Source organism: Strix aluco, chromosome 3 (genome assembly GCF_031877795.1).
Source record: "Strix aluco isolate bStrAlu1 chromosome 3, bStrAlu1.hap1, whole genome shotgun sequence".
Lineage (NCBI taxonomy): Eukaryota > Metazoa > Chordata > Aves > Strigiformes > Strigidae > Strix > Strix aluco.
The window spans coordinates 5,624,815-5,696,903 of record NC_133933.1 but is presented as its reverse complement, the minus strand read 5'-3'; the positions used below and the strand labels follow the sequence as shown (position 1 = coordinate 5,696,903).

Below are 72,089 nucleotides of genomic sequence, written 5' to 3'. Positions count from 1 at the left end.
GCATGGGGCAGGTCGCACCAGGAAGCCTCAGTGCCAGCCCCAGTAAGGGATGGGTGTTGGAGTCGTGGTGCCAGCGTAGCCTGATGGTGGGGGCTATCTCCAGGAGGATTTTCCTTAAGCTTTACAGGACAGCTGAGGACTCTCAAAGGAAGACTACGTGCAAACAAAGGAAAAATTACTTTCAGTAGCATGGCTGATGACTGTCCAGAACAGCCCCCAAAAGGCCTAGCCAGAAACCCTGTATCTCACTAGAATAATTATAGCCTAATGAATCGGTGCAATTACCAGGCATATACTATTAAAAACATTTCTGAATCTGTCCAAAAATATGCACATTTTCTCAGTATGTGTCTACGGAAAGCAGAGTTGTGAGAGGACAAATGCATTGGTGTTATCAGCCTTCTCTATAGCAGTGAACAGTACTGGGCTTGGAACAAATGCGTTTTCTTTTTATGCTTCGATAATCTCCAGCACCTGTGTGAATAACATAGCCCTCAGCTATAATGTCACCACAACCATTCCTTGCTGCAGCCATTTCTGCAAAAGCTGGAAGAGTCCCTCCTCAAAAAAAAAGTCCAGCATGTGGGCAGTAGGGTTTTATTGCCAAGCACCACAAATATATTCTATTCGGATAGTGACAAAATAACGTCTACCCAGAGAGCTCTGTTACCACTTAGAGAGAACTTGTACATAACTGTTCACATGGGGGACACTTTGCTTGTAAGGAAACCTCTTGGTCAATCTCTCTTTCTCCTTGTAAGAGATGCCCCACCAACCCCATGCAGACAGGTAAGAAGGTTAACCTACCCGCTAAAAGCATTTGCTCATCCGTCATGAGAGACCCGCTCCAGAAATTTCTATACCCAGTCACGGTCCCTGACAAGCTGTGTCCCCTCATACCCCTCCTGAGGAAGGCACCTTCTCAATGACGAGGAAACAGTTAATAACATACTGCTGCGTTGTGGAACATGACTGATACTGAATAAGCCCAGGTGTAGGACTTCTGGTCTATAGCAGATTGATGTCATGATATCATTTTTTAATTTTATCTATCTAGAGAAATAAACATGTGCACAGGCCATGTTTATTTCACTCTATCAAATATAATTTTAACAAACATGACAATTTTTACTGTGTAACAGAATGTCTCTGTTAAATATTATAAGTTTCAGTGCTTTGTAATTGTATTTCAATAGGCACAAGAAGTATTTCACTGCACAGTGAATGCATTTCATTAAATAGTATAAATTTACACTCTGTTGTAAATGAATGTTCATTTTACATTGTAATTTTTTTTACTGCAGAATGTTGCCATTTTAGTATTCACTGTAATCACTCCACTGTGTTGCAAGCAAATGTCATTTATATGATATGTAAAAATTCAGAGAATTCAATTTAAGGGATCTCAGTCTGAAGTATAAATACATGCAAGCCACGTAACACAAATAAACTTACTCCAGATGGTTGCTTATAGCAGATAAAAATCAAATCTCACCATCCTAAGAAATTAAATTCCCAGTACAAATATAGGCAATTCAGTACGGTTTCTGCTGACCAAAATGGCCAGAAAATTAGCACCAGTCCAAACATAATAAATGTAATGAAGTTTTTGCCACTAATAAGAGACCGAACGTTATGTTTTCTAGATGGTTTAACAGCTTTTCTGTCTGAATGTTTTTGAGAATCCACAGATTCCCCTAGCTATCTGCCCCAGAAAATACTTTACGTGTAAATATCTAGAAACAGAAAACTATTGATACGATAAAACAAACGATTCTAAAAGCAACAATGCTTTATTTGCTCCTCTACCATTACAGCTGCCTGGAGTACTTACAGTACAGCCCAAGAGCATTAACAAACAGCCAAGCTATTTCTTCTCTGTTGATAGCCACCTTATTGCTTTCAGCAGCTAGCAAATTAAACCTTCAAAATAATTCTCATGTGCACTGACTGTAAAGTGAATTTAAATTAAAGTAATACATTACAAGAAAAGTGAGTACCTAGCCAGAGTTCTCAGCAGCCTCTTTCTTCTTCCAAAACTATCCTCAATGCACACAAATATAGTTACACAGTTCACACCTGCCAACATACATCTGCACATACCATATGGTGCAGGACACACCTTATCCCAGCACTCACACACATATGTATTTGCAAACACCTCCTGCCACTGGGAGACAGATGAGTCCAGCCAAGTGCTACTAAAACCAAACAAGAAATGCCTTGCTGCTCATTTCTCCGTCGGCCACCCAGACATCCGCTCGCAGGGCAGGTCAGAGCACAGAGCAAGCTTTAAAATGGCAATTTTTACCCCAACCACGTTAAGGACATGAAGACCCGTGACTGTGATTGATATGAAGCCAAAGAAATGACAGTACTCACTCAACGTCACAGAACAAACCTACACCGGGACAGAGACCTGAAGAGAAATCTTGCACAGGCCTGCTGGTATCCTCCTCCTTGTATTTACCTATAGATTATTCCCAAGCTTAAAGTTTGGACCTGGGAGCAGTCTGTGAGGCTGTCTCATGCCTTTCACTTGCTGGCTGCAGCACAGAGCTAAAAATTACACTAAGATTTTAATTGCTGTGTTTTCCTGAGGTGGTACAAAAAGGATGGAGGTGAACTGGTAGATCTGAAATGCTCTAAAACAGGCTATGGCCTCAAAACCAGCTTTTTCGCTCTCAGGCTGCTGGAGGGATCCAAGCCTCAGAGTGTCTGAACATCCCAATGTGAATAGCTGAATTACATTTCTGAGAGGTAGTTACTCTTGCTAGTTATTCTGATGAAAGTCAGCTTAGATGAGAATTAGGGAACCCACTTATTACCAACTTATTAAATAATAATTAAATAACAAACTATTTAAAATCCTGTTCCTTTTGTTTCTGTGCACGTATAGCTGAGTTCTGGCTTCTTCTGCACCTCTTGCTTGAAGATTTTAGGTTACACTCAAGAACAATCCTAAAAATCTCTGCTGGTATTCTAGATCAAACTCGAGTTAAAGTTAGCCACCTGCAAGTAATCCCCTGAAAGCATCTCAGCAAGATCATCACAGCAGAAATGGCTCTGTAAGTCAGGCACTAGGCACAGTCAGGTTCGGAAATGGACATAAGTAGGTTTAAATAGTCAGAAAACCTGACTGCATAAACGCTGTGAAACCCAACAGGCATTCAGTACAAACATACAGCATGGAACAGGAGAGAAAAATCAGCAGCAAAATCAGAGCAGCCCTTCTCATGGTAGGGATTGTTCTTCCACAGGACCACAGAAATACCCCAAGAGACATTTTTCTTGTGTGGCTGCCAAGCCCCGAGCAGAGCAAACACAGAATCACAGAATCATTCAGGTTGGAAAAGACCCTTGGGATCATCGAGTCCAACCATCAGCCCTACTCTACAAAGTTCTCCCCTACACCATATCCCCCAACATCTCAACCAAACGACCCTTAAACACATCCAGGGATGGTGACTCCACCCCCTCCCTGGGCAGCCTATTCCACTGCCTGACCACTCCTTCTGTGAAAAATTTTTTCTTAATGTCCAGTCTAAACCTCCCCTGTTGCAGGCTTGCTTGATAGTGGAGATGCCACAAGGCTCTCCAAAGCAGCCCCAGAGCCACTCAGCAATTCACTGGGAATAGATACTCAACCTGCCATGTCCTGAGACCCTACCTGTTAGCAGACAGCTGCCTGGTCTGTGTCTCCAGATGTATTGAATGAAGTTTGTGCTGGCTGGGGACACTTGGCTGGGAAAAGCTCAGGGCTCTTCCACCTCAGCTAGGTCAGGATGTTATGCTTAATGCACTGGCACCAGCTCTGCGTCTGCAGTACAGGTCAGCTACTATAACACTTCATTACTGATGCTCACAGTTTTCCCACCCTGCAAAAGCACATGTCACCTCCTCCTCATTTACATCCCAGGTGAGCATGGCTTCAATTATCAGCTCTTTTGGTCTGAGAGGTGCACAGTAACTAAGAAGCTTGCTTCTGTATTCTCAGACACTTCAGAGGATTGGAATTTAACACTGAAAACCTTAACAAAACCAGGTCTGGCTTAATTTATTTTTATTACCTTCTCAACGTCAAATAAGGAATTCCTTTATCACAGCCAACACAAGTCCTCAAGACTCCCTTTCGTACAAAGTTGCACATCAAGACTCTCCTTACCCTTATGCACCAACACATACAAAGCATCAGCTCATTTTATTACTCTGTGTAGTGCAACTTTGATTACCAAAGTCTGTTCTATACATTCTTGAGAAATGTCTGGTAACTGCTGTCATTAGCAAGTAGTTCCTCCTGGATTATTCCTCAGCATTTTAAAGCTGCCCATGGTGTTGCTTGGTACAAGATTGGATTTACCAGCATTACATTTTCCAATTCAGCCTTCCAGGTTGAAAGTTTCCAACTCCAGTCCCTTGGAAGCCTGTCAGTTATCCAGGGGTCCAGCATCAGAGAGGTTTAGGTGCCCTTTTATAGAAAGAGACCGATATTGCCGGACAGGAACCGTGTTATCTGCACTGCAGGTCACCGAGTACTCTGTGTTTTCTGCTAATTAAATTCACTGTTGGAAGCTTCTTCCATCTCCATGTGATACGTAACTGCAGAGCTGGATGTTGCCCCTAATTGCTTTTTGTAACAAGGTTATAAAAGTCATACTGTTATGTCCAGATATGTCAGGGCCCTGACAAGAGTACATGATCGTAAATTACATTAATATCCAATTTTGGTACAATACAGTGTGGCATTAACGAGGAAGATCCAGTCCTCTTTCTGTATGTTCTTATTGTGATCATTTAAGAGCTGTATACACACAGGAGGGTTAAGGAGAATTAGAATAAAACTCAAAGTAAAGTTTGGGGCTATCTATATAATCTAAATCACGTGTTAAGTTTAAGACATGAGATAATAATATCGCTGATACAGACTAATTGCCAGGTTATGAGATTTCTCTAATAGCATATTACCCTTTGTTTTCTTCAACCAAACACTGAAGTAAACTGAAGGAATGAGTACCCACCAATGCAGCTTTGCTTGTGATGACTGATTACATTACTTGGCAAGGAGCTAAGTGTCAAGAGATCACTATATACAACACGACCAGTTGCCTTTCCCCCACTAAGAACGAACTGCTGCACAGTTTGACATTTGAGCAAAATGGATAAGAGGGACAGAGCTGAAACTACACAAACCCGTCCCAGATATCACCAGTTTCAGTCTCAACCATGAATGAGCTAGGGCAAAAAAGCAAGTTAACCCAGCCTGAAACAAGCCTCTTGGCACCAGCATTGTTGCTATTTCCATCCCAAACCCTTAGGAACTTGACTCCTGCAGAAGCCTTCCCTGGGCTCAACCTCCTCCACTACTGGGCAAAAGGTTAAAATTAAGTCTCAGGTGATTCACCCAGGCCAAGCAGGAGAAGAGTGTTCCTAATGTTCGGATTACCAGTGGGTACATTCTGCCACTACTTGTACTTTTTCAGTCTTACCAGATGTCAGAGGAAGAATTCATCCATGTAGGTTTTGAAGTGTGAACTAGAAGTCCAGGCTTGCTTTATTAGGGATAGGTGCTACTAGGTCATGGAGTATTTTTTTACGGTAATTGCTTAAAATCAGTCAGGGAAATTGTTCCTTAGAAGTACTTATTGCCCACTTCTGAAAACAGAGCACCAGCTACAAATTCAGATGGAGATAACTCTGCCAAAGAGAGTAGAAGTGCTGCGCTAAATGACCCCTGCAAACCAAACCCACAGGGCACAGGCTTCCCTAAGATCAACAACAATTGATTATTAGCTAATTAATCAGTTTATCGCATTCTGATATGCATTTGGCCTAAAAGAATGCTCGCTAGTCCTACATATGTAACATGCTTATATCAATATTTTGGAAAGCTTAGCAGCTTCCAAGTTCTTTTATGTTTGCATACAGCAGAGAGCTCTAGGAAAAATCTGATCAGGAAGCACAGCATAGCTAAATTATTATAACAGACGTCTGTATGAAAACAGTCTTAAAGGTAGGCAACTACAATCTCTTTACACACAACTTGCTTGCTGCTATCTCATTATGTTCTTTATCTATTAATGAGTCGAGAACAAAATCCAATTTTGCCAAACTTTTTAAGCAAAACATAAAGGACATGGATCAGCCTTTTCCCAAATGGCTTTCTATTTAGACATGCCCTTATCCAAGATCAGGGTAATAAAACATGTTAGCCCTTTCCAACAACCAGATCTCAACAGAATCAAAACCATCAGCAGCACATCTCTAACTAAAAAGCGCCACTGAACAAAGCTTGTCTTGCTCAGGAGCAGTAGCTCGCACATTACATCAAGTTTTTCAGCTTACAGACAGAAGAAAAGATTAGGTCATCCTGTCTCTTTGCATCTCTCCTAGTCCTTTACATTTCCACCAGGAATCCAGGTAGGACTTCAATGGCTTTGGTTTCTCTGAAGCATATTTCCAAAGGCAGCATTCAGTCTCAATCCGATCATGAGAGTGAGGCAAAGGGGGCAACATTCACACAATTCACTGAATGCTTCTGTTTCAAATGCATGGCAGAAACTTGTTAAACGATTTCTCAGACAGCAAAAAGAAAACCCGGGGGATCAAGGCACTATTTGTTGTTCTGTGCCTGGAACATCTGAGAATTCCCTGTAATGGAAGAGGAGACCATGGGGAGCTGCAGATGCTCCCAGCAGCATCTCTCTGCAGCAGCAAAGGCAGTCCCTTCCGGCAGCTCCTGACATGACAGCTGTGTCACAGAGGCCTCGGTGATACTAAAGCATTAAGATCCCAGTTGAACTGCACTGGTGTTCACCAGTAGATGAGGGGAGATAATACCCAGCTGCATAGTCACATTCTTACAAGACAGTGGTAAAAACACTAGGCACTTCACTACACCAGCAGCTTAGCACCATTTCTTAGACCACTACTGATTTCTTATCATAATATAAAAGATAATAACTGTTTGTACTCAGGTGCAATAGAGACTTTACGTTACGGCTTCTGTCAGTGATGTGTCACCCTGGCTCTGACATGATGGGCATTGTGCTGACAGGAAGGTAGAGCATCTCTGTTTCAAGAGCCTCAACAAATCAAAAAGCACCATTTTGCTGGGGACAAATTACATACAACTTCACACATTCTTACCGTTGCTTACTGGCAATATAAAAAAAAAACCCCAAAACTGAAAACAGTGAGAAAGATTTCATTACGTACATTATGTGAAGAATCATATGAGAATGATATTAGAGGGCTGCAGAAAGCTCAACAGACCAGCATTAGAGGTTGGTGGGAGGTGTTTACTGAGCTGGTAGCTGATTCTTATTTGCAATTCAAGAAGTCTGTGATTGATCAGACCATTGTTTCTTCTCCTCTGGCTAAAGTCCTTTCCACCCTCAGGGAAATACCAAAGAACAATTAGTGAACAATGCACTCGAGGTATAAACCTGGGGCATTCGGTGGATATTTTAACTAATGCTGGCATTTCATTTAATGATATCAAATAAAGCATTATACAGCCTGATTTCCCTCACACTATTCCAATCAGCAGCAATTGCAGTCTGAGTCTCAGGTTGAAGATTATATTTTCAAATTAGATTTTGGGGGGTGGAGGAAATAAATCTGTTAGTCCATGGTTTGATCAAAAGTTTGAAAGCTAGTCTTAGTAATGAAAGGATGAAATCTTGGCTGCAAAGTCAACACGAACCTCATCCAAAATTTCTCACAGCTCTTTTAATAGCATAAACATTTCAAGCTAGTACATCTGGGTCTCTGAAACAGTGGCAGCAGTATTTCAAATATTCTCAAAGCCAGCTACTTGGATGGGCTTGAATTGGTGACAATAATTGTGAAGATTAGTTTCTCAGGCCAAATAGAAACAAGCCAGGGCCACGCAGGCAGGCTTAGTTTTCTCACAGGAAACACGTGAGCGAAGCAGGATGCCAGGGCTCCAAAGAGGAAAAGCTGGAGGACATACCAGCACACGTGCTCTGTGGCAGAAAGTTAACAATTTTGATACTGCAGCTACTCCAAAACACATATCACTGAATACATAAAGGCAAAAAATAGAATAGTAGAAATCAGTGCAAAAATAAAATAAAAAAAAATATCTGGCATGTTTTGGGCACTAAATAATCAATATTTGTTCCCCAAATTGTAACTGCTGAGCCAAAACTTCATTTAGGTCTCAGGAGGCACCACAAGGGATGCATCAAGGAGCATTCAGCAAAGCAGCACATACCAGACCTTTCCCATCAACAGGATTCTCCAAACAGACCATTTAAGGCAGGTCACAAAACAACAAGATACCAGCTGTTTCAATTCACTTTTTTCTTGTTACATTTCTAAACCAAACTTTTTCTTAAGACAAATCTGACCAAATTTAGATACAATGCTGCCTCTTGCTCCAACAATTTTAATCAATTTGATAAGCAAGCCAGATTGTATGCCAATGCTTCCAACAATCAACTTGCAAGAAATCCTGTGATGAACCTTAGTCTCTTTTCACACTGATTTTATTATGCTCAGAAATCTTTACACTTGTTCATATACAATTTGAGAATAAAACACTGCCAGGCTATCAGACAAATCAGTGACCTGAATGTTCCAGAAAATGAAATGATATATGCCTTAGCTGTCCTGCAAGGCTTGCAGAAGCAGGGAGAAGTATCACCAAATAACTTGAATTCAATAATTCCCCAGAAGCACCAGTTTCCCTAACCTTAGGAAATTCTGATGCAGCTAGTAAGGGAAAATACATTTCTCTGGCAGCTAACTACAAAAGGAGAAAGTGGGATGCTCAGGAAAAAGAAAACAGTGAAAAAAAAGATTAATACACTGGAAGATATATATGAAGAGAAGGGGCAGAAGATTTCTTCTCTGCCAAGCAGTACCCCAGGCCAGAGGGTTGCAGATCCATCCTGTGCTAACACTTCCTTTCCACTTTGATCACAACCACCTTTTTTTTTTTTTATTTTAAATACTGGCTTTGGAGTTGTTGGTTATGGGAATCAAATAAAAGGATGCGTTACAGAACATCTCTTGATTAGCCATTTGGTCTGACCAGCTGAGCTTCTTTTAAAGTTACACAACAGAAGCTGAGCAGGCCCTCAAGCACAGGATGCTCCTGGCCTTGACTGGAACCTGATCAAATCATTGTCTTCCTATTGAAGGATGCAGTCTTGCAAACCTGCTGCTGAAATGGTGCTTTGATAATACCTTGTGGAAAATTGGCAAGAGCAACCATTTAATGTCACATTTCTGCTTTCACTGTACAGCTCTTATTACTTTATATGCATTAAAAATGCATAGCTACTTATAAATCTTTCATTACACTACGGGCTAGACCTCTTACATTTTTCACTTTACTTCCAGGATAAAATCTACAGAATGCATATATGCCATAGAGGACATGGGATATTTTGCAAATCTGAACACAGGCATTCATTCAATGGAGAGCAGCAGCTGTTCCCAGGAACGGTACCAAAAACAAGAAGGCAGAATTTGTCCTTTTTAGTAAATAATTCTGTTGGAATTCTGTGGTGTGTTTGGAGGCTGAGGTGCCCTCTTTCTTTTTGCATTGCCCCTCCTCTTGAGTTCCTTCTGTGAGACAGAGCATGACCAGAGACTCTTACAAGATGAGCTGGTATGATTATTTTTTTTTACAGCTCAGTCAAGAAAAATACCCAATGAAAGGGACATACCTGACAGGATAGCCAAGTTTCCTAAAAAAGTGAAACAGTAGCCTACAAACCTACCTAGTAGTTGGAAGGAGTTGCTCATAAAAGATGCATAGCGGTTGTTGAGTACATTCATTGATCCAGCTTCTTACCAAGAGCTACTCTTGACAAAGCCACCAATGTATTGCCCTCTTCGCAAGCATTCTCCACCTTTCTTACCCTTCAGCCCTACACTTCATACCTTCTGTTGCTGCAATCCCACTTCCACATAGCCATCACAGTCCTGTGCTGTTTCTCTTACCAGCCAGTCCTCAGCAATCAAGCACTACCATCACAACAAGGCCAGTCAACCCACATTAAACTTGCTGCAGAGTCAAGAGAACGCCTGGGGAACCTCCTTACTCCCTGGGAAAATGAGCCCAAGGGCTGTGGAGCTACAGAGACATCTTAAAAAACACAATTTGATAAGCCAAGGGAACAACGCACTTAGCAAGGAAAATGCTAAGAGGAGGAAAATAAATATCAACATGCAAAGCAAAGATTTTTTTAGGTATATATCACACTGCCTGACAGAGATACCCCTGTAACTCTTGTCAGGGCACCCATTGCCTTAAGACTTACCACAATATAAAGTAGTTGTGCTGTATTCCCATTTAAAGCTGATTTTGGAAGGAGAGTTTCTCTACCCATGCTTATTTTAACTGGATCTAGGAGCCTGAAATCACAAAAAAAACTCCACCATGACTTAAAGGAAGGGGTGGGGAAGATTTCTTCAACCACTCAGGTGGTGGTGAAGTGAGATTTGCACCTGGGCTGATTACCAATTAGGCTGCAGGAGGTCCTGGTAGAAATGCCCCACTCTGCTCTTAACCCTTGCAGTACCAGCACTCTCCCAGGTCTGCTTGGTGCCACCAACAGTCTCCTTGCTGACTGCTTCACCACCCTAACACACACACGCTGCTTCATTTCATGCTTTGAAATAGTCTCCTAGTGCTTAGGTACTGTGCAGATCAGAGCTAGCAGGCTCCACTGTTTTTCAGCCTCCTTTCATTTTCAAGCCAGTATCAGGACAGCTGCTCTTTGGAATTGCCTATCAGGAGATTATGAAGAAAATGTGTTATTTCCATGAGGGCTGACACAGCCATTTTCTCCATTTATACTGATTCTTTTTTACCCTGATGTAGTGTATTATATGAGCTCCTCTTTCAGTTTCATTTTTTTTTACAGCCATGTTTTAATATCCTTTAGAAAATGCATGCATTATTTAGCATACTGCAGAGTGAGGATAGGCCAGGTGTGAATCATTTTACATTGCAGGAAAACAAGTTCTTTTTTCTGTATAATTATCAAATCTCTTCTACAGAGAGCATTTCTCTACAGGTAGGCTACAACACTCAGTTACCTTATACCACTTGATAAATATTGAAAGGTCACTACGCTAGGATTTCCTCTGAACGGCAGAGTACTTAGAAATAGGGGACTAGTCAAAGTTAGGGGAAACAGTCCCCCATGAAGCTTGTCTTCTTCATCAACAGATCAGAATTTCTCAATAGTTAGAGCTGAATATTGAGAAAAGGAAAAGCTTTGCTTCCAGTTTCAACATTATCTGAGGAATATCAGTTATCAAAGAGGGAGAAATAATTTAACCAGGGGTGATAATGTGTTTTAAAGTGACAAATACTTCTTCTTTTGGACTTGGTGAAACATAGCAGATACAGAAACCATTTGAATGGTACGTGACACTATGCAATGTTACCATGGAGGCACAGTATCACCCCACCTGTGGCAAATTCACCTTAGGTGACATTTCTTTTTCACCAGCACATTGAAACTTTTCCCTTAAAAATCCACTTTGTCATGTTTTCCTTTCATTTTCTCCCCAATCAGCTTTTTCAATAGAGTTAAACTGGAGGCTAATCCCTTTGATTTGAGGGGGTCTATGTGAGGGTACTTGAGAGAAATTAATTCAAACAAATTAAGGGCTTAAATTTAAGGCAGAAGAGTCAACTTACATGAGTCTACCTTATGGATACCTGTTCACAGCAGCCTGACACAATTAGGCAGAGTGTGTTTCCACAGTGGACAATGTAGACTATGTGTGTAGGAAGCATCCAATTTGTCCGGGTGCTTTAGCTGTCAAACTTTCACGAAACCTGCAATAGCACATTTGTTCAGGATGACCTCCCCAGATAGCACAAAAACCCCCCAAGCACTGGTTTATGCACTCAACGAAGGCCACAACAACCCCCAGCAGTGCTACAGGCTTGGGGAGGAGTGGCTGGAGAGCTGCCAGTCAGAGAGGGACCTGGGGGGGTTGATTGACAGCCGGCTGAACAGGAGCCAGCAGTGTGCCCAGGTGGCCAAGAAGGCCAATGGCATCCTGGCTTGTATCAGCAATAGCGTGGCCAGCAGGGACAGGGAAGGGATCTTACCCCTGTACTCAGCACTGGTGAGGCTGCACCTCGATGACTGTGTTCAGTTTTGGGCCCCTCACTACAAAAAGGCCATTGAATGACTCGAGCGTGTCCAGAGAAGGGCAACGAAGCTGGTGCAGGGTCTGGAGCACAGGTCTGATGGGGAGCGGCTGAGGGAACTGGGGGGGTTTAGTCTGGAGAAGAGGAGGCTGAGGGGAGACCTCATCGCCCTCTACAACTACCTGAAAGGAGGGTGCAGAGAGGGGGCTCATGATGAGTCTCTTGAACCAAGTAACAAGCGATAGGACAAGAGGGAATGGCCTCAAGCTGTGCCAGGGCAGGGTTAGACTGGCTCTTAGGAAGTATTTCTTTCCAGAAGGGGTTGTTGGGCATTGGAATGGGCTGCCCAGGGAGGTGGTGGAGTCCCCATCCCTGGAGGGGTTGAAGAGTCGGGTTGACCCAGCGCTGAGGGATCTGGTGGAGTTGGGAACAGTCAGTGTGAGGTTAATGGTTGGACTGGAGGATCTTCAAGGTCTTTTCCAACCGAGGTGAGTCTGTGATTCTGTGAAATACTTCTATACCTAAATCAAACTGCAATGTCTTTAGTTCCCAGTGAACATCTACATGGAGCATTAACATGGCTTACGGCAGCATAAGACAGTTCAGACAAAGCATCCCTGAGCAGCCAGGATATGCTCTCAGGTGTCACTATTTAACCTCATCAGGAACAGCCGGCTTGCAAACTGCTGCTTTTCATTCTACTGAGCAGGAGAGGCTGTGAGTGCAAACTGATCTGAAAGTCCACTGTCCTCTCTCAGACTGATAGGGCCAACAAGGGAAACGTGTGTGCGTGTGTGTGTTTTAAAGGACAGATTTAAGCTACTGGCCTGTTTTTCTTGTCCACAAAAATCTTCAACGTCATGTCCAGACTGTTTCAAAATGCCACTCCATTATTTGCATCTAGGAACCTAAATGACATGGACTATCTAAAGCTTTTCTGCACACTTCTGCTTCTTAGACATTCCAGCACCAGAGATGACCGTATAAAGTGTTCTCCAACCATCTCCCCTTTTTCCCGTTTCTGGGGAGGCCTCATCCCTGCCCACTGGAGCTGCTCTTTGCAGACCACCCTGTTACAAACAACTGTGTCTACAAACAACCTGGGGAATCTGGCTTTCAACCTCTGCTCACAGCACTGTTTCGCTGCTAGTACTGAGTAATGCAGACAAAATGAGCAGACTCCTTATGGATCATGTCCTTCCCAAGGGAGTGTCTTCACTGCCAGGTTACAAAATCTCGCACCAGCTTGTGCCCTATTTTTGTCCTGGTGTATCTGGCTTTTCTGTACAGTAGTTGGGCTTGCACAAGAGGACAGAGCCAGGGCTTGCACACAGCCTGGGCACCTGAAGCAAGAGAGTGAATCTCCTCTAGACAGGAGGGGAGATGAACCCAAGTCTTCTACCTCCTTGGAAAGAACACCGACCACTAGGATATTTTCAATTGGAATGTACTACCTCCTCCATCTCCTTCAGCAAACAGTAATACAGTTGCATGCAATAATTTAGTGTTGTAATAGGAAATATTAAAAATGCCAACAACCGTTCATGCAAGACCTCCTAAAAAGAACTTCCGTGCTTTTAAAAATCAGCAATCCAAAAATGAAATGGGATGTTAATGTGATCGCCTTTGTTCAGTTGAGTCTGCTAGATATGCAAGCACTTTCTGTCAGTTTTTTGTATCAGCATAAGCATATGGGATCAGACACAGATGAGGAGTTCCGAACTTTTCTGCAGACAGATGAATGAATTTGAGCTGAAGCAGCAGCGGAGATCTTGCACTAGCCAGTACAAAAATAGTAAAGAAATCCCTTTTCTACATTTAGCACTGTGTGGAAGGGTTTATGTGTTCATTGATGAGTTCCTAGGCTAGCTAAAGTTTTAGAAGAACCCTATCTCTTTATTTCTACAGTCAAAAGGGTGTAGGAGTTTTGAATATTAGCATGATATTATCTCCCTTTTTGCTGTCATTGCATTCAGGAAGGCTGGCTCCACTAAATAGCACATAAATCTTAACTGTAATATATAATAGATGTTTTTGAAAAAGGGTTTCTTGGCAGACTATTATCCATTTTGTATCACTTTTTCTTGCGTTGTTCTGTCTCTTTTTTCTTCTATGAGAAGGAAACAGAGATTTTTCCTCTCTCTTTTCTTTCTTTTTTTTTTTTTTTTTTTTTATTCCTGGTCTTGTTCTTGTAGTTGATATATAAGAGCACTGATACAATGTATTTTTTCATTTTGGCAGCTTTTTTAAAATGGATTCCATAGCATGATCTGACCAGTGACAAATGACCCAGCACTTCCACTTGGAATACTAACGCCGAATTATCTGGCTTCCTGGGGTCTGATGGAGATGCAGTGAGAATTGAAAAAAATTACTGCACAGGAGCAGTGGTGACTGATGTAGGGTCTGCATGCTGAGCTTTTGACCTCAACCGTTTCTACAGTAACTGTGCAATGTATTGTGCTTTCTATTCTCAGACTCACATTGGAAGCCAATTAAATTAAAAGGCTATTCATTTCATTATATTTGTCTCCAGGATGCTCAAATAGAAATGCAAACGATTCCTGTTCAGAGTTCCCTGCATCAGAGAAACTGATATTGTACTTCTAATTTGTGATAACAATATAAACCAATATGCAGTCTGCACTGATTTAAAAGATGTGCATAAGATGTACACTGAACTTACAAAACACTGATTAGGGAGATCATGAAATTAAATCTTCCGAAGGGCACTTGTTTCAAACCCTCAAGGCAGCTCTTTTTCTTGGTTTAATCAGATAGCTAATCATTGTAACTCACACTTTCCAAGAGCCAGATTCATCAATACTGGGAAACATGGATTTGCAATATTGAACAGTTAGAATCTCAGGAAAGCTTGGCGAAAATAAAAGCTGTAAAAAGGTGGCCAGTAAGCACTTCGCTGCTTTAAAAAAGGCAATGGAAGAGAGAATATTTCCTACTAAAATAAAACAGGAATCATTTGTGGACTGATCTACCAATTTGAACAATAAAGTAACATATTCCTAAATATGCTGTTCTCTTAAGAACTGGTCCTATCTCCAGCTCAGTGAGAAATTAATATTTTTGTCAAATCACAGAAGAGAATTTGACATGAAACATTATTCTACTGCCTGTATTTTTATTCTAAATTAAGCTTCTGGTATAGTTCGCCGTGTCACTTGGAGCGATAGTAATTTCTGATCTGGAGGAATGACCTTCACATTGAAGGGAAGAGAGAGGACTTGAACACCATCCTGCAGGATACAAAATAACAGCCTGCAACATGCCATTTGTAGATCATTTTTGCAGGCTAGCAACCACAAATTGAAACTTGCCTTTCATCAACGGCGGATCAAATTTTCGGGCTTTTATAATGGTCATGGTACTGAAGGCTTGTTGATAGAGTAGATGTGGGCTTATAATGGAGGCAGCAGCCTTCATTGCAGTTTATCTAGACATGGCTGGCAGGATATAATAAGCTAAACGAGGTTGAAATGACAAAAATGTCTCCAGGCTTATGAAAACCTGGAACACTATTTCTAGGGCAACGTGGCAGTTTAGACAAAATTGACAAACACTTAACTCCCTTTTCAGATAGATGAAATCATTCTGGGCCAGCATCATTCACCTGCAGTGCTGGAACTCATGGACCTTCCACCAGGGGTGAGCTTGAAGACAGTTCTCTGGGCTGAGAAAATGAACTTGCTTCCCTCAGAGACGATTAAATTACTTTTGTTTTCATCCCTGTCTGCCTCTCAATAAAATTTCAATTGGTTGTTGAAGTACTCAAGATGGAAAATTTTGAAGTGAAAAGTTAAAGTAAAAAAAGATTTCTTAAAATGACTTGGAAATAGAAGCAAATATGAAAATTTCATGAAGGTCACACAAGCTCGTCTAGTCATCCTCTGTTACAATAACTAGAAGGCACTCAATAAAGTGAAAGACAACTGATTTAGAAGTGACTGAAGGAGCGGCTCTTTTCATCAGTGTGTTATTAGCACAAGGATTTTATGCCACAAAGTAGCAAACAGGTCAGCATTCTGTCCTGAAAACCCCGTGGTGTATTGCCAACCGAAACACCTGGAAGGGGTTTATGTGTGCACACATGCGTATGTATTCAATATAACAGGTGGAACAGCAGAAAGAGAGCTCTACGCAGCAAGGGCCAGAAACCGTGCAGGCACTTTTTTGTATAAATTGCCCTGCTGTAAAGTTTCTTGAACCATCTTCTGACGTAGCTGGAATGGGCCCTGATAAAAGAGAAGATACTGAATTAGAAAATCCATAGTTCTACCTGATAGGGAGCTTTTAGTCTTTCTGTATCCTTTGTTGCCTAATTTCCTTGTTTTGAGATAGTTTTCCTTATTATTGTAACTCCTTTGCAGAACATTAACCTTGAATTTGATGCAACAGTGATGGGGCAAAACTTTTTATTCCTACTCCAGTTTTGCAACTTAGATGACGAGATCTTCTAGAAGGAAGATCTGTCTTTGATCATTTATTTTTGTTTGGTTCTCTAAGTATAACAACCTGTTTCTAATAAAAACTCCAATAGCTTTTCAAAGCTTTTATCTTTCTGTATGACATCTTCCAAACTAAGCCTTTTCCTGAATGTGAGTTTATTTGAAAATATAGGACAGGAAAAGTCCATCCTGAATTATTCAATTCATTTTTCTTAAATGAAAAAAATGCTTTAAAAGGCTAATTTTTCTTTTTTAAAAAGAAGGTATTTTTGGTGGTTAGAAAACCTAGAGGGAGAAACTCTTAAGTGGAACTCATTGCTGCAATGTAATTGTGGCCAAAGACTCAGCCAGATTTGAAGGAGAACTTCATTTTATAGGAACAACAACATTCAGTTACAATAGCTAATGATAAAAAGAAGTATAACAGAAGGGAAAGAAAACTTGTTTCATTTAAGGACTTAACATAACAATGGGTCCAGGACAAGACCTGATTAGGATAGATTACCTCATTTTTTTCTTTTTATAAAGTGTTCTGCACAGTCAGGCATGTTGTACTGTTCAGTGGTATGACAAGAGCTAAGATCTGGAAGTTTATCCCTGTGAAAGTAACAGACTTTCAGACTTCAGCAAACAGACAAACAGACTTCAACAAAAATACACTTTTAAATGTAGAAAAGTATCTGGCCATCCTAATGACTGGATATTGACAGTGTTAGTGGATACTGTACCATACACATAATTCTATTATGTTATTCTGCTTTTGCATTTTTGTTAGGAGAGAAAATTAAGTACTTTTTGCATGAGAATGCTAAAAAAAAAAAAAAGATAAAATGAAAAACAGATTTGATTTTCTCAGCAAACTTAAACATTTTTAAAGTGTAGCTCTTTCCAAAAATAAAAAGCATTGTAAAGAAAATAATTATCGGTGAAGAATAAACCAATGGGAGTTTTTCCTGACATGCTCCAGTAGAGTGGCTAATGTGCCCCAACTGTGAATAGACATTGAATACAAGACACCAGCTAGTCTACAGTAACCCATCATCATGGGCACGGGGTTCCCAGCACTGGCAGTCTCCACCCAACTACTTCAGCTGTGTCTCAGGACATGCTAACGTGGGCACAGCCAAAGTTTCCATGATGGGGGGGGGCAGACACGAAGGAAAGCTGAAGACAGGAGACCCCAGACCAGCCCCGCCAAATTTAATACAATCAGAAAATCAGAAGGGCAAGTCTGTGCTTATTCTTTTGGTGTGAGTTTGTTGCATTTTTAGCTCTGGCACCTTTCTTTCATCACCGCTGAATGGCTTGAAATTCACTGTGTTATAGGGCTTGTGTCATTGTTGTCCAGGTAATATTAGGATATTTAGAGAAACATCTTGACTCAAAGTTAGGTTGGATCACATCTCTAGGTGTGCTTTTCTGCCCTCACCTTGATTTCCACTGCAGCAAAACCAAACTCGGATAAAGAGGAGACCAACAGTGAGCAGCACACCTTCTCCATGGTTTATTATTTCCACTGAGAATGAGATAGAGACCAGTTTCTTCTCCACATGCCTGAAAGATGCTCCACCAGCTTTGTATATTTGGCATAAAGGCAACTGTGAACACCAGGACCTGAACTGTGGGACGAGGGGTAGCAAGCAGGGGGATGCAAGATACTCAGGGAGGAGAGGAGGTAAGATCTTTAGAAACCATCAGGAGAGAAGCACAAACAAATGACAGTGCAGTAAACTTCTATTCTGAAGGGCAACTACTCCTATAGAAGCTTCCCCCTACTAGAAAAAACAAGTGAAAACCCCCCACCTTCTATTCATTGGAACGTGGTACCTCCTTTTTGTCACTGCTGATTGACATACAACATACATAGGATGGTGCTGATAGAGAAAATGTATTTCTCACTATAAGTAAATTCAGCAAGCTATGCTGTCCCAAGCACCAATCTTTGGTGATACAGAAGTAGGACATCTCTAAAAATAAGCCTTCTTGTAAGGAAGATTAAAAAAAAAAAAAAAAAAAAAAAGTCAGTTACATCTTCAATAAAAGCTTACTAAAGAAAAAAAATCCCCAGAGACTTAAAACGAGAATCTTCTTAGTTAAAGTTATGGTGCTTTCCAAGGAAAGGTATGGAGATAAAAGGAGTATCACTGTAGAAGAGATAATCTTGATAGTTCATTTGTATAATTAGAGGTTTAAGCCATGAGGATCAGCTGTGTTCTGGCTTGAAATGTCAAATGTGAAGCTCTGGAGTATTCAGATTTTAGGAATTAGGCCAAAAAAAGTTTCAAGTTTGGAGGGTATTTTGACCGAACCTTTAATTTAAAGTCTCTCTCAAGTAAACTTAAGTGAATTAAATATAATTTTTCATGACTGATTAGAGTATACATTTGACCATCAGTTCCATCTCACATTCTGCTACCTACCAGCTGGAACATTGATGAGACTTTTTATAACTTCATTACAACTACCTTGTGGAACAATTTAATCGTATAAAATCTTATAATACAGATGCACAAGTAAAACAATACCAGCTGCTGGCTTCAGGTCTTGTCAGGCTGCTTTAGCGCTTTATTTCTCCCCATGCCATACAGCACAGCCCCACTGCATGGGGACCGTCTTTGAAGGATGCTATCTGCAGGAACAAGCTGATTTTTTGTCTGCCTAACATCCGAGATGCACAGTCCCTGAAGGAGCCATAGAGACACAGGGCTTCAAAGACCCAGATCTTACTGAGAGAGCCTCCTGAGCAAAGAGATTATCTGATAATGTGTGTGTGTGGGGTTGTTTGTTTTGGTTTGTTGAGGGTTTTTTTGTGAATAGGTAAGTTAATTCTGAGAGGACAATACCTGCCTATCTAACTGGGTGAAATGATTCTCTTTCTCAAAGAAGGATTCTACAAGACTCTGGCACAGACCTGTCCTCCCTAGCCAAAGAGCAGAAAAAGCCTTGTCTAAATTAAGCAGTTGGATTTTCAGGATAAAAATGGCTTAATGTCATCTTTGTCATTGGCTCTACAGCAAAACAATGGAAGATGAAGAAGCATTGCAAACAAGTAAGGTGACACAGCTCATCAACATGCAGCACTTCTTACTATGCAGCACACTCACAAGTGCTTCACATTTGAATAGTACCATTTATCTTTATAACCTTTTCTTGCTAGACTGTATTTTATTTCTTTCTTTGTCTGACCTCCAACTCCTCTGCCAGAGGTGGTACAGAAAATACGCAGCAGCAATGGGAAGGAGAGCAGAGGCAGGGAGAAGTATCCATTTATACCACAGACTTTGTGACTAATCGCTGAGTAGCATCTCTTCAGAATTAACATAATCTCTGAAAGGTTCCCATATGTTTGAGGCTGACTGTGTGCATGTATGCTAATCAGCTTCAAATTATAATCAGGATATTAGAACACAACTTTGCTAAGCAAACGGCGGAGAAGAGCAGCAAATATTCACCAGTGAGAAGAAAACAGAGCTCTGGAGGGGAGAATTTGATTCCCATCAGCCTCTGGCTGATCAACATGCAGCCTGGGGAGGGAAAGACCCCTTGCAGAGGGACCACCGAGGGCACTAGGCTGATGGGACATCTCCCTCATGTCCGAGGAGTGCAGTAGCCAGGCTGCGTCTCTCCTGTTCCCCTCCAAAAAGAACCACTGCACAAAATTACCCACAACGCACAACAGATGTTGTCTAGATAAAGTCCCCCTGCCACAACTGGTGAGAGGATTTTTTTTTTCTTGCCAGCCCCCAAAATGAGGTATAAGTAACCTCACAGAGCAGCAAGGTGCTGAGTGATTCAGCTTTTCTGCACGGCAACAGCAGGTCAGTGTGCTTCAGTCCACGCAGGCTAGCATCAATCTGTCCTCTCCCCCTCTAGGCCTGAGGGCTTCTTTTTCACAGGGCTCCTCCAGTAACCCCAGTAGCACAGCCCATCTTGCCACAGGCATGCAACTGGGCAGCTACGTGCAGCCTCTTTCACATGGGCGTACCTTACGTGACACAGACTCAATGATGATAACTTAAACCTCACATTTCTTCTTGCTTTCCACTTGGTCCCTTTCTTTGGTACATCCTGGAGGCCTCTGTGTAGGAAAGAGCCGGTGTGGAAGTAGTTAACAAGATATTTATTAAGACCAGATTTTGATAGAGATGACAAACCAAATCACCCCAAACTTCTGTTTCTCAGCATCCAGCTTTAAGGGTTTCTTTATTTACAGCTAGAAAAATTACCTGCAGTGGTATTGCTGGGGAACTAAAGCCTACAGTAACATTTAGCTTCCATTTCAGCTACTCTACATTGAATATTCCCCTTGGAAATTCAAAGAGCAGCTACATTGTCTGTTGCTTGTGTTATATAAAGACAATCAGAATGAGGTACTCAGGCACTGACCTGCTTGATTTTATTTTTTGGCATTCCCTCCTTCCCACCCCCAACATACGTTTGTGAAGCATGAAATACATTTATCCTTCCTGACTCAGTTCTATTCCTTTTCAATCCTGACAGAACACTTGAGGTTGGTAAGTGAACTGTACTAGGCTGGGTCATGTTTTCAAATGAAGAAAAAACCCCACAACCCTGAAGTAGATTGATATAATTTTGGTTTCACAGCTGACAATCATTTTTCATCATTGTTTCAAGCATGAAAGATTTAGCAATGGCTGCATAAAACTTCAGAGGCACAAACCTTTTATGTTCTGTCAAGCAGTTTTGTTTTTCTCCCTGTCATACACACTGAAGCCCAAATTACTCCCTGACAATCCTAGGTGAGGATTATAAAGATTATAAAAATTATTAGAAAAAGCTGAGGTTTAAAGAGTTATTAAAAGTACCTTTGCATTTCAGCAACATGCAAACAAGCAATTGTGTTCTTCACAAAAAGCCTGGTTTTCTTATTTAATGTGCTGCTGATTTCTCTCTCTCTCAACTGATCTCTTTGGCTGGGCATTTTCACCTCAAATTCCAAGTAATCAAACTGTCATGAGCATCGCCTACTAAGAGAAAGCATCGAAACAAACAAAAAAAGAACATTAGCAATCTGCTGGTGAGCTGCAAACACATGCACAGAAGCTGAGCAGAGCACATGTTTTTCTGAAAGGCCAGTTGTGCTACTTAGAGTGGAAACTCCACAGGAGAAAGCTACATGGCACATAGAATATAGAATTCTATTTTATTTTAAACTTCCGCCTTCATGAATGGATGTACCATCTATTAATAAAACAAAGCAAAGTACTCTGGATTCAGGACAATTTTTTGCCCAGGCTTGAGCTCCATCGGGTTGTCCAGAGGTTTCTTATGGATGCCAGTTGAAACGGGTAAAATGCAACTGATCTTTCACCACAAAAGTTGGTGTGTGAAAATCCACATCACGTCCACTAAAGTCTTTCACCTAAACAATGCGTGCTCTTTTTTTTTTTTTTGACTTGCAGCTTTACTTTGTCAACAGCATCTGCAGATCACTGTGTTCTGTATTTTGCTATGGCACTGAATCCGTGGATGGAGGTACTGTAGACCCTTGGAGCATGCATCCCCCTAACAGCTATTGCAGTTTTTGTCATGCAGGTCTCCGAGATGTTCGTTTCATGACTACATACAAGTGATTTTTATCATCCAAATGGGCTTTAGCCGTTTGGGATAACAAAACTTCTCTAAGCAATTGATCTGCCCAAGGTTACACAAGGAGGGGAGGTTAAAGAACATCAGCAGCTTCCTCAGAGCCTCAGAAATTAATACTAAAAATCATTATTAAGATCTTTAAATTTGAGAATGATGTATAGGCTCTAATGCAAATATTTTACAGGAAACTGCCCTTTTTGAATAAGCTCTAATGCAGTCTAGGAGGAGCACAGCAGTTTAATAAAGGGATGGGAGGGAAGTAAGACTAACAGTAGTAATAAGTCAAAGAAATAGGCTTAGTTGTCTGTACAGGATTTGTGGATGAGTATTTCATACACATAATCATGCGCAGGCAGACAGGTATTCAGGTCCCCAAAAGCTGGGTTTATCCAATGATGATAGGACTGGGTAATGCACTCCAAATGCCTCAAATTTCATTGCTCTCAAGATTTGAAGTGACCTCTTCAGAGACTAGACAGGGATGAAAGATCAAATCAAACAAACTTTCCCTGTCTTACACCTTAAGAAGTCAATGAGACTATACAAGCATCATTTATGTGATTACTTTTTGGTGTGCTAGTGCTCTCACTTTTTTCTCAGTATTTAATTATCAAATACCCAAATGAGCTCCTCAGTATAAAGCTACAACTCGAAAATTATTCACTGAAAAGAGCTGTTGCATAACATTTGACACACACATGAATCCATTTGTAGATAATCCTAATCAACGAAATTCAGTGACTAAATTATATGTGGTTAATTATTCACCCATCTCTCACCACACAACTTTCCCCCTCTCCCCTTTGACAAATTCCTAAAATGATCAAAATGCTGATCACAGCCCAACAGTTTATACAGCCTCTCGCCTTTATGTCTCCCTTCCAGTTTCTTCCCTCCGGTCCTTTAAGTAAGCAAACCCTTCTGGTTCAGTAATTTGGCGAACCAGTGAAATTTTTACTTGCAATTATATAACTGCTGCAAGGCACTCCAGTCAGCAGGAATGCCATCCAGGAGATTCACAGCCGTAAAAAAGCATAAACAGCCGTCGTTCCCTACCATAGAACTTTTATTGGGTATGCAGGCTGTAGTTCTGAACGCTTTGATTTATTGGAGTGAGAAGCAATGTGAAAACACTGTCAGGCTTCTGGAGCCACCGAGATATTAGACTGCTCCATTCATGTACATCATGCTCATGAAAAGCACAGGAATCTGGTAGGCTATAAATTAGAAGATCCTGGAGGTGTGGGGTGGGAGGAGGAATCATGAAGGTAAACTTAGCTTGTGATTAGCTTTAAATCCTGAGAAACATTAAACAAATTCTGGCTCCTTCACGACTTACACCTTACCTTTCCCTCTATCCCTTTATTTATAATTTTCCAGCAGAAGTGCTGACCCACACTCTCCCTGCTCCTGGCTTGCAGCCACTTGGGCCAGCAGGATCTGCTTGCTCCATTGAGCTCCTTTTGCCACATGTCCTCTTTGGAAACCACTTATTAAGGTCTTAAATCTGATGTATTTTTAATTCTGCTGTGAAGGTCTTTCTTACAGAAGATGCTGCTTTGGCTAACAAGGCCTTCCACCCAGCTGTGGCCCTGTACCGCTCTCTTTTCTTCCTTCACAGCTACTGTAAACTCACTTTTTGAGGGATCTCTTTTCCCACCCGGTCTGCACAGTGCCTGGTTTATACTATTAACTTAAAAGCTCTCTAACTACAGAAGGGTAAACTGCAGCTGCAAAATTCATGCTGCACAGATTTCTAAACCTGAATTAGCCTTCAGGTGCTAGTGAAAATTTGTATTAGATCCCATGGTCCAAGGCTTTGTAGACCATTTTCAGGCCTGAACCAGCTCCAAAACTTACTTCACATCTGATACAGAATCTTATATTCCAGAAATATTATGTAACCACCTCAACTCTAATTCTGTTTACAGGTGATCTTCCCCTGCATTGATTCTTTACAATTATCTTGAGAAGAGCCCACCCTCATCTTTACTCACATCCTACACACAAGCATGGGACCACTGAAATTCCCTGCTTTCCCATCCTCATCCTTGTAGGCTTCATAACTAGGTGTGAGATTTCCTTTTAGCTCACCAGAATTCAGTGGTGAATCCAGCTGGTCCTCCTGTGGTAGCACTGAAAGCTAATGGTATCAGAGAAGCCAAACCAGTCAGAGTTTAGAGCCAGGATGCTCTACTACGCCAACTGCTTACATAAGCTTATAGAGCAAGGCAGGCTTTAAGAAAAAAAAAATAAAATCTATATCCGTAAAACATTTTTTTTTACCTCATTTCCTTCAGACTTATTTTAGAGGTTTCTCCAGCAAACATTATGAACTCTTTAATCCTGGTTCTTTTCAGCTACAGAATATTCTTACAACATTTTTTTTCTTACAGTAATTTTTCACACAAGTATTACCCCTCATACCTTCAGCTCTTCAGACAAATGGGCCATTTTCTACAGACTACATTGGACTAGTCCTCCTTACTGCAGAGCTGTCCTTTTAAGGTATTTCCTAGGGCTGACTCCTGGGTCGATGAGGGAAGAGAGGGCAGATGAGCCTGCAATTTTGGGAGGGGCAATTGACTGCAGCCCTTAACTATTCATTTTGCAGCTAAGCTTCTGTAAGGCAGCTCTTTTCCACATGGTAAATAGGCTTATTTACTCTTCTCACATCTCATTCCTAATGCTTTCAATGTATCCTAAGTAGATGACCAACCAGCTTCTGTCCTTGGATACCAGCCCAGTTCTCCTTGGCTTCGCCAGCACGCATGGAATATCTGAGGAAAGAAAGCAGCTCAGTATAGTATTTGCACTACATGTTAGTCATTAAAACAGCCAGCAGCTCCTGTTTCATAAGTGAAGATATAAATTCCAGGTCATTACATAAATTGACTTTACAGTGCATTTGCAGAGGCCATTAACTCGACTACAGCCCTCCGCTCACCCTTCAGAGGAGGAACAGGGACAACATCTTTTGGAACAGCAACACCCTGCTGTCCTCTCCTGCAGAGGTGCTGGTACAAACCAGGACAAATATTGCACATCTCACTCACCACCTGGTCCCCAATAAGAACTTGACCTAAATTTTGTGGCACACTGGGAAAACCAGTCTGAGATCTTGCAGCTGATCCAACTAACACCAAGAGGTGAGAGAGTGCCTTCTTGTGAGTAAGACTGTGCTACGTATCAGGGTCATTTCCAGGACTTCTCAGATGTCCTGTGCCTCATTTCTCCATCTGTAAAATAGGGCTAATACTTCTCCCTCACGCACAGGTGAAAATGAGATGAAAGATGCTCAAAGATTAAGCATAGCCCATAAAAAACACAAGTTTCATTCGGTATAAACTGGCAGCAACTTTAAAGTTTCAAAGGCAATCCAATTTACTTTCTTTAGTGCCATTTCAAAACGTTAATGTCTACTCTGCTAGTGCAGTTTGCTTTGCAAATCCACAGCTGTTGAACAGAAGTCATTAGGGGAAGGGGGGAGAAGCTGAAGTTTTTGTAAGAAATGATCAGGAGCAAATTAATTCATGTTGGCTATGAATTTTGCATCAGTAGATTTCACTGCAAATCCAATTGTAGTAAACAGTTTATATTCCCCCTCTAGCTGTTGTTTTGAGCTATCTTCAGATGCATACTGACCTCCCTGAATTGCTTTATAGGCCATTCACATTGCAGAGATTTTCTTTGCAGCTGATACCCCAAGGCTGGTGTCTTCAGGCTAAAAGCTGACACTTGCGTAGAGCTCATGTATACCAGCTCAGTGAAACTGTGCTGATTGATAGTTGAGGGTCTAATTAAAGAGTAGAAAAACTGGCTTATGAAAAACAGTTCTGGGATGAAGGTGGCATCTGCTATGAACTCGATGGCTCTGGAGTTTCAGACAACAGCTTTTAAAATTTTCTGTGCAGGGAAACAGCCTGCAAGAGGTACCTGCTTCCATCACCTAACCAGTCAAAACTCATTGCCTACACAGTCGTGTCAACAAACTGATCATAGGGTGATCCTATACATTAAATCAGTAAAATACTCTAAGCTGAAATGAAAAGAAATTAATTCTAGGTCATTTAGCTAATCCAGTTATAGTGCCCCTCCAGAAACACTTTCATGAGCACAGCCAAGGGAGCAGGAGTGTGTGAACATCCCTAAAACTATGGAGACTGTCTCTGGGGAAAAAAGCCACTTTTGGTGGCTTTCCCAGCAACCAGTCTTCACTGAAATCATCCTCCCCTGCTACCACCAAATAGCAACTGATGAGAGTCCTTAGCCTAGTAGTAATAAATTTAAAAGGAAAAAAACCCAAAAGGCATAATAGAGGCCCTCCTCATGACACTCACTCTTCAGGGCTGCACGGCCACTGTTAATAGCCAATAAAAAATTTCTTCCAGAAATTCGTTGTGCCATTTCCACTGTCACTCACGCTGCTGGTTTGTGGCATGTCAAAGACCTCTTTTTACCAGAGCTTTTAAATAATGCACAGACACACAACTCACTCCAACTTAGATTTGACACTTTTCTTCAAGATTAAATGGGCTACTCACAGAGACAGACAACTCACTAACTTCAAAGCTCCCCCAAAGAAACAAATTGCTTCCCCAGTGACTCCTCTCAAGGGAGTAATGCAGGATAAACCTGTGATATTTGCATTAATTCATCTTTAACCATAAAGCGGAACAGATTCTATTCCTTTAATATATTTTCACGTTATTTAAATGGACTTGTTTTAAAAGCCAGTAACATGTTTGCTTTGGGGATATTTTGCGTTTATATTTACCTTTTGGTTGGCAGTTCATTTTTCGGGAAGATCTGTAGGAACTAAGGAAGTTGAGGATTACAAAGATTTTAGAAAGAATTTACATCTGAGGCCACTTTCATCCTGATTTTCAGTAACATTACTTTTCTCAGTTTAGTGACATTTAAGGATATTGGAAATCTTTCAGTGACATAGAGCACCAGTGATCTCGGCTGCCTGAGGAAAGCGAGGCTTTACTGCGCTTGTCCTGATACCTGCTACCTATAGAGCAGTTTTGATCAGCCGATACCAAAGCACTTTGCAGAGGTGCTCGATTTCATCCTCCCATTTTTGTAGGGGGAAACAGATATGGAGGAGTGAAGGGAACAGTATTGTGTGAAGGCCAGCAGAAGGGTTAATCTTTTTCGTGTTTGCTCACAACAAACACCATAGATTATGAGGTGCTTGCTGGTTACTGTCCTCTCCAGTTATGTCAAAGTACTTTGAGACCATTATTAGGGTATTCCTCCACCACCTACTCTTGTTTTAGGATTGACTGTCCACTTACCTACACTCCCCTCTGCTGCCGGGGGAACCCTACAGCAGGGCAGGTATAAAAGGGGATCACGTATCGCTGCAGTGCACAGTCAGCATCTTTTAGTTTAATGTGACAGTAAAAGTAGACTTCAGTAAAATGCTCTCAATGGAAGGACCTGAGGCACGATTCAATTCTGGATGGAAGAGTATACACATGCGCAAATCCGTAAGACTGTGTAAATTCAGACATCCATCAAGGGTGAAGAAAAATCTTTCTGGGGCTCAGCCGCCAGCTCCTCTTCAGCCCAAAGGGCTTCCAGGCTCCAGGGATTCTCTCACTGGATTGCTGTCCTGAGAAAACAGAGCTGTTGTCCTGTTTTCACTGCTGATCTAACCCACAGCAGCAACACTCGTGTCACACAGTGTCAGCGATGACACCCCGTTGCCTGAGCAGCTGCATCACTCCTAGCCTTTGTTTGATCTTCTGATTAGCTGCAAGAAATTAGTTACCACACAGAAATCAGATTGACTCACACTGCATTGTCTGGGAACAGTATTTGAGCAAAGATTCTCTTAAGGCAGACGTGAGGTTCTGTATTTTTTTAATGAAGTTCACAACTGAATATTACGAAGTGCTGGAGGCGGGGGGAGGGGGAAATCAGCACCTCGATCACTAGGTAAATGATTTTGAGTCTTTTACTGGCTTTAAGATTTACTGTTTAGCCACTCCAATTCCTATCATGTGCAAATGTTTGCTATATTAACAGGAGAAGAGTGATTTGTGGGCAGTGAATGGGAAACAGGACATCAATTTAATGGGGCCATTTGGGGTTAGCACAAAATGACAGAACAGCAGGAAGCGGTTAAAAGCTTCCCCCTCAGCAATCAAAGCCCTGCAATTTTGAGTCTTTTTGTCCAATCAAGTAGTGTATTGATGAGAAATCAGTTCTGATAATGACCTTTGAAAGACCTCATTCTGGCCTTCTGGGATAATTCACTGCTCTAACTATGGTGCCCTAACAGGAGCTCAGCAAAAGCACGTCATCTACAAAGTCACTTGAGCAGCATGACAAATGGCAGAAACCAAGGGTAGGAGATTTCTTTTCCCTTAACTTAGCTGACTTTTTTTCCTTTGAAGGGTCCTGATCTCAGCCTGACTATGCAGGTATTGCTTTTTCTATGCCCATCTTCCTCTCTCCTAACTGTCTGTCCCAGCTCATTGAAATTATGCATAGACTATCCTTACTAATTCATCAGTCCTACTGGAACCTAATACGCTAGTTCCTTCCTGTGTTGCATATTTTTAAAACTTCATTCTGTAAGCCTGCCTCCTAGATCAAGCCACACTCACATTTCCTTCGAAGCTTTAGTTCAGTTAATTTCACTTTTTTGGCAGCGCTGAAAAGAAACTCTCCTTCTTCTTACAAAGGCAGACATGGAGTACTGAATGCCAGCTTTCCTAGGTGGGAAAAAGTAGGTGTTCGCTCTCAGCCCTGCTAGCGTTGGGAGTCATATTCCATTACATGAAAATACACCTTCAGCCAGTGACAAGCCTGCCAGCACAGACTGCATTGCTGGAAAATGCTAGGAAGGAATCAGAACAACACAGTATCTTTCTGCTGGTTTTACTGACCATTCCACAACTCGCCTTTAGAGCTCCAGTTTTCAGTTTTAAGCCTCTGCCTTCTCCCAGTATTCCAGAGCTAGTAACAGCCATGGTCACTGTGACTGCTCTGTTGGGGAGTTCTGCTTGTAAAGTGGGAACAAAAATGACTGCCATGAGCTGGTAGGAACCCCAACTTTTAAATACCTTGTGTTGCACTTCAGTGATTTTTAAAGCTCCTAACACCAGCTCAGAAATGCCGTGAAATGCTGACCCAGTGTGAACTCACTCTGTCAGTTCATATTTGTTCAAAACATCGGCAGGCTTTATGCCAGATCTGGGATCATCCATCCCTCCACAGCTGGCAGAAAGGTGACACAGAAATCGCAGAACTTACAAAGGCCGTCCTGTATGCCCCAGCTAATTCATCAGAAAGGCATCATGCGGAGCCCATGCCTGATTCACATCAAATCAGTATGAGTGTTTGATAAGCGAACACAGCACCCTGCAACTGCCATCCTTGCAAACACAGTGGGGGTGCAGGGGAAGCTTCCTCTCCCAACTGCCACGTGGGACTCTCGCTCTTTGCCATCTCACTATGAGCCAACAAAGACCGTGCACAGAGGGGTGAAGGAGAATGACAATTACAGGTTATCTTTGAAAATTCTTTTCCTAAGCAGGGTCAGCCAGCCTGCTCATGCCCTGGCACTGAGAAAGAAAAACAGCTTATATAGCATATATTGTAAAGAAAGTACTATATGAAGCATGGAGGACAAAAGCAAAAACACATACGGGCTTTATTCTAAGGCAGCAAAACAACTTCCCCCTTTGTGGGGTCTCGGAAAGTCTCAAGCTTAAGCAACTTTTAAAAATAATTTAAATAGTTGTCGTGACTGTATTCTTACCTTATGTCTGTTGATTTGGCTCCCATGATGCCTGAACAGTTCTCCTGAAGCCAGTTTACTGTCTATTGTCTGTGCCTGATGAGAGCTGTTATTTCTGATTAGATACTCTTCCTCTGTATTCCAGATCTCTGACCTTCATTTCTCCTCCTCAGCACTAATGGTGTCTGATGTGAGTACCACTGCTAGCATGCCCCAGTGGGTAAGAAGAAAAGCAAGAACAGGAACCAAGTCTGCAAACAAAGGGCAATATCCTCACATCTGGAAGTGCCTTTATATTGTGCTACTCCCATGCTCTGGAGGTTCTGCAGGATTTAGTATATCTAAACTAAATACAGCTCCTTGGTTCTTTTATTCGTAAAAATTCCCACTATAGAAACTAGCCAGACAGGCCAAGCTCCAGCTCTATGAATTTATTTTGTTGCATCACAACTTCCTAAGAACAAGGCATTAGAGAAGAAAGCAGATGTTTCCACGTATGCTTTTAAGGCAGACGTGAGTCCCCCACCACCTCCCCTGAACCCACTGGGACTGTTGACTTTGAAAGACAGAAGCGTAAATTAGCCTTTGCAGAATCACAATTCTTACACCCTACAAAAAAAGTGAATTAATGCTCATTTTCCCTTTTAAGCACAACCAGCAATTGGCTGGAGATAGTGAGGCTAGGGAACACTGAAGTACATACATACACAGACGTACGCAAGAACTGTCCTGCCCTCTCCTGCCATGCTAGGTCACCGAAGCGCTGGGATGTCCCCCCGCTTCACTCGGCCAGTCCTTTCCACCAGGGCCTCCCAGTCCCCTCAGTCTCAACACCCGGGGAATCGCTGGGCCTCGATCCCATGGAAGCCTCTGGCACAGAGCAGGAATAGGCAGCTCAGGGTAGAGGAGAGCTGGAGACTCTCCCAGAGGAACAATAAAATGCAAAATAGGATTGACGTTTGTGAAAAATCACAATCACACGCCATTCAGCAGCCCAGCTATAACCTTCCATCACCGAGAGCATTATGATACAGGATCCCAGTTCTTCGGCTCATGAAATCAGCTTACTCGCAGCAGCCCTGCCTCTGGGAGCTTCCACTGCTGCCTCCCCGCAGTGGCACCCCATTGCATTTTATGCCTTCCAATTCTACGTGGCTGCAGGATCGTTAGACATGATGTTCAGCACGTGGCTGCTGTCAGCACAAGGCAACACAAGGTGTTGCCCCCTCAGGGAAATGGAAACCCTTCCTCTGCACTTAACCACAGCATCACCACTGAAGATACCACCCCATGCAAACCCTTGGTTTTTGTCAGGCTAAAACCAGCCGTGGCTATTTTTGAAAGGCTGATACTCCCCAAGCAGCACTTAACATGACTGCGAAGCTTCAAAATGAGATCTAGAAAATTGCGTTTGCTAGTATCTGTTCATACGCAACCCCCATTGGGCCAGGACGGAGGATCCCTGAAAGCCAACTGTGTTCTCTTTGTCTATAGAAAACAATTAGAAAGCTAGTTTTAAAATGCTACAATTAAAGGCTTAATATAAATTCATTTCTGATGCTATCAACAAGCTCAGCAGACTTCAAGAAGTTCTTTCAAAATGCCAGTGCCTTCAAGCAAAATAGCTGTTTTTGTTTTTCTGTCATGCTGAACAGACTATGGGAATTTACACACGCTTTCTAATCTTAAAAATACTTTATCCATACTATGCATCTTATGTGCTATGAAGTCCATACACAGATTGTAAAAATCTACATAAAGCCTCATACAGATTTACTGTTCTGCCTATAGATTCATGGCTGAAGATAAAGTATACTAGTAGAAACGCTTGCAGGCAAGCATATAAAATCTGATGAGCAGGACTTTTGTGAGATTTAATAGAAAGGTTTCTACCTATATTTTAGATAATCAGATTACAGTGGGATTTCAAAATTAATTTCCCTTTCTTGGGCAGTTTTATGTTGTGTTTTGGTAATAATCACACAAATTGAACACTGCAAATGAAAATCCTGGGTTTATTGAGGTCACTGGGACAACTCCTACTGATTTCAATTGGGCCAGGGTCTCACTTCATGGGGAAGTCTTGGGGAGAAAATAAATTCAGACTTCTGGAAACGGAGCAGCATGCCAAAAAGCCATCTTTTATTTTGAACATGGTCACGCTGCCATGTGAGAAAGCAGCTCCTTTCATTGCCTTTGGGAAATCAGCAGGTATTCCCACTCCCACTGATGCTTGCAAGCATGGTAGAACAGGCTGGCTTAAAAGCCACTGCTTTTCACTGGGGCCTAATACTGCTGATGGGCTGAAAGCCCTGTCTCACCCCTGTGCCAGGGTCTCAGCTTCCCCTGCGTGCTGAGCTTGGGAGGTCCTAAAAGACCCTCCTGTTTACAGCAGTCCCAGTCAGCTTCTGTAAGGAGGTGGAGGCTTGTCCTGGGCTGTAGGATAAGTAGTCCTGCCTATCAGAGGCCAAGACATCTTGGTTTCCTACTCCTGAGGGCCGAGCACTTGCAAGGAGCCTGTTTTAGATGGGCCCTTGCCTTCAGGACAGGCAGTGGCTGTCAGCTCCTGAGGAGGTTCCAACCGAGAACATCACCGTCACTTTCTCCACCAAGCAGGATCTTACCTGTGAGACAAACTGAATTCAGCTCTTGGAGTCGTCTTCCTCCCAACCCCAGAAACATCCTGTTGCTTTTTTCCTTCCACTTCAAACTTCCTTCTTCTTTTTTTTTTTCCCCCCCCTGGTGTGAATACACACGTGCTTCTCTGCATTACTGAACACAGTGCAAGAGACCGACACAGCTCTACCTAACATTGATTTCCAAAGGAAGTGTCCTAGCATTTCTGTCAGATCTCAGCCTGAAGTAGAGGAGAATGTCCCTTTGGGTGAGACAGACCATCCTGTATTCATCTTGTCCACTTAGCTCTTGCCTGTTTATCAGAGAAACTGAGGCTGCCAGCAGCACCGATCTCCTCTAACACACCCAGCTAGACTGTTGCTGCTGACATGCTCCTTCCTGCACCAAACCACACTGGTATCTACCACACATCTAAGAGCAGGAATCATTAGTATAGAACAAGGCATAAGACAGTTCCTGTTTGAAGCCAGTTCCAAACTCACGAGGAGCACTGGATACATAAGAGAATTTGGATCAAGAATGTGACAGCGTGGTACCAAGTACTGCAGTAAGAATTCTAGAAGAAGTGACAAGTTTGATGACTGAAAATGTGCTTTACTCAAATTCTGGATGGAGTCTGAAGGTACTGTTATTACTGAGAAAGACTTCCTCAATTAAATTTCCATCTCTCTATACGTATTCTTATCATTAACTAGTAATATCTGGAAGGTCTTGGAGATGGACATCATGAAGCGGGGCTTCAGCTTCACTGGCCATAGAAGTATTTAAAATGAAGTTTCAAATTTCCTGGAAGAAAATCGTTAAGAAAACAGTCAGAATTCTGAATTATATTACATAATTAACTTTTCAGCAGAGAACAGCCTCTTGGCACTAACCACGTCCTTTATTCTGATATATCAGAGTCTGAAAACCATGGCCTTTCCCATGCCAACTGTCTTTTAGAGTCAACACAAGACCCTCCCCCTTCATCTCCACATACTTAATAATATTAATAGAACATTAAAATATTAATGCTAGTAGACAAGGTCTTTCATAAAGCACATAAATTAATTCATTCACTCTAGCTCATTAGCTTAATCGTCAACCTTTTTACAATGTAGCTGATTAACATCTTCATTGTGCTTCCTTGTTTTTTCCTTAGACTTTTACTTCTTTGGGGATCAAAAGAATACATAAGCTCAACAAACATCTGTGCACAACTGTACGGCAATAGAAATCCCTAAAAGAGATAACCAAGTAAAGGCTTTCACAGCTCATGCCTCAAAGATACTGCAGGAAACAACCATTTAAGAACCATTTTTATTTGTATGTTTAACGCGATTATACACATTCATGAGTCCAACAAGATCTGCACTGTGACATTAAAGATACAGTACAATAACATTCAACATGAGGTACTTCATATTTATATATATCTGTTCTTTATAAATAATATTGTAAGCCTGCTAAGGTCAAACACTGCTCCAGCACAAATGGGTGCTGGGCCCTGAAGTTAGCCGAGTTTATCACAACAAATTAAAAAAAAAAAAAAAACCAACCCAAAACAGTTCAGTGCAATAAGTATGTAGAAATTAAAATGTTTACTTAAATACTATTTTAGATATGCAGAAAGTATATTACATTATACTCTCTTATCGCAGATTCCCCTCACCAGGAAAATCAAACATACAAGTAGCAAAGATAGCCAGGACCAGTTTAAGACAGAATCTATGAAAGGTTCTCTATCGACAGACGTTATGCTTATATTCCAGGCTGATATGGCTGATGCTTGCAAAATGTCAATGTATTCAAGCTTGGATGCTACTGCTAAACCAACCAAATCCACATTTAGACACCTACTGAAGTGCCCTGATGTCCTCAGGTGACTGGCACTAGTCACCTTCTCGCATACCAGTACTTGTCAGCATCAAGCAGTGCTCAGAATCAACTCACGCTCTAAGCACCAAAAGGTGTTTTTTGGGTGCTTAATTCATCCATACTGAAAAACTTTACATGCACCAGCTCCTAAAACCTGGAATGGACTCAGAGGAATTAAGCTAGGGGTTGCTTTCATCCTACTTCGTCAAAAAAATTTCATAAAAGTAACAAATAAAAATAACAGTTAAATAACAGCTCATTTTCTACATATTACAGCTACACAGTATTGTGATCTCCTAACTTCTGTTCCAGCCAGTGAATGTAGTGGATACCTCACCTTTATTTGCAGATAAGCAAAAACCCAAAAAGAAATTAGAAGTGAGAACCCAAGCCTAGTTATACAAGTGCAGTACTCTCTGATTTGTCCCACCAGCTGAAGCACCTGATTTTTTTCCAAACAACTCAGAATACAGCTTGCTATTGCAAGCAACTTGTCAATCTGATCATCACTCAGAGTAATTACATCTACATCAACCACTTGCTGTAAGAAAACTTAATCAGCTGATTAGTGTCTTTCTCTGCTTTCAAATGTATTTAAATAAATGGAACTGCTGCTCAGATGTTGTCTAAAAGTAGATGACCATTACCTCATCACAATCTCAAGAGTCATTTTTGCAGTCTTTCAGCAACTCTTCCTCCAGTCCATACAATTATACTCTTGTCTATTTTAGGCTGCAGATCTAAATATAATTAACTGGAGGGTTTTTTTAATCTCTCTCTGGGAGTTTTCCATGGAGCATTCTGTTTAGATTTCACTAACAGTCTGGATTATGTACATCTGTTACAAAAAACCAAAACATTTTTCTATATATTTTGAGGGTATTTACATTTCAGAAAGAACGCTGCTTACACACACACGTATGTATGTATGTATGTATGTATATAAAACATTAAACACTAAGATGGGTGAAAAGCATAGATCTTGCAGGGCAGTTTTTTACCTGGCTCTCCCTTTATTACCTAGAGAGAAGATCTGGGCTTTGGCCATAAAGTGTTTGATGTCTATGCTCCAGTTTTTCTTCAGATGGTATTCTGGACACTGCAAAGATGTATTGGCACTTTATGATGGCCAGGGGCCAGGATTCCAACCGTCAAGAAACACTCAGAGTAATAGTATTAAACTGGTAAGAAATCATATGAGAAAAACATTTTTATTACAAAACTGACAAGTGAATTTAGGGTTATGCTGCATTAATGTGTTGATATACTCTAACATTAATCTTCAGTCTGTCTAAAGAATCATTTGGTCCTCTCATGTTGTTAAAACATACACAACAAACAGAACCCACTTCAGAGATGAAATAAGAATGAGGTGCTTTATAATAGTGTCCCTCTGAGAAGCAACTGTCCCAGTGTAATGGTGAAGGATTTTCTCATGTTTAAATAGTACCTGTGTTTCTTATTTATACTGTTTTCCTTCCATGATAAAGGAGTCACGATCCCTAATACTTCTCCAAAAGCGATACAGACATATGACATGAAGTTTGAAGGAAAAAAAACAAACAAACAAACAGACAAGTTCTGCACCACATAATCCTTTGATTGATGTGTAACCATAAGCAGTTGCAAGAGATCCAACATTAAAACATTAGAGAAGACTTTTTCCTCCTCCTCACTGTTATCTGATGCTATACACTAAATGTAATATGACCACAGCTGGGAATCTTCTTGTCTTTGTCTAAATTTCCACTGGTAATGTATGGTAATAAAAAGAAGAAATCTTGTATTACAGAAAAAAGTCCAAGTCGGGATTGATACATTCTTTTGTTCCTCTATAATCTGCTTCTACCACGTTTAGGAAAAAGAAAAAAAAACCCACCCAAAACAAAGAAAAAAATTATCCTGCATCGGATGCTAGATATTAATTCCCATTTATTTAGCAAGGGTTCAAAGAAAAGCCATTTAAATAGCCAATCAACTTCAAGGTAGCAAAAACTGGGTCATGGGAGTAGAGTTTCATGAGCTGCATATAAAATTTCAACATGTGCAAGTACTTCCTTGCCTTCAAGGTGGGATTCCTAGAAAATGAACTCTGAGGGTCACTTGCCAAGCCCACATCCCCCCTTCACTGTAAACACATCCCAGCACTGTGGACACAGTCAGCACGCCGTGCGGCTTCCTGAAAGCTGCTTGCTTCTCTCCATCCTCCCCTGCAGCCATCCCCAACAGTTGGCTGCAGGAGAATCTCACAGGATGGAAGGTTTAAACCTATGTTTTTTCTGCTTACAACCGAAGCTCTTCTTTCAGCTCCCGTGATCAAAAGCAGCTCAGTTTATTGGAATCTCTTAAGTCTGAAGAGCAGACAGAAGAGAGAGCTATAATACAAGGCTCTTCATTTTCTAGCCCTGCCTCACCAAATAATTACAAGCAGAGAGCAGGAAACAGAGAAAGAGAAAATGGATCAGTGAAGACAGTGAGATACAAGAGAGGAACAGCCTCTTGTAATTCACGGGTGCATCAAAGAAAAGGTCAGCACCACCAGCAAACAGGCACCTCTCTCAGAAAGCCTTTAAAACTTGCTTGTTCCTAAGAGCTTCCAGTTTAATTATTACACTTAAACTTTATCACCAACAATGCTACAAGTATAGCAAGCCAGTAACTGGCCCACAGCATTTAGTTACACATTACCTGTACTGATCATATATCTGCAGATAAAAAGCTAAGCGTCAGTAGGCCTGAACCAGACAGGCTCTTCATAGCAAAACGCTTCGTCTCCACACACTTTCATTCAAGCATAAAATATGAGTTCGGGAATTTGCCCTCCCTGTACCCCAGTGCCATTTGTACTGTCCGAAGAGCACTGAAACTGAACAGTCACCTTCCCACACTGAACTTCTGTCATTCCTTCTTGTCCAAAATAGCTGAGTTCGTTACCATCCAGAATCACGCTAGCTGTGTAAAAGGTGTCAGGCTCAATCTGCACTGGATATTCAAACCACACGGGAAAAGTGTTACTAGAACCATCTGAGAAATATTTACTCAAGTTCTGGCCTAGGATAACTCCTTGTCGTTTGAGTTCAATCTTGGCACTGTACTCTGCCGATCCACAGCTGGAGCCGTACAGGCCAAAGCCAGCAATAAACACTCTCTTATCAACAGCAAACTGGATGCTGTCACAGCGGCCCCTGTAACGCCACTGGTTGCTGCGGTAAGCGCAGGACTGGAAACGGTGGCATCGCTGAGGGACGAGGCCTTTGCGGGGCTTGCTGACAAACTGCAGCTCTGGCTTTTTGGCAGCTGTGTACCAGAGGAAGATATCATTGGTTTCGTTGAGAGTCAGAATCCCAGACTGAGCGGCGCCGTTGGCGAAGTCGTCGAGCGCCATGGTAGGGATGCGTATCAAGTACAGAGCCTTGCCCAGGACTTTGCGCTTGTTCTCTATGGTAGCCGTGACCTCTTGCCGCTGACACTCCACTTCAGCCCAGTTCAGCGCCGCTTCGAAAACAACAATTTCTTTGGCGTTCAGAGTCTCCCTTCGGAGAATGCTTTCAAGTGTCTGAAAATCAATGTCACAGAACCCCTCAGACTTCAAAGCCAGCTCAGCCTGGGCATCAATCACTTCCCAACAGCGCTGGGTCAGGTCAGGTTCCTCGAATAAGCAGCTCTGGGAAAGCAGCACGCAGGCATTCTTTGCGCTTAGACTCGTTTCTAGAAAGTTGACGCAGGCGCGGGCGAGATGAGGGACGATATACTTCTTGGCAGCATAAAGAGTGGCCAGTACAGTATCTGCAGCCAAATCAATTTCATCGCAATATATGTATCTGAAATAAAACACACGCATGTGACACTGCCGCTTAATGCAAAAACATAATTTGTCAACAACATCTGAATATTATAAACAAGGAATATTTAAATGGCTCCACATTAAAACTAAGTGGTGCTTTTGGGGAACATTGATGAAATCCAGAAAGAAAGTACAAACTGAACTCATCACTCTTGTAAGACCATGGAAGAGAACAAGCTTAAATCTGAGGTGAATCAAACTTCGCATCTGGGGTACCTGCCGTGTAGACAATGGTTATGTTTACAAGCTTTGGCCCCTCCAGCTCTGCGCTCCTTCCACGCACGCTTTGGCTAACGTGAGGCTATCTGCCCCAGATGGTCGCTCCTCAAGGGCTACCTTACTTAGCTCACACAACACTCTGGAACACGTCTTACAAAGAGTACTCAGACTAGATGTCCCATGATGGTGAATGACGACTTACTGAGGTGTATAAATACTGGAATGAAAACGGTCAGTGTTAGGTTTATGGTTGAACTAGATGATCTTAAAGGTCTTTTCCAACCTAGATGATTCTGTGAAAACAAGTGCGTTAGGAATAACGAGGTATTCTAAGAGAAATGCTATCAAAGTTTATCAGGTGCTATCTGTTTTCATAACTACTGGGTTGGGCTTTTTTAGGGGGGGGGGGGGCTTTTTTGGTTTTTGTTTGGTTGGGTTTTGTTGTTGTTTTTTGGGTGTTTGTTTTAAACAGGGTGACGAAGCATGTAAGAAAAGGAAAATGCACAGAATTCTAATTTTCAGGTTTCTTAATGCTTACAACATCCTAGCTCCACTAGCACAGTGTTTTCTCCCAGTCTCATTGCATAAGGAGGAAAAAAGCTTTACTGCTACACTAGTGTGGTGGAAGAGATGAAGGTGAAATTCTATTTATGTGACTAAACTGCTGGGATTCATTGCTCAGAGAAATGAAGCATTGTACAGTTTGTTCTTTTTAATATATCATGCTTCAGGGCCCCATTTGCAGCTGGTGAATGCAATGTGCTAAAACCATGCCAAATGCAATTTTACTCTTCATAGGGATAAGCAAGTCTTGATGGTTATGGTTGATAGAAGCGTCTTCCTCCAGAAAAGCTGGAGTTGTATGCGACCCTGTACTAATTAAAATTTTCTACTTAGCAGGTTTCCCAACACAATGAATTTTTTGCAGAACAGATGTGCTTATAAAGTGGAATTAGTACCTATACTGATCTGATTATAGTTGTAAATATCTGTATTTTTGCAGGTGTAGGGTACTATTCTTCTAAGTGTGGCTTGAAAACATGCTCAGAGCAGACACTGCTCAACCAATATCATAAAATCTAAGAGGTTACAGAAAAAAAAAAAAAAAGAGTACTTCCACAGACCCAAACCTTTTTCTTTTTTTACCTGTATCACTTGGTTTCAGCTGGGCTATTTTTAACAACAAAGAGCACATCTATATATCGCTGGTTACAGGCTTAGTTCCTTTACTGTCCAAAAAATTTTCAATGTGTCAATTCATTCGTTTTTATGACTCTTCTCACTGCTCTCCAACTCTCTTCTCCCTTCCATTACTCTCTTTGCCTGCTAGCACAGCAGAGAACGACATCTGTTTTAAACTGAAATTGTACAAAAGTTGCTAGTTTAATATTCATGAAAGTGAAGAACTAGTATCTCTGATTTACAACAGACACAGCACAGATCAGCTGTTCAGCACTATTCTACACTTCTCACTCTGCCAGTTCACCTCAACTCTGGTCTGCAATTACTGATATTCCAGTTTCACCTTGTTCTCAAACAGATGATTCTGCTAGACCACAGGGTTTGATGGTTTAGTACCACATTCATCCTGGGATGAGACTGCGGTTCTAACTTGAACAGTCATGATTAAGAGAAGATATAATACGTTAAAGACACCAATTCAGTGTGTCAGCTGGAATATGAATTTAACCCTATTTTTAAAACTGTAGAGAACAGCCAAAGCAATTTTACTGGAAGAGTAATTAGTATCTACCAGTTGAGGTATTATTTCCTATGTTACATCTGGCAATACCTTGTCTGATGTTTGATGTCAGAATGCTCACTATATAGTAAAACACAAAAAATATTTATGCTGTAAGAATGCACTGTCCAAGGGAAAACAAACCCCACAAACAACAAAACGCCGCAAACATAAAACCAAACTCAATGTATTTTCTGACAAAGATTATGACGCATCCCTCCTGACTGCAGAAAGGATAGGTAAAAAGTCTTTTCCTTCTGTAGCAACGGTATCGTGAGCCTTCTGCTCAGAGCAGTTCTAAGCAACACTCATGGGGATGACTTCCCAGGGGGAGAGGAGCGAAGGGGACCACGGCTCCCCCCGAGCTCCACCCAGTGCAGCACATGCACTGGATCCTGCGATGAGGGGAATGCTGCACTGCTGAGCAACATCTCTTTCCCTTCCCTGCACCGTCACGGCTGCAGAGAGCCCTGGCGTTTGCAGACACAGGAGCACTCTGCAGGTTCAGGCACACTGCATCAGCAGAAGTTAGCACTGGCAAGGTTAGCTCAACGTCCACACAGAACACAAACTTTTTGTGGGCTTTTGGTTTTTTAAATAAAAGCTGAGAAAGTGAAGAATTCCATGGTTCTGGCCATGCACTCAAAGATAGTTCCCAAAATTTCCACGGGCTACATAATATGCCAAGACCCAGATGTCAGCATTGATACTCTTGTTTCTAGGTTTGCTCTCTGAACACATTTCTTAATGATAAATTCAGAAAGCATTCAGTTTTCATATGGCAAATCATGTTTAGCCACAGTGAAATAGATTTGTTGTTCAAAAAGGAAGGGGGCCCTGGGGAATCTGAGTATCTTGCATTTTGTGCCTTATAAAATTCTGCATGAAAGTAAAGCACAAGTCTGAGCTCCACAGAAAACACCCGCAAAACCTGAAAGGCCCAAAGCAGGGATCCATAACGCACCTAGTTACATAATGTCATATCTTAACTTTATATTCCAGGTCTATAGAACATCTGTGTGACTTCAGCTTTTCCTGGCAGTTACTGATATTTGCACAGAACATTTCTGATGTTCATGATAACCTATAAAACCTCTATGCAACGAACTCTACATGCAACTTTGTTCATCTACAGTGCCACTGAAATGTAAAAGAAAAAACAGAAACCATCCTGTCATCACAAGCTAGTCAAAACAATCTATGAAACACAATAAAATGTTAGCTAGTGATTACAACCATTACATGCAAGAAAATCTGCAGCATATTAAAAGGATCACTATCAGATATTAATGTATATTCTTTATCAGAAAGCAATGGCAGTTGCTAAAGCTGAAGGGAAAAAACCCTCAAAGCAGTAGCATTTCTGTGATAGGGCATTTCTCTTAAATAATCAGAGTTTATAGATACGTTCATTATGCTCTTTTTGGAAAAGACAGCACTTCTTATGCAGTTTGCAAGAAGAAAAATAACGCTCATGTAAACTGACTGTTTCCCCCCATTAGAATAAAAACCCTATTCATGTTAACAGCCTTTTTATCACTTTTCAAATGCATCAGTATGGTATTATTTAATTTTCAGAGGCTATATTCAATAACTTAGGGTCATTTTCCTAAGACAAGACCTGCATACAGCAAGTTTATAAAAGAGCTGGAATGATGTCAATATACAAACCCAGCAATTCTGGGGCTTGGAGGGGCGTGGGGTGGGTTTTTAACTTTTCACTGTGCTTGCAAAGTAGAACAGGTTTTTTTTTGTTACAGCTGACAATTCTTTTTAGTCACTCCATTCCTTTGTGTAACATGTGTAGTGACAAAACAGATCAATAGGCATTACAGTGTACAATGTGCCCAAAGATCCCCTGTCAAAATCGCTATTTATAACTGCCTACATTAGTCTAATATATGCGTGCCTGGAAGTGGAGGGGAAGAGCAAAACGAGGTAAAAGTTTAAAATACTTGAAATACAAGAAGAGAAATATTTTAAGCAACTGCTTTCTTTCTGTTTATATGCAAGTCTAATACTTTAACTATGACATTACAAGTGTATGTATCTATCATAAAGGAAAACATATCCAGCAGATGAATGGTGCTTACTTCAGCATTGCGAGAAAAGCAGCAGGCTCAACATCTGGTATACGGATTTCATCTTTGTCCTCAGCAAGCTCTCCGTAAAACATCGCATGGAATACAGAGCTCCCAACAGCCAGGACATACTGTTGAGAAAGGGAAATCTTATTTCATGCTTTAAACTGAAAGCACTGCCAACAAAAACAATGTGGGAGAGCCACTCCGAGCATACTGGGCTTCACTGACAGACTACAGACACACTTCAGTAAGAAATGAAGTCAAAGCTAAGAACAGAATTACACATTTTTCCCTGCATTTTACTCTCCTGGGCATATATGCATTAGCTACTGGAAAATGCTCACATCCACCACAGAAGTTAACTATTTCTAGAGAATCTCAAGAGTAATATTAATCAGCAGCACAAAGCAGTATTCCTAACTTTACAATGACTGCCTTAGCACAACAAGTGTACTGTTAAACCAAAAACACAAAGGAAAGCAAGGGACACACCATTCCACTGCATGGAGCCTTTTAAAATCCAGAACTATGCCTGTCCCAGAAGCTCTGAGTCTCCCACACTATGCCCCAGCGTAACCGTGGGAGCTCTCTCTGGCTATCCCCGCCCGAGCTGATAATGCAGCTGTTGCTTACTTTGTGTCCTGGCAGCCGCTGGGTCCCACCTGGTGGCCCGACCACAAAATGAACATCTGCCATCAAGTCATTGTTGAACATCACTGCATTTCTACAAACAGAGGCAGCGTGTTAATTTATGGTGCCCGGTCATTCTGTGCTTGCCCCAGACCCAAGAAATTAAATTTCTTAACAACTTAAAAGTTGCATGTTAGTAAAGAGAAGCAGGTCACACTTTGTTTTAAGCTGCTTTACACATCATCACAGAAATATACCACAGAAAGAAGTAAGCAGAGATGTGGGTGCGGGGAGGGTGGGGGGGGTGTGTGTGCAATAAAAAAAAAAAAAACCAAATCCAAACTTTTCAGAACTTTTCGAAAAGTGGAAATCAAAACCAAAAGCATGTATCACTGAAAATCCCCACTAAGGTCTGAAAACAAATCTTTACAGGTATGCTGCAGCTTCCAGCAACATTTTTATTTACTCAAGACAAACAGCTGCACTGCCTGGAAAAGAGATATTAAAATATTTTCCATTACCAAAATACTTGTTTCACACACACACAGAGGAAAAAAAAAAAAAAAAAAAGAAAGAACTGTGTTTTCTTCAGCAAACAAATGAATAACTAAACATGCATTACAAACATTTTGCTACTTTTCACCACTCCATTCAAACAGCAAAAATAAACTGCCCTGAACTTACCTCTCTCTGATGGTTGGATAAAGTCCTTGCCAATTAGGTGCTGGAATAGTGTTGTTGTTATTGAGATTTTGCTGGTGGTATTGCTGGACAGCAGTTGTATTAGTGTTGGCTGGTTTCTTTCGGGGAAAAATATCAGCAGCCATCTTCTTCTTCTTTTTGGTCTTCAAGGTAATGATTTCATAGCAAACTGGAGGCAATTTGCTGCTGCTGCTGCTGCTGCTATTTCCCTTCTTAGAGCTCTTCTTGGACCTGTTCTTGACCGTCTCTGGAAGCATCAAGAAGAAGGTGAGACATTTCATGTTCTTTCCTTTCTCATCTACCATGAGTATACTTGTCTGTAAAGCTAGAGAGCCTAACTAGCCAGGAACATTAAGAAATGCACGTGGAAGCTGTTAAACAGAAAGCAGCAGAGCTGAGAGTTTGCTTCTTTTCCAGCAGGACAAGGTGACCTTTCCGGTGCACCGAGTGAGAAACTGGCTTTAAGTTTGATCCAGTACTTGAATCGTTAAATACACCCCCATCATTCCTGCCAGCTTTATTTCTTTCCAGCTCTCTTGATCAGGAATCGCCTGAGAGCGCCGACACCCTGCGAGGAGGGGACGCGCGTGGCCGTAGCACCGGCTTTCGGAGGGGGGGATAGGAAGACACGCAGGGTAGCGCTGCTAGTCAGCTCGGCGAGCTCAACTTGTGCGTTGAAGGGATGGGAACAGAGTAGGTATTGCAGCCCTGCAGATGGAGTCAGCCAGCGTTCGGAGCCAATAGCTGAAGTCACCGATAACGATTGGACCCAGCCGCACAGTGACACCTATTGTAACGTACGCCGCTCTGACATTAAAGCGACAGCAGTTGCACTCCTCGCTTCATACGTAGCACAAAGTAATAAAAGTAGTAAATGGCACGCACCGTTGCGTAAGCGCATGGCGGGCCAGAAGCATGTGTGGTTTAGCTTTCTTTGACGCTGCTTGAATTTTCACCGCGGAAGCAATAAAAAGTTGAAATGGGGTAGAAGAATGTATTTGAGTCTAAATATTTCCGTGGGAGCTATTTCCACAGGCAGTCAGGATTAGCATGACTTCATTTGTCTCTAGTATTCCCACAAATCCCTACTGTAACAGTTGTTCAGCAAAAGCACGCTACAGATATCAGAACCAAATTAAAGCAATCGACTAACAGCAGCAAAGACAGCCATGCAGTTAAACAATCCCTTTCAGCGCAGCTTCTACTCCAGTGTAACATGAATAGAGATGAGGTCACAGCTTTAGCTTTAACTCCTTCTGTTTCTAGATAACGTAATAGCCTTTGACAGGGGTCCCAAATCACTAAGCAGTGCTAATTAAACCAGCTTACATCAGACATGGCTGCACCACATCAGAAGAAAACTTCTAGATGTGCAATCAGATTAAAGCAAACCAGAGTGAATATATTTAATCAATATTTCAAAGCATTAAATGAAAAAGTCTGAATGATTTAGAGTCTCAGGCAGAAATCACTCCTCGAGATGCAAACACACTCCGATTTTACTCACAAATACTTTCTGAGATAAACAGGATACAAGCTATGCCAACCAAGCCATTTAAATAGGAAAGAAGACTAATTTTCAGTCATTAGTTTACTTAGAACTTCAATTTAGATCAGACTTCCTTAACAGTAGATCAAGTATATTAAAAAAACCAAGCAAGCACAGACACTTAAAAACAAAAGCAGGGAAATAAAAAATATCAGGTATTAAGTGTCAACATTTCACAGGCTAAAATATGGGGGGGAGGATACGATTTTATAATTATTTTCAAGTTTTAAACAAAAAAATTCTCTGCTTTCAAAGCAAATTTAGCCACTTTTAGCCTTTGTTAGTTTTGCTGGACAAGAGTACCACAGTGAAATTAAAGTGATCAGAGGCTGGTGGAGAAATGGCTGACCTTGCTGAAATCCCTGACAGAAATCTGCCACTGACCTACACAGAAGCACAGAAATGTTACTCAGGCTATTTACTGAAACACCATCACAACTGCTTGAATCACAGCTATGGCTCTGGATCGCCATCTCAGAACATCTTTAAACCTGAAACTGTGCAGGTATTTCAAAAGATTATCAGGTCTCCTTGGGAGACATTCCTATTAAGCACTAACTACCCTGGCAATTGGCCATCTAGAGACTTCACTGCAGTGGTTTGTGATGATACCATTTCCAGACACACAGATCTGTCCTCTCTGTCTGAAGTCACTCTCACGGAAGGGGGAAACAGAAGGATATGTGTCCATGCCTCAGCTGCTACATTTCACGACCCAATGTCTTAATGCAAAATCTCCTTCAGTGGGAATTTAAAAGGAGATGGTGGGTTATGCCTGGTATGGCTGAAAGGCAGAGATACATTCCTAAATAGAGAAGCAGGTTATGTAATTTCCAAACAAATGATTTCTAGCAAGCTTTTGCTTCTCTCCTTCCCCCCTCCACCTTTTTTTTTTTTTTTTATTTTAATCTGCAACAGATTGATATGGATAGGAAACTAACAACCTAAGCCATATTGAACTGCAGAGAGGTAAAAGGAGGGATAGCGGAGAAGAAACTCATCCCACAGATTGGATGTTTAGAACTCCTCACAGCTGAGAGTTTATAATGGGGACACAGCAGGTATTCTCAGCACAAAATTTGAGTTTGTTCAGTTTGCATAAGCTTTTTTCCTCTCCTTATGAAAATTTCCAGCCCTTCTAGTTACAAAAATAACTGTTTTGCCATTGCACAGGACAGACATTTCAAAAGGGAGAAGTTTTTTGGTAAAACCCTTAAAGGTACAGAAAAACCAAGCACTCTTCAGAAAATCTGGTTCTCTGCACTGCAGTCAGCAAAAGATAGCAGGGGTTAGGAGACTCGTATGAGAGATTTGATTTTCATTCCATAAATCCATTTTCTAGACTACCAAAGTATATAAAAATCAAGGTCCTCGCACATTTTTTCAAACCATTTGACCAGTACAAACCCAAAGATTATACACACACCAGACACATTGGGATTATACACACAGCCTCCGCATTGGGAGGCTACAGAAGAGAATGACAGACTGATCCATAAACTCAGTCTGGGAAAGACAGATCATAAATGTGAACCTGTAAGAGCCCACCACACCTTTGACTTCTGTAAAACATAACGCATGTACAGCAGATTGTGCTTTCTTGGGAAAGGGAGGGAGGGAAAAGCTGCAGCTGAAGCATGTTCTGCCTGAAGCCAGAAGTCAGACAGACCCCCAGTACACAAGAAGTATCAGCATGACAGGATAAAAATCCACCCCAGTGAATAAAAAGCCTAACTGCCATCTTTGCCTGTTCTTAAGCCACCCACCAAAATCTGGTCTGCTGTAACTGGAAAATACTGCTGATTCCACAGCAGACTCCAAAAGTTCTTATGAAAACCTACAAACCCACTGCAGGCTTTTTACCACCTTCCACTGCACTTCTTCAGCTGAGAAACTTAAGTCTCCTAAACCAATCAGAGATGCATATGAAATAGGAAAAAAACCCCAAAGAAACAGCATTAGTCACATTCGCTATTCTTTCCATTTTGGCAGCAATTTCCATTTATTTTCCTACAACACAGTCTTCTTCTTTTCCTATATACATACTGTTAATGAATTTACGAATCAATACGTTAGCAGTCAGTAAAAGTAGCCTATAAACTACTCCCTGTTGAAAGACTAGTCAAAATCCCAAGTTCCAATCAGTCTGTCTCTGGCAAGAGGATCAAGGAAATTGACCTTCTCTCACCCAAAGATCCATCCATTTCTGGAAGCTTATTACAATGTGTTCCTTATCTTCTTCAGCCATTCTCATTTTTCTTCAGTCATGATATATTAACAAAACCAAACTTGATATATACAACTTAGAAAAAGGGAAATACAGTTTCTTCAAAGGCACATTAATCTTTATTTTATAAGCAAAGTAGTCAAACCAGAAATATTTTAATTTAAAAGATGTTGGAAATTCCACACTTAAATCTTAACACTGGCCTAATGAAAATCCAAGATGCCAGAGGTGAAGAATTAAGCAAAAGACCATATTCCGAGGCTGAGATACTATGCATCAAGTTACATGCCCCTTTCAAATTATTAGGAACAAGTTACAAGCCCTCGGAAATCATCTCCTGACTAAATACTGTGAACTGAAGCATCAATTCTGCTGTTCAAATCCAAATGTGTGCAGTATACCTGTGATCCCAGTTTTATCTGTCCCTTAAGACCATAATATACCTTGACACCATTGTGAGGGTTGGCACAGGAGTCATGTCATAGCCCAACTCTTGGTGCAACTTTTAATAGTATGGTACTACTATAATTATGCCTTTCTAAAGGTAACTTGCAATTGAGAAGTCATTTAATTTCCAGGGTCGATGGGAGTACTCTTCCTCATATTACATCAGCCTCTCCTGCTGCAATAGCAAGTATACCCAAGTTTTTCTATTTTTTTTTTTTTTATTTCTTCTAATAAGTTGTGTTTTTCTGTATCTCTCATTTACAGGTCCATTCTTCATGCAGCAATGTGAACTGGACAATTCTACAAAAAACAAGCTTTCATCAAAATTCTCAATTGTCTGTTACAACCAGATCATGCATAAAGGAATGAATTCCAAATAGGCAATGAGAAAATGCATATATTTCTTTTTTGTAAAGTTGCCAAGTCTCTCCCTTGGCAGTTATTATGCCTATGCATTATTAACATTCTTTGTTTAAATTCGGGATTTCCTCTTACAAGGAAACAAATTTGAGGCGATACATCTTGATTAACCAAAGTACACACCATGTTGCTGTTTAACAAATCTACCTGTCCACTGCTAATTTTCATTGAAGTTGACTTTAAGAACTCATTTTAAATTGAATGTACAAGTTCAAAAAACAAATAAACAAAAACCTCAACAAACCCAACTCACACAGCTGAAAAGCCTAGTTCTGTTTACCTATCTATGAATTATTTAGTCACTTGGAAGAATCCTTCCTGATCACTATTCCAACCCTTCTGTTTGTAAAAATGCTCATTTGGAAAGGGGACTGATAGTTCTACTCTTGATTTCCTCAAGTAAAAAATGCATTTCAGTTGACAAAGATCTTCCAACTTCCTCTCTCGTAAGTTCCTGATTAGCAGCACTGAAAGTAACCAAGATCTCATCTACTTCTGTCTGTTGCATGGAAAAGCTGACCCTAAAGTCTAACTCAGGTCTTCTACAGAAAAAAAGACAAATAAAAGCTGGGACAAAGATGGGCAAAACTGTAAAGACTCCCAGAGAAGCCAGAATATAGGGTAAAAGAAAAGAGCATTTCTTTCCCAGAATAGTCAAGAGCTGGGAAAGAGTTGAATAGTATCAGAGTAGAATTGCATCTTGAACCAACACTAGAAGCTTTAAACCAAAGTCCAAAATAGCTAAGTGGTGTTTTGCAATAGGCCTTATGCTACACTAGCAACACACTTGTTGGCAAATATTCTTCTTAACTGCTTAGTGTTTGAAGTATGATGATTTAAACACTTTGCATAATATTATCCCCCAAGATAGTTTTACATTTTTTTCCTAAATGCTCTTAATGCTTTAAACAAATGCAGAAAGCCCTGAGCAGCCCAATCAACAGGTAAACACGAACTTACATAAAATGGAAGCGTAAAGAATGAGCATTCAGATGTCTTTTACTCTTTCATTCTTGTATTATTTGCTTGTATCTGCATGGCACTTCTTTTTGGTCTCCCTACCAAAGCAGCCTTATTTAACACGTCCTTTTTGTATCTGCAATCATTTTCATTTTTTCACAGCAATATTTTTGAGATGAAGCAATGAAAACAAAACATTGTATTTAAGAATAACATTCAGCCCTATGTTTACTTGCAAGTAAACATCCACTTTCCTTCTGTGTGGATTTCAATTGGCTCTCCACAAACCTGTTCCTACACCAAGCGCAACATCTCCTGTTACTTTCTTGCTTTGCTGCTTAAAGTCTGCAATTTAACCCCAGTCAGAAGTTCAATAACTTTATATTTACACCCCAAACACAAAGTAACACAAAAGACTTCTCTACACTGTTGAGTTTTGCTTTTAAGGTTAAAGGTTTTGTTCCCAGCTGCGTCAAAATAAATATAGCTAGTATATTAAAGCAAGAAAGAAAAAAAAGTTTAAAATTCTCTTGTATTTTCATTATGATTTCAATACCATGCTTGCTGCACGAATGACAGTCCATATAAACCACAACCGTATAAAGGCAGGCTTATGTTTAAACAACCTACAGTGAACAACATATTTGATCCCATTACAGTGAATTATCACACAAACATTCTCTTCTGTGAATATGGAAAGAAATAATGTGAAATGCTTCATTACAATATGAAATATATGATCTTACCAGCCTGCTGAGACATATTCCCCGATGTCATAGTTTGGGAACTGCAGGTAAAAAATATCCCAGAGCAGAATTTGCAATTTTTTTTATAAACATTAATTTACCTCTTGATAGTTCAAAGTAAAAACAAGAATTATAAATTAACTCTGAGATGAGAAAACCCACAACTACAAAACAAGAATTCAAGGTTGCAGGAGATAAAACTGTTTTTCTCCTAATTTAAAAGTGGCAAATTATGCATTTCTTCCCCATCACTACTACTCTAGCTTGTCCATTTCATTTCATGTTGAGTTTTGCTCTTGATGATCTCTGGGGTCAAAATGTAAGTTCTTCCTTAGTGGCTGCCATTTTTTTTTATTTATTTCTAAACATGATATTGCAAACCTGAAAGCATTCAACCCTTTTTCTAAGACAGAGGTCAACTTTAATTCTACTCTGTCTCTTTCCAAAACTGACTTACAAAGGAAAGATCAGATCGCTCAGGAAATTGGTAATGAGATACAGTGGTTTTCATCTCTAGGTCACTAATTCTAAATTGACCGAGGTCAACAGTAATCAAAAGTCATTAGCATTTAATGATCGTTCAGTGCCCTGTGAGAAAGAAGCTAGTGATCTTTGTGCACTTCAGAAAAACCACCACTACAATTAGTACTCACATGCTGCCTATTTCAAGGGAGAGATTGGGATCGGGTGACTAGAGACAGAACTTCCTATCTTACAGACAGACCTTTCCTATGTAGACAAACTTTTATACTAATTTTAACTTGGCTCAGAAACTATTCTTTTTAAACAGAATAGTTAAATTAATGTAAGCTCTATAAAGGGCAGGTTGTAACCACATCAGTGGTTCCCAAATGTCTTTGTCCCACTACACACAGTACGTCTGCAAAACGCAAATGCTAATACAGATAAAGAGAAGAGACTTTCTCAGTGGGTCCTCGCTGAGGACCGATGGCACTAGAAGAGTAACTACCCCATGAGTATCCACAGGGGGACTGCATTACAGCTGATTACGTTGGCATGTAACTCAAGGACTACATTTTTCACGTGCGGATAACCTACATTCACCACATCAAACCATAGCATCTGAAGTACCCGGTGGGACAAAAAAGGGGGAGAGGATATTTCTATGACCCATACCACAGTTGTTCTGTGGCCTGCAAACTTCAGTCTCTTGGGACTGCCGTGCTACCAGCGCCTTCCAACAAGGTCAAAAAAACAGAGGGGACTTTTGGAAAGCCTGGTTAGGTGTTGTAAAGGTCATTAGGGTCTGTCATGGGAAAACTACATTCTAATCCATAGTTTTACATCTAATGAAGTTTAGGGAACATGTGGCTTAAAATCCCAGAGCGGATCAGCAACTCAGCACGCTTGTGTTTACAGCAGAACAACGTACCTGGAACCATTCCGTATTTTAGATGGGGGAAGACTGGTACAGCTTCTTGTTCTCACTTCATTTTAGATGATAAGAGAGGAGGACTGCCCCAGTTAAAGAGGAACAGATCAGTTCACTGGCAAACCAAGCATTCGATAAGAAATGCATTCTCAAAACACCGTGGCTCTCACTTCTCAAAAGTGAGAACCAAAACCCATGAGTAACAACGCTTGAACATTTTTACAATTGTTTAATAACTCTGATTTTTACATATGAGAGACTGATTGCTGCTAACCTGAGCTGCATCCAAATAGTTCAAGGACTGGAACCAAACATTACATCCATTAAACTCCACTGTACTGAATCAAACTTCCTTTGCCACACGTTAGAATCTGTGGATCTCGTTACTTGCCCTTAACTTTGTTTCCAGACTCTCGCAGCACACCCAGCCTCTGTTTGAATGGCTGTTGCACAGGGGGATAAAGATGTTGCCAAATTCTTATCTTATCAACTGCTTTAGAAAATCAGATTTACTTTCCTTTGCTGCAAATATTTCAGTCACACTTGTCTATTAGATCAGTTATGCTTTAGTGTTTCGATCGGTTTCTCCTCCTCTTTACAAGTGAGTGACAGCTACTATGCAGTAATGAATTTTCAAGACAAACATACACATACCCCTCAAATTTGGCTTCAGAATATATTTTTAAGCATTAAGACATGTCAGAACTTTAGTAGAGAAAAAGAAAAAAATTAAGGAGCAAGTAATCAAACATAAGAGCATAATTAAGGGACTGTATAAGGTAAACATACATAACACACTAGTTTTATGTATTATAAAGTTTCATATAGTATGAACACTTTTTTCTTGGTATACATGGAGTAGTATCACCTTGGTCTGACAGGAGAGTGTTACTGAAGACAAAAATCAAATAGCACTAAGAAACTGAATGCACCTAGGTGCACTTTGTACATGTTTAAGTGCATTATATTACCCTAACATTACAGGGTATTCCTTTGAACTACATTCCTCGACAGAAACTGAGCAAGCTGTCTAATACGGCAGACATTTCTCTCCGGGTTGAACTGTATGCTGACTCCAGAGGAAGGCAAAATACTGCAACAAAGGGACAGTGTAAGCCACTGCATACATTTCTGTTGTAAATAATACACAGCTAGCTTCAGTTCCTCCCCAGTGTTAGAGTATGGCTGCACTTTCCTCCCCCGTTAAGAGGGCAAGGTGACACGCCACTAAGTAGCACGTGGCGTATTGTGGATTAGATTTTTAAAGGGATTTTGTTCCACCAACTATTGCAAACCTATATATAAATTCTTACACCTATCAGGCACAAGCAAACAAGCTACCTGACTGAAGAGTTGCTTTCTTTTCACACTCTCAGAAAACCTTTGCAACCAAGCACGCTTTGAACAAACAGGGAGGCAGCAAAGCTGTAATTCCAGAAAATGTACTTTTTTGAAGACGATGACTCCTTTAAATTGCTTTGGATGTGAAGAGGAGAAACTGCAGCTAGGGTGGATACAGAGTGTAACCTGGCACATAAATATCCTGGTCACAGGAGGATCAACAAGTCATTCAGCCCTCTACTGAAGTGGTACATGACTCTCTGGTGAAGTATTTATTCAGGATATCAGGTAATCTCAGGAAACAGGTAACAGGGCTGGACAAGGTGATGTCTCAAGATGCCTTCCAAATCTGTTTTCTGTGACTCTATGCCCTACATACCCAGGACAGCCAGCAGACATTCACAGATCACCAACCAGTTCACCGGTGTTTTAAAATGCAAACGCTTTCCAGACGTTGGACTCGCTTGGTTTTCTTTTACTCTAGCTTCCCGAGTTATCAAACTGAGACAGGGCAGCAGGATCAGAAAACAGACAAGTCAGGCCCAGAAAACGGGAAGTTTGCAAATTCGAATGAAGTGACCTTTTACTTAAGCTTCCCCCCTACTCAGTTTTCTGACATGCATACTTATACTGTGCTTTTGTAATTAAGGCACAGGACTGGAATTCAATTTTATGGCAGAAAACAGAACTGAAGACAACTTCCACCACAGAAAGCTTTTAATCTTTTCCTTCCAAGATTCTCATCTCCTATTTCCTTCTTTTGCCTTATCTATCAGCAATTTGAGATAGAAACTGTTGCTTGTCACATATATAGTGACTCACAAAATAGGGCTTCCATGCCTTCTCAGGTATGCCGGCAAGGTTTGAGGAGTCAGTGGAGAAAGTATGACAGGAGAACTATCTTGAATTATCAGAGAAAGCTAATGCTTGGCATGAACTTCATTCTGCTGCAAAACGTGCCACTTGCACAAGTTCACACAACAGGTGAAGACCTAAATTACTTCTGACAACATAACGCACAGTCTATCATCATCAGGCCTCCATTTTAATTGAGCCTGCTCAAGCACTGATGCTTTCATCATAAGCGTAACAATTGTTTGGTAACTTTAGAAAAAAATATCTGCTCACAAGCTCTAACAACAAGTGTCCACATAACAAAAATCACTGTTGCAACTTGCATCTTTTTCCTCAGCCTTAAAAGGCAAGCTGAAGGAATTCCATAGTGCTTCTGAAAGGTGTTTCCTCCAGGGCAGAGCTGAGGATCACTGGACGGGAAACACAAGGAAAGTTATTGTGCAGTTAGCTGCAGTGTACTTGCTACGGGGGAATTAAAAAAAAAAAAACCACCAAAGACAAGAGTACTGCACTCTACATTCACATTTGGCAATCCTGAAGAACTTACTTCAAATGAGTAAGGCCCTAAGAGATTTGATTTGCAAAGTTAAATTACCCAGTAAACCCAAGATACTATGCACTGTGACATACTGCACATCCTTTCTGTAAGAAATGGTGAGACCAGTTCCTTCCCACCAAAATAAGCATTATTTTGAGCCTGACTCTAGCCTGAAACTTAAAGTAACATCAAATATCATATTGTATACCGATAATCCAACATCACCCCTTCCTACAGAAAACAATCAAAAAGTCCAGGACAGGGATTAAAGTTTGTTTTCAGCATGTATGTCAAAGTATGGTGAAGACTAACAACAACACAGAAAACCTGTGCCAGCACTCTTCACATGAGACACAGTCAGTCTGTCGTTTTAATCAGTCATGTTAGTAATCATCATTTTAGGAACACTAAAATATCGTAACTTCAGTTCAAACTTTTTCTCACTTCAAGTGAGAACAACCCACTACTCTCCCCTGGTTTTAAATGCATCACCATTCAGGAATCTACAGGCAAATCAATTTATAACCTGAAGGCTGACACAGGTGGACTTTCTCAAAACAAACAGGAAAATAGTAAATTGTAAAGATGCAGGCCCTTAACTGAAACTATCCAGTCTTCAGACTGTACGTAAGTCTGTAAGACTGTACGTAAGGAAGTTTGGCCAACAGCATGGGGAAGAGGAGGTGGTATTTATGTCAAACCGGGTGCCATTATTATTTGTTCCTCTAGGAAGTTTACTGAATCGATACTTAAAATACTACTACTTTAAAAGCAGCATTACTTTAGGCAGAGAAAAAACGCCAAGTTTGAGGTTGACGTAACTCTGGATTTTTCCAGGGGGAAGCACGCCGTGGAGGATCCCCTGCCCAGGCGCTTTGGCACTACCAGCTCCCGAGTCCGGTGCCCCTCGCACTTCACGTTTGACCCCAAAAACACGCGCCCGTTAGAGCGGTTTATCACCGCCGCTTCGCTCCCAGTACCGCCACGAAGCCAACCAGCTTCTGCACAAAAGGCAGCTGCATACGCTCAGGATAAAAAAAAAAAAAAAAAAAGAAAAAAGAAAAAACAAATAAAGAATGAAACCTCTCGAAAAGGCTGCGGACACCCACAGTGACTTTGATGGGGAAAAGACCCTTTTCCAAGGGGTTCTTTGTGCCGGGTGAGCCGACCGCTTCAGCGCCGACCGGGCGGCGCGGGGCCGGGCGCTCGGGGAGCCGCTCCCCACCCCAACTCCCCCGGTTCTCTCTTCCTAAGTTTGGCGGCGGGCGCGGGCAGCGCCCGGCGCTCAGGTGCGGCCGCTCCGCCCCGTCCCTCACGGAGACGTCCCTGCAGGGCGGCCGCGGACCATCGGCCGCCTGCCCGCCTCGGCCCCGGCTTCCCCGCCGCCGCCACCACCCCCACAGCCCGGCCCGCCGCCGGGAACGGGCGGCGCCACCGCCTCAACGCGCCCCTTCACCCGCCGCGGCGGCGGGCGGCAGCTCCCTCACCCACCGCAGGACGCCCCCGGCCCCGCGACGCCCCGGGGCCCAGCGGGGCCGCCCCGGCCCCCTCCCCGCTCCCGGCGCCGCCATCCCCCTCCCTCCCTCCCTCCCCGCCACCACCACCATCACCCCCCACCGAGAGCGCGAGCGCCCGGTAACGGCCGCCTCCCGCAGCCCCCCCCCCCCCCCCGCCTTCACCGACCTGAGGGCGCTCCCGGGGCGGCGCGGCCCCTCGCAGCGGCACGCGCGGCCCCGCCTCGAGGACGCGCCCGCTCGCGCCGCGCGCACGCGCACGGCGCCACCGCCCCCCGCGGGCGGGAGGGGCGGGGCGGTGGGGACGCGCGTGGGCGCAGCCCATAGGCCCTGCGGCCTCGGCCGGGTCAGGTCGGGACCCTGCGGTGAGGCCGCGCCCGGGGCTACCCCCCCCCCCCCCACTCCCTCCGTGCTGAGTTCGCGCCTGCTGTGGGGCCGTCGTGCGTGGGCAGTGGGCCCCGGCAGCCGCGTTTCCTCCAGTTTGCCGGGGTTTTTTTTGTTTTTTCCCTCAAAAATAAGGCCCCGCCGTACGAAAGGGCACCGCCAGTTCTCCCCCCACAAGAGGCCAGTCAGGGCCTGGCCCCACAGCCCACCGAGGTGCTGTGCACCCAAGGCCCACAGCAGCAGCAAAGACTTCACATTTCACCCCCTAAAATAGGGCTTTGGCACCCAAAAAAAGTTTAGAAAAGGTGGGAGGCAAACTAACTAGCACCTTTGTTTAAATTAAAAATCTCACTAGTGCCTGAAATAGAAGCATGTGCTTGCCTTACTGCATCCAACCTGTTTGAGGATTCACCCTCTAATTTTTTATTTTTTTTTTTTTTTTTTTTGGTATTCACCAATAGCTGTGAGGACAGCAGTTTGCCATTTGCTTTAGACAACAGCTTTTTTTTGATTTGCAAAGTTATAATAAAAATATTTTTCCACATAAAACATTGCATTTGTTCATCCACTCTTACTCCCCACCATGTCTATGCTAAAAACGAAATTAAAAATAATCCCTAATCATCCAGCTGCAGCGTCCACATTTCATCCCAGGGCCATCAACAGGCAGCCTGAGGGATGAGCCACCCTTTCCCCTCACATTTTTTAGGTTTTTTTCCAAATAAACCGAATCACACAGTAAGAGATTAATGCTATACATCCTTCCATGCACGAGCTGTTCCCATCCTGCTGCTTGTAGGGATTTTGGGTTAAAAAACAGGAAGAAAAAAAAAGCAAAATGCTTTTTATTTTGGGGCCGCTGAAGAAATAATCGACAGGGATAGAGGCATTTCCAGGATCAGCGCCTGGATTTATCCAGGAGCTTCATAAATAAGGGATTTCTCATAACGCCGGTGTATCTAACCACGTGGGAAATTAAAATGCGTTGCTAGCATTTATTTTTAAAAGCGTATCAAAAGGCTTTATTTGAAGCGTTGGGGTGGGTTGTTGTGTGGTTTGGTTTTTTTTTTCTCCCTAAAGAAACAATTATTTCTGGAATTGCTGCTGTGTTCCAATTTTAGTCTTCCATGAGCATTCATTTACCTATATTATATACATGTTTATTTTAGTAGATACCTTCGCAATGCGAAATTAGGCATATCTGTGGATAATCAGTACTTTGCTTTTCCCATTTTAATATGTTAGCTATTAAAATAGATAAGAAACTAAATAGCAACAATAATCACTGTATACGCACACACACGCTTTATAGCTTTTATGGATTTTCCTGGCAGAGTACACGCTTTAAACTGCAGCGTCTAAATGATGATGATTTAATTGGGACTTGGGAAGCCAACAAAATACTCATTGTCTGAAGTGAACTTAACCATGCCGTAGATAACCACTGTAATTTTCCAGACTGAAGGTAAAAGGCAATTCTGCAACTGGTATAATTCAGATGGGCAAGTGGTGGGCAGCAGCCCTTTCCTCCAGTTCAGAGGAAGTTATTTTGCAAACTGAATTTGAAATCCCATAGTGGGAAAACATCTTCTGGCCATAACCCCAGCACATCCAGGAGTGAGAAGATCAAGTCGTGTGATGTTTTCCACACATGCACTTGTGATGGAGAGGCATCAGGGGCTGCCCAAAATCCACTCCATAACATTTGTCTTCCTTCTTGGGCTCCTTAGAGCTCTCCTGCATTTCCAGCCCATCTTGTTGAGCTGTGCATCCCTCAAAGCCCTCCAGGCTCTGGTTTAATGCTGGTATCAACACTGAATTAAACTGCAGCAGTCACCACCACCCTGCAGCAGACTTTGCACACCCAGCTGAAGTTGCTCCGCTACAGCCAGTGGTGCAGGAGGCTGTACACAGCACCGGAGCACCAGTCCCACCCCATCCCCAGCCCTCTTCACTCATGGGGACTTACAGACACGGGATGACAGGTTACACCTTGTCTGCATGGTCCAGCTCAAACACGTGCTCACAGTGCTGCTGCTTGGCACCACAGCGGTGATGTGCAGAGCTGCAGTCTCTCCTCTTCCTCCTGCAATTGCACACCCAGTATTAGTTACCTGCTTTGAAGCACACAGACGTGTGGTTATCTGTCTGAGTTAACCAGACCTTTGCGCACCTCACTGCATTTCTGTTTAGTTACCTAGCACTGCAGTTTGCTGGCAAGTTTCAGCTCAACTCCAGAGCAAACGAGCCACCAGATAAACCAGACCTGGCCACAGCTGCAGCACCAGTAAAACCATCTTGCAAGAGGGGACGGAAAGTACAAAGCTGCTGGGTGTTGATGTCCTCTCTCCTCATGTTGTCACCCTCCAGGGTGACTAACTATATATAAAATATGTGTAAAAATGCTCACGAGGACGAGGATCCATAGCCCAAGAGCAGCTGCAGAGGTCTTTGGGGTGCTCCTTCACAGTTTTGAGGTCTTGCCTGCTCCCAGCCCAGGTTTCTGGGCAAGCTCCAGCATCGCCTATTGCAAACCAAGGGCTACGCTACTGGGGAGGGTAAAGCTGAACGCTGTGTTGGGGAGAGCTGATCAAAGTATTTTAGTTGGTGTCTGCAAAGCTGGGATAACTGGGATAGGTTCTGCTCCGTGCTGGTGGTAAAATAAAGCCAAATATTTGTGCTGATTCACATTCAGACTCATCTGTTCTGGTGTCACAAGCATATTTTCCAGGTATTGAGCAGCACTTTCCAAAGACTTACTAACTTGAAGAACTATTTAAATATTCATTTTCCAGTTCAACTTGCATGCTGGGTAAGGTCTTCCAAGTGCTCCAGGGTATAATTAGTTTCTCCAGAAGCATCTTCCCACTGGGCACTTTGCTAGTTCTGACCACATTTCCCCTCCCCATCTCCCCTCCTCCCCAGCATCTTAAAGCTTCGCTGAATTTCTGTGTACAGCCTCCCACAAAGGTTATCATCTTATGTTTAATAGGGGGGAAAAAGACAGCGCAAGAGATTTACTGCAAATGGAAGCCATTACTGGAGCAGTTATCAAATGAAAGAACAATATAATAATGTCTAGTCATAAAGATATGACGAGTTGCCTGTCAGAGGCAAACACCTGACTTGTAAAATTAGCCTGGGCAGCTGCTGCAAGCTTTTGGCAGCCAGGACAAGATCCTTGCAACACACAGTTAAACACCCAGGTGTTTTGCAGATATACAGGCTGGAAAACTGGGACCAGCCGGAGGGAGATGCATTGGCATCCCAAGGTCATGGGAGGCTTGCATAAAGTAGAGTCGGGGGTGTGGGGTGTCAGCTCAGCACCATCCCAAATGTCCCTGGGGGTTACCACATCCCCTGGGTTATTCAGGCATTGGATACCTCCCAAAGCTAAACCCGTTACCTCCAGCACAGCTGTAGCTCATTGAGGCTGTTGACCCCAACTTTTGGGTTAAGTATTAACTAACTAATAGCAGATGGTGTTGAATTTTGTCTGCCCCTTGACCCATAAGGTCAGGTTACACAGGCTGTGAAACTGCAGCTGATTTCCAGTCCAGTGTATTAGCAGACAGCTTTCCCCATCTCTCCCAGTTCTGCCCTCCTGTCAAGAGTTGGGGCAGAAACCCCTTCAGGCTTAACCAAATAGCTGTTAACCTTTCCAAAATAAAAACACATGGACAAGTGGATACCAGTGTCCATCACAAGGGAGGAAAATGTTATATTAGCAGAGGTATCTTTGACTTCTCTCTGAAAGCCAGCATCTCCTATCAAGGACTGTCCAGCCTCACACAACATGCACCAGCACCTCTCCACCACAACACTACACCCTAGCACCAGGACCTCAACTCCTTCTCCCCCAAAATCACTTACTTTCAGCAGCAGTCAGTTATCACACCTCCTTTCCCACCAGACACATGCATTTTCTGCATCAAGGCTACACCAGGACCCAACTCCTAGCCTCCCAGTCATAAGGTTGTGCTCCTCCAGCAGCCTTTCATAGCTGGAGCACATCATCAGTAAGCCCCAGGTGCAACAGTCCCAGGTGCCTGTTAACCCTTCCTTGCCTGTCTGAGGATGGCCGGTGATACCAGTGGCCACCACAGGTGCTGCCTCTGTTTTGTGAGTGCTGTGCTAATTGTTTTGGTGTCTGGATGTGAAAGTGTTGGCTGTTGTGATTTGTAAAACAGTTTAAGACATGGAAAAAAGTATGATGGGAGCCTTCCCAATGCTGGCAGCTAGCTGAGGCAGTCAGCCTAGCCTGGACACAGAGAAAATCCCATCACAACCTTGCTTGCAATACCTGCTTTTAAACAGCCTGAAGATAGATTCCTGCCGTCCTTAGCCATAGCTTGAGAGCTTGAGAAAAAGCTGAAGCCCCTGCAGTATCTGTGGGAGCATCTGCTTTTCTGAAACATGCCAGAATAAGGCATTTGATGCAAACCAAGGGATCCAAACCCCCAAAAAACTGCTCTTCAGCATTGCCTTTTGGAGACAGAGCTCAAGGGTTATCTCAGAGGGAACATTAATGTCCCCAGAGACTGAAAGGCATGAAGGAAAGCTTCCCTGAACTTGAAACTTTGGCTCAACCATTCAAATTACAGAGAGACAGCGTTGCCTGAATGACAGGTTAACAAGCTTCTACCTGTGTCCATAAAAAAATACAAATAAAAAAATGACTCACTTTTTTTTTGTAGCCAAGATCGAAGACCCACAGTCCATGGTAGTGTTTTTTTCTTCCTAACAGTGTTGTCCATCAAAAAAGGGAAAGATGGAAGGCTAAGGTTCTCCTGTTAAAGGCAGGCTGCAGCTGGTGGTGGCTATGGCTGTGGCAGACCAGTGGTTTTCCATCTGACCTTGGGAACACAGAGAATTAAAACACCTCCTTCATCAGGGTGGTGTTGCCCAGGTTTTTTTGCTCTGCGTGCCCTTGTGCTGGCACCAGGCTGGACATTGGTGCATCGCAGGTGGGGGCAGAGCCCTGCCCAGTACGTTGGTGCCCACATCCCAGTAAGCCATGCTGGTGGCGTGCCGAGAGGCTGCACGCCTCTGCCCCATGCCCTGGGGAGGCAAGCGCTCCTCAGCCAGGACTCTTGGCTGTGTATAGGGGCAATGTATAGGATGGGTGGTCTATCTTCTGGATGTGTGTGCCTGCTGCATCTACCAGCGTGAAGTTAGGAAAAAATATCCAACAAAACTAATAGGCCAAGGATGACTCCGAAAAGTCAGCTCCAGTGCTCAACTAGTCAAGCCTCCTAAAATCTGTGGGTGTTAAAGCCTGCCTCAAAGTCCTCAGAGAGACTCTTATTAACTGGGAGGGTCTCTGAAAGCAGCTCTTTGTGGGATGTGATGAAAGAGCTGCACAAGCTCCCCTGGTTTCTGGCTGGGCTGTCAGCCCCAAGCAGGGGGAAGCACTAACAGCAGATGAGTTTGCATGGAGACTTAACTCGCTTCTGAGCTCTGATGGTGAAATAAGATGTGCTTTAATAGAAGAATTAGAAAGGAAAATGGTTATTGAATTTTACTACAAAACCTCAAGGCAGGATGAGGAATAGGATGTAAAAATGTTTGAGGAAATTAAACTGGCAATAGGGAAGGGCAGAGTGTTAATAACAGCAGCCTTCATTATCCTAACTTACATTGGCTGCACCCTCTAATAATTTTCAAGTATCATTCAAGTGAACACAACAGGTTTGACCCACTGCTTCTTAAATAAACTGCTGTAATTATTAATACGTGTGTATTATCAGGAGCTGTCAAGAACAACATCTCGAGCCTGTTATTGCAGAGTGAGAGACCTGGGTACAAATCTTGCCCTTGATAGTTTTGTGTGTGGGGATTACGGACCAAGGAGGAGGTAGAGGGTGTGCAAGAGGATGCACAGAGCATCTACACAGCACGCCAGGAGCTTGCGGGCAGGGGGCACGGGCAGATCTTTACATCCTTCAGAGTTACTGAAGAGATCAAACACACCTTGTTTCTGCTCCAGAGACGTTAGTTTGCTCTTGCCCATCCATACCTTTGCATGTTTTTTGATGGCAGTGTATGAATGGGGTGGATAATCCAACCTCAGCTCCATGGGGAGAGCTGGTTGCAGCAATATTCACCAGCTTTGCCTCCTGCTAACTAAGTATGTATTTTTTAATCCTGTCCTTTTGGTGCCCGGAAGAGGACAGGCTCCCTCTGCTCCTTGCTTCTGCACAGCAGAGGGCATGGATTAGCCCTGCGTGAGGCATCTTGAGAACTGTGACCATCTGGCTGTCATTAGTTTGATTTGATTTGATGAAAATGGACAAATGTAACAATGAGTATAGCAAAAAACTCCTAATTAAAAAAAAAAAAAAAAAGAAAAAAGATGATGGTGATTGAGGATGGATGGGTTTTTAATTTTGTGCATGAATGAAAGAACACGTTAATTAAAATCCATGGTTTATTTATTTGTTAGTCTCATTTCGTAGCAAGCTGCTTCAAGGTCCCTGAACCTGGCTGACAGCTCATGTCTTTGTACTATGGCCCTTGAAATCCTCCAATCTGGATTTCCCCCCCCGCCCTCCTCTCTTCCATCCCTCCACTCATCTCCTCTCCCACATCTCCCTGACAGACCACAGCCCCTCACCGGAGGGTGGGTGGTTGCCTGCAGTGGGAACAGTGTGGGGACAGCAAGGTAGAGGGAAGACCCTGGCACTGTGGGGTATTTCAGGACTGTTATATTGAAGTGCCAGCATTTCAACTACAAGTGTTGTGGAAGCAGGAGGCATTCGGCCCTTGACATTAACTGGCACTGGAGATGTCTGGATTAGCGATTTAACTTTCAAGCTCAAATAGGTAGTCTAGAAGAAGCTTCAAATGGAAATTAAATATACTGCAGGATAACGACTGCAATTCCCCACATGTAGAAATAATGCCAGCCTCAAATCCATTCATGATTTATTCACTGATGGCAGAGGATGCTTTGACCTCTGTATTCAGGAAGCCACTGGATGGCAAATGCTTTGTACGTGATGGTCCCATCATAGCATGATCTGTGCGTGGTGTATGACGGTGCCACCAGCCTGCTGGGTCTTAGCAGAGGAGACCTCTGGAGCGAGGCAGGCATAGCTAATAGTTTTTCCTCCGAAATGCTTTTGTTCTGAATAAATACTTTGCTTTAGGAAAGCTGGCTGGCCAGCAGGTAGCCTGGTAAACTGGTAAAAAGCTCATCAGTTCCAGCCAAACCTTGCACATTTCTAGGACTGCGAAGAATAGTCTCATTTTGTGAGTAAGGAATTGCTCGTAGGAAAGCTCTTCCCAGCATGGTCACATTAGTGCTGCGAGAATCCACAGAGTCGGAAAAGTCAGCATTTGTAAGAATACCAGTGTGAGAAGTGCAATGCGATTATGGGGCAAAAAAAGGTCATTTTGGTGCGCGTTGGCCTCGCATTTGTGCCTGCCCCAGTTCTGCCTAGCAAAATGCACATTCGCAGCTGAAACGATGCAGGTTTGGGCAGAAGTTACCCAAAAGCCTAATTGGAGGTATGCACAAATGTTGCGTTTCAACCTTCTCCCCACCCCACCCCCCGCCCCGAATTATCTTTAGGAAATATCTGCATGTAATGTTTCAGCTTTTCATTTTGAAACGACATTTTTTTGTCCATTTCATAATTAAAACTACAAAGAGTTTTAAAAAGCCAAGTAGCAAAGAGGATTAAAGAACCTGAAAATGAAACCAAACAGTTTATGTTTTTTTTTTTCCTCTAGTCTCCTTTGGTTCATCCAGTGAACCAAAAAAGCCCCTGTTATTCATACAGCTGAAATGAGTTGTATCAGCGTTCAAGACTTAAATGCAATTAACTATGTGTACGCAGCCTAACAGCAAGGTGATTTCTCTGCAAGTTATCTAGCTGTGTATTAAGAGCTGCTGTTGGTGGGCTTGTCACTGAGCTGCATTATTTCCCCTGAGATCAAAACAAATCAACATTTCCTCGCTCGGTGTTTCTGAAGACGACGTTTCAGTAACAGCTGAACAGCAGGGTCTGGAAGTGAACTGGATTATAGACAGAAGGAATATTAAAGTGGAGGAAAAATTCAAAGACTACATGAACTCCAGGAGAGGAGATGGAAATTTTTTTTTTTTTTCTAAATGATTTGGGTTTTAATGATACACTATGTGATTTCTCACACAGGTCACCAGTTTAATGCCACTGCACTGGTGCCCTTGCAGATTGTCAACCCCGAAGTAATTTGATAAAACCAGACCATAATATGATCAAGAAAGGAAAAAAAAAAGTTCAAGGATTTCAGAAATAAGGGGACCAACCTCTAAACATGCCAGATTTCCTGTTCTGGAGGGAAAAAATCACAAGAAAAATATAACTGCAGGCTCTCAGATTGGGATACCTTGCGGTGTATGTGGTATTCCCGTTTAGGAAATAACCAGGACATTATACTGCTGGTTTTTCTTTGATTATACACACTTCCACATGAGGTCAACATCTTAAGATTATTTTTTTTATTTTGTACAATGTTCTGGGAGCTCTTTTGCTGTTTCTTACCTCTGTCAATCTGCAGCTTTCCTCTCCTGACAGCTGCTGGCTTCGCTAAATGAAGGACATATTTTTCTACAGTGAAAGATGCTTTTTTCTTTGGGGGAGAGAAAAGGCGGGGGATATAATTGTGCTCATCACCTGCAGGCAGATACATTGCAATTTTTATTTGTTTTTTCAAGGATATGATGAAAAGTCTAGTTTGCTCATCTGAGTTTAGTGGAAGAAATTGAGCTGGTTTTCTGCACAGGTATGAGAAACTGTATGAATAAAGATCCTCACAGTCTTTGACTGGACTGACACCCACAGGGGACATCCCTCCTTGGTCAGGACAGTCTCCCATCACTTACACTTCCCAGTCCCCATAAGCGATGTGCCCCCAGGATTTTACAGGACTGGTAACCACTGGAGCCAATGGGGCAGGCTCTTCGCTGGTGCAAACATGGGGTCCCTCCCAGGTTTTAGGGTGATCGCTGCTCACACCACGCAAATAACAGCCCTGTTTGACCTCACCAGGAGCAGGACAGGTCTTAGGGTCAGTAACAGCCTGGGGATACTGTGCTGACAATACAAGTCTGATTTATTTTTTAATAATAAGTGGTCATATGCATGACTTTTTGCCACCCCTAATGGTCCTGCATACAAATCTCTTTGTCAGAATTGACATGAGACTCGAATATCCTTTAATTTGATCAAATAAGCTGGCTCAGCTGGCATGAGCACTTTCCAGCCAAAGCAGCTGTACTGCTTTACACCTGCGGAGATTTTGGCCCAAGTCTTGCTATAGCTGAGCTCCAGCCAGTAAAACTAACATTGATTTTCAATTCTCCAAGTAAAAAAAATGGATTTTTTTTTTTTTTTTTTTTCCTAGAGGCTGGCAGAAGAACATTACCACTAGCACAGCTTTTCTTAGCATGAAAGTGAGCTAATCAACCTGTGGCAGCCTACATGGTAAAGAACATGCTTCCACAGAAATGAGTAGTTATTTTGTTTGTTTTTAATAAAATAAAATAGACACTAATAATAAATTATATAGCTCTTTAAATTATTGTTTGCAATTGGAACTTTATAGTAGGAGAGAGACAAACCAGAAAAACACCCAATGAAAGAAAACAAACATACCCATGGCATTTCGGGAGCACTCCTCCCAAATCAGGGGTCTCTTATTTTTGTCCCCCCCAGCATCACACATGCATTTCTGCTTGCTGCCAGGTCACCTCCGCACAAGCACAGCACAGATTGTGAGTCAAGGCTTCTTATTCTACAAAGAGACATGAACCGGAAAAACTAATGTGGGGGGCAAAAAAAAAAAGCATGGATTTGAGAGTGTGTGTTAAAAATAGCTAGAGGAAAAGGGAAGGAAAAGGGATGGGGTGCTAGTCAACAGGCTTTCAGGTGTTATGTACTCGTAGCTGTAGCTGTGTTTAAAAACAGTGGGTTGCTAGCAGCCTGCAACAAGCAGCAGATGGCTGTGCTGTAGGAACTATCCATTCCTCTTGAAAACAGTGGTGACTATTTATAAGAATAAAATTAAATATTTGTTATAGGTAATTGTGCTGACAAAAGGAGTGAAACTAAAGGGGAAAAATACCCACATTGAATGGAAATGTTTCCTCATATGTAGCAATGCCATTGGACCTAGCACAAGACTGGTAGAAAATAGTTCATCATGCATATTTTTCTTGCATGAAAGAGTCCACATTTCAAGTTAGTTTCCCACTATATATGCATGATATAGGTGCACCCCACCTGGGAACACATGGAAAACGGGACTTAGCTGCCATTCCTTGTTTCTGTCAGAAGTACCTTAAATATTTCAAGGCTTTAAGATGACCGACATCCAGGACAATGGCAGGAAATACCAGATGAGGGCATCAGCATCTCCAGACTTATATTTTTGATGATAGTATAAACCATTCTGTTTAATTAAAGACATCTCCTCAAGCTCCCAGTGTGAGGCTATTTATAGATAGTGGAGGAAGGAGAAGCTCCTCAAAGTACTGCATGTTGAAGTAGCCTATTTTTGATCTCTTCTGATAGTGGGGTCTTATGAATTTACTGCAGAGTGTAATAAATAATAGTAACGAGTGCCATCAGCTAGCATCTGCTGTTCAGAAACCATGCCTGCAATCACCAGCTCCAGACTGAATCATCTCAGCTTTTCATCAGGTTCTGCAACTCTGCAATGTGAGGAGAAAAATCTTGTCCCATTGCAAGCAGGACTGGAGGGAGGGAGCGTATACCTGTCTAAAGTAACACTTAAACCAGGGCATGAGTACTGGGAAGCCTCATCTCACAGAAAACCCACCCAGACACCCAGTGCCCAAGTCAGGAGGCAGCGTGGTGCACCTTGGGGTAGCACCAAGGCTCCCCATCCCCAGACTCCTCGCCGTGGGTTTTCCTTCTCAGGCTGGGCTGCTCAGCTGATGTTTTGCAAGTGGGAAACTGAGGTGGAATATGATAAAAGATGGTAGGATCGGAGCATAAAATAGAGCTGAAGGAAGCTCTAAAGCCTTGCCAACATAAGCCACCTCTGCCTGTGGGTGACAGCTCCAGCCAGCTGAGGTGCAACTTCCTTCCTGGACAGTGTGATCTGCAGGTTTGGTATGAATTTAGATGAGATGTTGGGGGATAAGGTGTAGGGGAGAACTTTGTAGAGTAGGGCTGATGGTTGGACTCGGTGATCCCAAGGGTCTTTTCCAATCTGAATGATTCTGTGAATTCAGATAGAAAAATCTGTGACGTAATGAGTAAAAGTGACTACTCTCTCCCTCATGCCAAATTTGGCTTAGAGGTCTCCCAACAGATTTCTGATCAGATTCTTCTCTTTAATTACGCAGAACTGAAAGGGGCAAAGCCCTGCCATGTACAGCCGCCAGCGTGGTAGGAAACTACGCATGCATCTCCAGGGAATAATATTTGCATCATTAGGATAAACTTGAAATTGAATCTTATTCATGTAATCAAAACATCTTTGATGATTTACTTCCCATCATTCCTGTACAGTATTCAGGATATAAATAGCTGTGTTTTAGGTATAAAAGACTTGCAAACCATCCTCCCTGTAGTGTTCAGTGTGACAGAACAACTCCAGCAGGGTTAACGGCTGCTGTTGGAGGGTATAAAGGGAATATCAATCATAGTTCATTTGTCATCAGGTATCTGGGGTGGACACGTGCTCTGCAGAACAGGATTGACAGACTTGTCAGGATGTGTGGGGATCAGTTACCAGGAGGGACCCTTTCATCCATAAGTGAGACGTTTTGGGTGAAGACAGAGAAAAACCATGTAATGACATGCGAAGTATTTCTTAGCTGGTCACTCAGGGACAGGTAGCGTTAGAAGCAGAGCTGGAGCTTTCCTTGGCCAAATACTAATTAGAAGGAATGAAGAAAACCAAATGTGCAGTGAAGAGCTTTTCTAAAATAGTGATGTAGCCTGCATAATCTTTATAAATGCCCTGGCTGATTTGCTCTAAGTGTGTGATAATGGAAAAGTACCAGAAGTTTCAAACGGAGATCAGGTGAGTTCTAGTTCATGCAAAGATTTAACTCCATTACAGCTGGGAGTTTTTTATGAAACATCTCCCATTAAATATGGCAAATGAAGGGCTCAGCAGAAGCTTCACCATCCCAGCTGCTTTGGACATGAGCCCAGGTGTGCAACGCAAAGCCTGATTTCCCTTAGACAACCCTTAATACAACTGCAGCAATTGCATGGTCCTGTTGGCCAAGTCCTTTGTTAAAGAACTTGCTGCTCTGGGAGTCTTGGGAAGAGTAAAATGTGGCACCAATGTCCTGCTGCTTCCCAGGCAATAGCTACATGTCTGGGACCACTAGAAAAAACAAAGCTTCGTGGAGGGTCAAGGTATATGCCAATAACTGCTGACTGTCAATAGTTACGAGAGCCAGATATCCATTGTATCACCTAGCCCCAAGTATGCAAAACACAACTACAACACTAATTAAGTCATGATCTTAAGCAGAGGACATCATACAGCAAAACATTGTGACCACCGTAGTGCCAGTATTAGATGTCTCATCATTATTTTCATGTATTGCTCACCATCCGTGGGTTTTGGCAGCTTCAGCCTTTTGGAGGAAAAAAAATCTAGGCCTTGAGTCCTAGGTGTAACCTGGATGCTCTGCAGGGCTTAAGCAGAACCCAGCTGCAGCAAGCCAGTTTAGCCCAGTCCCGAATAGCTGGGCTGACTGGAAACACTGTGGTCACACAGAGCATGTGTGGTATCCACAGTAGAGTGCAGTGCTGGCCAGATTCCTAAATGCTTGCACTGTGCTTTCAGCTCTTAATTTCTGGCGTTTTGAAGCAAATCACTGGATAAGATAGCTAAAAGATTCACCTCTTCTGGAAAAAAAAAAAATAATCACAATACAATTCAGATAATAGCAGCATTCAGGAAGACTTCAAAGCTGTGACCTCATGGCCTTTGAGATGGGGCACATCGTATGGAGAGAAAGTACGGAGCAACGTGGGCTGCACTGACCGTGTGGGCTACGCGTGGTTTGTCATAGCCTTTAACGCAGGCGTCCTGTTGTCACCTACCATCCAGGTCTCTTCTCACACCACCAACTCTCCCCCAAGATGCTGGGAAGGGCCGCGGGCACCGAGCGAGTGCTTGCAATGTGCCTAATGGGTGATTGTCTGCAGGAGATTAATGTGAAGGAGGAATCTGCAGAGAGATTAGTGAACTGATTCGGACACCAGACAAGGCAACTTCAGTCGCTCTTTAAGGAATACGTTTGTACATAAGCTAACAACTCTGCTACAGTTTCATATGTCATTAGGCTAATGTTCTGTTTAAATAGAGTTATCAATCATTTTGTTATTAAACCCCTTTGTGCCTTGCAACAAATTGATGGGAAACGAAAGCATTAGCAGGTTGTTTGAGGATTATGAAACGGTACTTGTAAAGCTCCCACTGCTTCTGCAGAAGGTAAAAAAGCACAGAGGAGCTAATTGATCGTGCCAAAACAAGCCTCCAAAAGTGCTGCGAATTAAATAGAAATAACCAATTGAGTTGCCTTTTATTTGTTCTGACATGTTTCAGCCTTCCAAGCGTACGTATGGGTCACATTTTCAGCTTTTTTCCACAAGTCCTGAAACTTGTGTTTCTTTCTGTACTTTATATACCTATACTCTTGCTCAGAAATTATTAGATATCTAAAAAAATCAATTTCAGAATTTGCTCTTGGATGTCTTTATGTTAGTAACTGGTTGCAGGGAGATACCGTAATCGTGCCCTGCTTAATTCTGTATTGAAGTTTTGCACTTAAACCATGAGTAAAACTTTTCCATTTCACACATTGCTAAGTTTAACTTCCATATTGCAGTCATGGGTTTTTCAGGGAAACCACATTTTGTGCATCACATCCTGTATGAAACACATTTTTACTTTTCCCAGGAAGCAGTTAAAAATCATGTTTATTATCCCTGTCAACAGCAGCTGTTGAAATGCTATAGCTGTACTTGTTCTTAATTTCCACAGCTGCAGCTCCTCGAGGAGAACAATGAAAGGTCAAAGGCAATGGCAGCCCATTTTCCTGCACCAAGGTCTTTCTCCAACCCTCATCAACTACAGTACAAGAGCACATCCCTGAGTGGCACAGAGCAGGTGAAAAGGCAGCCGTTGTTCACACTCTCTTCCAAAACAAGAAGGAAGTGTCATTGAATGACACTAATAAGAGCCAAATTCAAAAAGAGGCAAGAAGAGATGGTCTTTCACGTGACAGGGAGAAGATCTGGGCCCTCCCTGCCCAAGGATGCTGAGATGTAGGTGCTCTCTTAGATTCAGGTGCAGCACTTGGACTGTGCAAGCACTTGGAAATCCCATGAGGGTTAACGGACAGGCAAAACACTTGAGGCTATGAACCTCTTAGGGGTAGGGGGAAAAGGGCTCTGTTCCTGCCCATAGGCTCCAGTGCAGGGTTAAACTGCAAGGTAGGAGGAGACTCCTACCTTCTTGTGCCAAGGAAATTTTGAATACCCCCACCTTGCGTTATTGACACTGACTGGTCCAAAAGCTGGTCACATCTTCTCCCTGCCTATCAAGGGGGTTTTCTACTTAACAGCTTGAATTATAAATATGAATATGGGAAGAAAAAGGCTATTGAAACTTGATTGCCTCGCTCCAGGACCACACCAGCGGGTGAGGAGCAACAGCAGACTCTTGTCTGCTTCCTAAGCCCCACCACATGAATCTCTTTTGCCCTCAACTCCGATTCCTTTGCTGCGAGCATGGCAGCGGCCACCTGGCAGAGTGCCTGGAGAGGGCTACAGCAGTCACCTTGCTGTGACATGCTTCAGACAGTGGCCTTGCAGAGCAAACAGACCTTCATTTCACACTGAGAAGACAAAAGAGCAAATTGAAAGGCTCTGCAAAGCAACGCAGGCAACATAAGTCTTTTGACCATCAACTGTATGCTCTAAAGACAAAACAGCTCACTAAACCTTTAAATGTTATAAAATGCCAAAAGCAGAAAAAAAAAAAAAAAGACATAACTATTGCACCATTATCCATAACATTTTTATGTCTCAGAATCCTCTGTGTATGAATTTTTCATTTTTTCTTTAATAAGTACTGGCACACCAGGGAGTACTGTAAAAGAGAGAGAGAGTGTAAGGGATAATATAATGTTGGGGAGAGTAATAAGCAATAGCAAGCAACCCCATGATCTGGAAAGCGAGCTTGTTTTCAGATATTTGAGGCTGGAAACAACTTTTGTTTCAATTTCGTGATTGAAGCCAATGGTCTTAATTCTTCCGTCATCACAAATTAGACAAGTAACCATGACTAAATCAATTTAGTTGGGGACTAAATAATGAAAGAGAATAATCCCAAATGAACATTTCCACACTAGTTCAGGGTAGAGTTAAGGTGGCTTGGGTGCTTATTTTTGCATTTCTATATCTTAACATCTTTGTGCTTCTCTTTAAAATGTTAGTAACTTAAATTTAAGTTTGAATTTGAATTCCTGAGTGTGCGTTTTCTTGGGGCTGGTGCATCCCCATGGTGTGCTTCACCCGTAAACTCAACCTTAACTCCCTCTTCATGTTGTTTTCTAGAGCTGTAGCCAAATAGATGGCATTAATAATACATGTTCAAGCTGCATGCTGCGCATTCTAACAGAGAATCCTTTACTTTTAATGCAAATAAGTATGGTATCAAATTGATACATTTTCCCATTTGTTTTGGTTTTGAGAGGAATATGGATTAGAGCTGCGTTTTCGGCACATGAAGGAGCAGATGCAAGAGCATTTATGGGAGCACATGGGACATTGTCTGGTTTAATCTGCCACAAAATCACTGCTCACTCGTGTCCTCTGAAATATTAATTGGCTGCTGTGCTGGCAGTGCCATCGCTGCCTCCACGCCGAGCACAGTCCTGCCCCGAACCTCCTTCTTGAGGAGATGGCAGTGCCCTGCAAGCACCGACGGAGCAGTTTTGTAGAGTGACACAAGGGGCAAGCTGCGTCTG

The 72,089-nt window shown here is 42.2% G+C and overlaps 1 protein-coding gene across 2 annotated transcripts; it reads right to left on the bottom strand.

Annotated features, from left to right (window-relative positions):
• Positions 1-33,905: 33,905 nt before the first annotated feature.
• Positions 33,906-55,915, bottom strand: BTBD3 (BTB domain containing 3). Of its 2 annotated transcripts, XM_074817232.1 has the most exons (5): positions 55,857-55,915; positions 43,680-43,944; positions 42,999-43,089; positions 42,375-42,493; positions 33,906-38,298 (listed from the first exon to the last, which is right to left on the bottom strand). In XM_074817232.1, exons 2-5 carry the CDS (start codon positions 43,820-43,822, stop codon positions 37,266-37,268), a joined length of 1,386 nt encoding a protein of 461 aa, XP_074673333.1. In that variant the 5' UTR covers positions 43,823-43,944; positions 55,857-55,915; the 3' UTR covers positions 33,906-37,265. The 2 variants fall into 2 exon arrangements, with proteins under 2 accessions (XP_074673333.1, XP_074673332.1); XM_074817231.1 differs by lacking the exon at positions 55,857-55,915 and having other exon boundaries at positions 43,680-44,871.
• Between the last annotated feature and the right edge of the window lie 16,174 nt (positions 55,916-72,089).

Coding starts and splice junctions, on each gene's coding strand:
- BTBD3 (XM_074817231.1), bottom strand. CDS start 44,002: ATGGTAGATGAGAAAGGAAAGAACATGAAATGTCTCACCTTCTTCTTG. Junction 42,494..42,998: donor AGCGGCTGCCAGGACACAAA/GTAAGCAACAGC, acceptor CTTTCTCAACAG/TATGTCCTGGCTGTTGGGAG. Junction 38,299..42,374: donor GCTTTTCTCGCAATGCTGAA/GTAAGCACCATT, acceptor GTTTTATTTCAG/ATACATATATTGCGATGAAA.